Genomic DNA, 72,089 nt, shown 5'->3' with positions numbered 1-72,089 from the left:
TAATAATTTCTCAGAGAGTAACCTTACTGATCTTAATCTAGCCACCTCTGATATACAATATTCTATAGACACGTGTTTGTCTGACAAGACTTACTTAAGGGGTTATAATGAGAAACAATGAAGACAACTGATGATAGAACATCAACTCAATATGTTTTTGCCCTGCCACTGCAGGGTGATGTGCAGTTTTAAACTGCCATATCAACCTGGCAAAATAAACATTTTTTTACTTTGTTCTCCATGCCTCTTTGCTTCATGTTATTGGCTTGACCGTGTGGCCAGGGGCCATTTTTGTAGTTAACCAGCCAGTTTGGTTTTGCCATAGGCTTCAATGTGTTCTTTGTTCTCTAAGCCTCCTTACTTGCTTTTGTTGGTTTGACAATGTAGCCGGAGGCTATTTTGTGCAGCCAACCAGTGTGCTTTTGCCATAGGCTTGCATATGTTTCTTGTTTTCCATGCCTCCTTGCTCACTGTTGTTGTTTGACCATGTGGCTATGGCCTTTTTGTACAGTCAGCAATGGTGCTTTTGCCATAGGCTTGCATGTGTTTTTTGTACTTCAGGCCTCCTTGCTCACTATTGTTGTTTGACCATGTGGCTGCTGCCGGCGAGAGTGCTTTTGCCATAGGCTTGCAGGTGTTTTTGTTCTCCAGGCTTTCTTGCTTGCTTTTGTTGCTTTGACCATGTGGCCTGAGGCCTTTTGTGTAGCCAGGCAGTGTGCTTTTGCCATAGGCTCACATGTGTTCTTTGTTCCGCATGCCTCCATGCTTGCTGTTGTTGTGTAACTATGTGGCCTGCAGCGATATTATGCTGCCAGTTAGTGTGCTTTTGCCATAGGCTTCCATGTGTTCTTTGTTCTCCCTGCCTCCTTGCTTGCTGTTGTTTAATCATGAGGTCGGTGGCCATTTTGTGTAGCCAGCCAGTGTTGTTTGCCATAAGCTTGCTTATGTTATGTTCTCCAGGCCTCCTTGCTCACGGTTGCTGTATCACCATGTGGCTGGTGGGCATTTTGTGCACCCAGTCAGTGTGCATTTGCCATAGGCTTGCATGTGATGTTAGTTTAATAACATGTTTGAGGATAATTGCAGTATATGAACATTATGAATATGATTATGATGCGCAATGCATTATATTGCATGCATTTTTTTTTGCTTTTTTCACCCTCACCATGTCTCCTAAAAGGTTTCTCATTCTTCCGTGGTGCAAACATCAGTAATTAAGGTTTTTTTTTGTTAATTTTTATTTATTTATTTTATTTAAATTTTTAGTAAATTTGTTTTTATTTAAATATTTTTATTTTTATTTTTAATATTTTTCAATTACATTTTTTTAATGCTTTTCTTTTGTATTTTCCGCCACCCCCTGAATGCTATAGTTGCATAGCCGCACAACAACATTCATTTTTTTGAGTAGTATTCCATTTCCCTCTAGACCCCCACCAGCCATTAATTTTATAAGAACTATACCATTTCCCCTTGGACCCCCTTTGCCTGTCATAGGTGTACACCAGTCTTAAATTTTTAAGGATTATTCCATTTTCCTATGCACCTCACTGACTGCCACAGGTATCTCTCTTTTAATAGATGCATGCAGAACAAAAACTAGTTACATCTGTGTGTTATTATCCTGACTACATTTTTTATAATATGGTGGACTGGTGTGGTTTGCCTTTAAAATGGCGAGATATATTGTTGTCAATTATTTAGGATAATAACCAGTAACAAACCACCCTAAATTATATTTTCTTTGTCTGTACTAATTCAAACTGCAACAATGCCACATTTCACTATATATTTTTCTTGCTTGGTTGCTTTTATGTGCACAAGAGAAGAGACATTAGCCACAGTGCTGCCAGGCAAAAATCCTGTACAAAAACCAGTGACATCAGTCCTCCATTCTCTTCCGCTTGTGCAGCTCAGCACCACTGCCAACTGACATCTTTAAGATGGGCCCAAAGAAGGGTGCTGCCAAGAATGTGGCCAATGCGAAAAAGAAGCGTTCCACTACTGGCATGCCGACCAAATTATATTCCTGAAACTTGTGTCTACATCACTGTCCTCCAGAGAGGAAGTTAGGAGCAGCACTCATGCATCAGCGGCACCACCCCAACCTAAGCCCAAGCCCATGTCTGTCAGCGAGACAGCCACTGCAATCATTGCAACATCAACGAGTATTGATGTTGAATTGGATTTGTCCCTTTTGCAAAGTAGTACCCATTTGTTTCAGGAATCAGAGCAAAAAGCACAGCAGCTGCAGCCACTAATACTAGATCTTCCTGAAGGTGGAGCAGAACAGGAGGTTGAGCTTCCATCTGAGCAAGAACCTCCTCTTTTAGAATTGTTCTCTCCCAGATCTCCAGCAAGAAAAGAGAAGGGTACTCCACCATTTTCGTCAACCATCCCTACTGATGATGGTTATCTGGACATTTATTGGACCCTGCAGAGTCCGAGAGACACCAGGAGAGGAAAGGGAAAATAGAAGTTCCTGAAAGCCTTATGGAAGCGGCTGAGGAGGATGACAATAAGCCAGTCATTGGTATGGAAGCTGGCACAGAGGAGACTGACATTACTCCTCCTATTCAACCTGCTCCAAAGGATGTGGCACATGTACTACTGCTGGTGCCAGCTCCCATATTTGTAAGGCACCGGCTGAGCCCTGCATGAACGCCGTATATCAGTGAAAGTAGAGAGGCAATCGACGATACACCCACCAATCTCCAGTTCTTCTTCAGGGATTGACACTAGGAAAATAAGAAAGTTCTCCTTAGCTTGGGACTTTTTTTTTATTAGAAAGCAGAAGGATAACATTGCAGTATGCTCCATTTGCCACACAAGTGTTTGTCAAGGTGAGACTGGTTTACACAATGGTACTGGAGGCCAAAACAACCCATATGAAAAACATCATGCAATTAGGTGGGAGGAACACCTTAAAAAAATTGCTGAAATTGGTGGTGGTGAAGGTGAGGCGGGCAAAGAAGCACCAGATCCAATCACTGTGGGAGGTCATGAGGAAAAAGAAGCTGACAGCTTTAAGCAAAGCAACACTGTCCCCAGAAGTGTGACAGCATCAGCCACCTCAACGACCTCAAAAAGGCACAAGAGTCAGATGGAGACACCACGGAAAATAGTGACTGTCCCAAGATGCACATCGATTTCCCCACCTCCTATTTCTCAAAACTCACCTGCATCAGTGGCCCCAGAAAAAAAGAAACTCCAGGATACTAGTATGCAATTGTTTAGGCAGTAGGGGCCCTACTACCACAGCCACCCAATGGCACATTCGTACAATGGGAAGCTGCCTAAAATGTTAGCAGTGGACTTCCTCCCTTTTTCTCTTGTGGAAAGAGTGGGATTTTTAGAATTTGTGGCAGCCATCTGCCCAAAATAGAAGGCTCCAAGTTGGCCCTATTTTGCCAGAATTACTGTTCCAACACTCCATCACGATGTGCTGCAATTGGTTGCACAATCTTTGCAGCAAAGTGCTGTTCACACTATCCACCCGACGACAGATATGTTGTCAAGCAATTGATTACATGTGTATCCCTGCACACTGTAATTCCTTTGGCGGGGTTAGGCAACAGCTAATTACAGGTCTCAACACTGAAGATACTTTTAAGGGCATTCAGAAGCATGCAACAGTAGCCATGTTCACCGTGGGGAAATCCTGTACAGCTGCAGATATACTGGAAGACTTTAACAGCAAGGCGTTTGAATGGCTGTGGCCAAAGGTCTCAGAATTGGATTTGTTTCCCAGACAATGGCAGAAATACAGCCAAGGCCATGTCAGATGATGGTACTTCAGGCTCCTGTGTTTGGTGCATTGCATTAACTGGGTTGTGCAGGACTTTATATAAAAAGAAGACATAGGGGGTCATTCTGACCCTGGCGGTCGGTGATAAAGCGGCGGCCAACCAGCCAACAGGCTGGCGGTCCAAAAAATGGAATTCTGACCCTGGCGGGAACCGCCAACAGAGCCCGCCACTTTAACACTCCGACCGCCACGGCGGGACACACAAACAGCGCGGCGGTCACCGCCAACAGGCAGGCGGCAGACAATGTACCGCCCACCCTATCACAACTCATCAATCCGCCACCTTTTCCGGGGCGGGAGCCCCGCCGATAAAAACACGGCGGAAACAGACTACGAACGGGAAAACGCTCACCTCTATACACTCCACGAGGACGGAGGACAGCATGGAGCCCGAATTGAACATCCTACCTGCTCTCGTCTACCTGCTCATCTACCACGAGTACGAACTCCGGCGCAGACGACAATGGTGAGTACCGCACCTACGACACAGGGGAGGGGGGGAGGAGGAAGGGTTACGGGCACACACATACGCATTACACCCACCCCCCAACTATCTACACACCAATGCAGAGCACCAAGTCAAAGTGACCCCACCCAAACCCCCCGGAATAACGAAAAGATATGATTAAAGTGAGAAACAACATTTATGTAAAAAATAGGTTCATTGAAGACATGGTAAAATAGGAAAATGATGTAAAAAATTCCAAATGTAAACATTGCGTAACCGAGAAATAGAGGCAGAAAGTCCCGCACAGTCACAGAAATTGCAAATGTCCGTTGGCCAAAGTGTATCAACACATGGGCAAAGCCCACACGGGAGACCTGAGTCCGTTGGAGAGAACACTGCAGGGGCATCAGATGACAAAACTACAGGCACCTCAGGGGGAAGGGAAGGGGGGGCACCACAGCCACATGAGTCCACGAAGCCAGATCCAAGAAGGGGCCACCATGCCCACTGTTCAATCCTGGGGAGTGCAAAGCCACAGTCTCTCAAGTCTGTACAGTGGGTGGCTTGCCCACTGTCATATCCTGGGGAGTGCAAAGCCACAGTCTCTCAAGTCTCTACAGTGGGTGGCTTGCCCACTGTCATATCCTGGGGAGTGCAAAGCCACAGTTTCTCAAGTCTCTACAGTGGGTGGCTTGCCCACTGTCATATCCAGGGGAGTGCAAAGTCACAGTCCATCAAGTGGATAACAGTCTCCACAGGCAATGGAGGAGGCAGGGTGGCCCGAGTGCAGCGTGAACATTAGCACGACACAGAACCGGCACTGTCATTGGGCCAGCGGTGCTTGAGACGGCGGGGCCCAGCGGAGGGTGCTTGACAGGAAGGGCCCAGCGGAGCGGTGCCTGAGACGGCGGGGCCCAGCGGAGCGGTGCTTGACAGGAAGGGCCCAGCGGAGCGGTGCTTGAGATGGCGGGGCCCAGCGGAGCAGTGCTTGACAGGAAGGGCCCAGTGGAGCGGTGCTTGAGACGGCGGGGCCCAGCGGAGCAGTGCTTGACAGGAAGGGCCCAGCAGAGCGGTGCTTGACAGGAAGGGCCCAGCGGAGCGGTGCTTGAGACGGCGGGGCCCAGCGGAGCGGTGCTTGACAGGAAGGGCACAGCGGAGCGGTGCCTGAGACGGTGGGGCCCAGCGGAGCGGTGCTTGAGATGAAGGGCCCAGCGGAGCGGTGCTTGAGACGGCAGTGCCCGGCGGAGTGGTGCTTGACAGAAAGGGCCCAGCGGAGCGGGGCCTGTCTTGGCGGGGCCCTCTTCAGCGGTGCCTTCCTGCACGGCGGGGCCCTCTTCAGCGGTGCCTTTCTGGACGGCGGGGCCCTCTTCAGCGGTGCCTTCCTGCACGGCGGGGCCCTCTTCAGCGGTGCCTTCCTGCACGGCGGGGCCCTCTTCAGCGGTGCCTTTCTGGACGGCGGGGCCCTCTTCAGCGGTGCTTGTCCTGTAATTCCAGGGAGTCAGACCTGGGCAGGACTCCCTGCTCAGTCGCCCTCCGACCGTGCAGTTGCTGGACCCTTCGGTGACGGTGTCCTGGGCCCTTGGGTGTCCTCCCTCACACCCGGGATGGGGCTTGTGGGGCCCTCCTGGTCCGCGCTCCTGCTGCCTGACTTCTCCGCCCTGCTGCCCTTGCCCTCCTTCGCTGTGGCTCTCTGGGCCTTGCCTCCCCTGGATGTTGTGGCAGGTGAAGTGGCCGAACTTTGGTCCTTGGGGGCAGCCGTGGCACTCCTCTCGCGGCGGCCCCTCACTTTCCGGGTCCTCTTTCCAGGGGGGGGGCTGGCTGTCCCCTTTCTGCTGACCGATGTCTCACTGCTGGCAAAGGGGGGACTCCAAAATCCATGGACTACACTGACACGTGAACCCGGGCTGGTGGTGGCTGAGGTGCTATTGGGACTCTTAGCAGATGGAGGGGGTGGGTCAGGTGAGGGAAAGAGGTCAAGATTGGAGAGGTAAAACTTTTTAGGACCAAGGTAAACGGTAGCTGCAGTGGTTATGGGAGTGGAGGAAGAGGAGGTGGTTGTAGGAGAGTCAGGTGTGCTGTCCTTGGGTGAAGGTGCATGGGCTGCAGGCTGTCGTGAGGTGGTTGGCTGTTGGGTGGGTGGCTGCCTGCGTTTGTGTGTCTTGGAAGAGGGGGTGACAGACACAGTGGGAGAGGACACAGGGGACGTGTAAATGGCAGTGGGGGTGGTGACTGCACGTGTGCGGACTGTACTGGAGGGTGTGCTGGTGATGGAAGTACTGGCGGTGGTGACTGGTGGTGTGCATGCAGGTGTGAGTGTAGACGTCACAGGGAGGGAGGAGGGAGACGAGGAGGTGGGGGACACAGAGGTGGTAGTGGCTGTTGGCATGTCTGCATCTGGGTGTTGCTTGGGTGAATGTTTGTGTGATCTGTGGTGCTTATGTCTGGATGAGCTGCCCTTGGGTGTTGAGGTGTGTGCAGGCTGGTCTGATGGTGTGGATGGGATAGGCAGAGAAAAAGGAGACAGAGACAGTGTGGAGGCAGTTAGAAGAGGGAGGCTGGAAACAGGGACAATGGCTGCCGTCAGTGCTGAGGCCAGAGAATTGAACGATCGTTGATGGGCAGACTGACCCAAATGAATGCCCTCCAGGTATGCATTGCTACGATGCACCTCCCTCTCTACCCCCTGGATGGCATTCAAAAGGGAAGTCTGCCCAACAATGATGGTCCTCAGGAGGTCAATGGCCTCCTCACTGAGGGCAGCAGGGGTAACAGGGGCAGGGGCTGAGGTGCCTGGGGCGAAGGAGATGCCCGCCTTCTTGGGCGAGCGGGCACGGAGCGTAGGCTGAGGGGCTGCTGGGAGGGCAGAGCTGGTGCGCTGGATGGCGGCTGTACCTGTAGAGGCGGGGGGCGTGGATGTTGCCGCCACCGCTAGGGAGCTCCCATCCGAGGACGTGTCGGTGTCGCTGGTTTCACCACGGGTCCCCGTTGTGAAGCTCCCCTCGCCCTCTGTATCACTGGTGGCTTCGGTGTCTGTGCCATGGCCCACCGGGGCCTTGTGAGTCGCAGCTCCCTCGTGCTCCAGTGCCAATTCTCCTCCGCCTGATGATGCTGATGCACACATGCACAAGAAGATAAATAAAAAGGGTGGGGGGAGACATAAAAAAAGGTTGAGTACATGCATTGTCAACACCGTTGGCGGAGAAAGCAGACACAGGAGCCTCATGCACTAAGCCGCGCAATCGGGGTACACTACTGAGTACTTGTGACTGGGCCAACAGGTCTAGGGACAACAAACGCGCAAAGTGACCCCACCCAAACCCCCCGGAATAACGAAAAGATATGATTAAAGTGAGAAACAACATTTATGTAAAAAATAGGTTCATTGAAGACATGGTAAAATAGGAAAATGATGCAAAAAATTCCAAATGTAAACATTGCGTAACCGAGAAATAGAGGCAGAAAGTCCCGCACAGTCACAGAAATTGCAAATGTCCGTGGGCCAAAGTGTATCAACACATGGGCAAAGCCCACACAGGAGACCTGAGTCCGTTGGAGAGAACACTGCAGGGGCATCAGATGACAAAACTACAGGCACCTCAGGGGGAAGGGAAGGGGGGGCACCACAGCCACATGAGTCCACGACGCCAGATCCAAGAAGGGGCCACCATGCCCACTGTTCAATCCTGGGGAGTGCAAAGCCACAGTCTCTCAAGTCTCTACAGTGGGTGGCTTGCCCACTGTCATATCCTGGGGAATGCAAAGCCACAGTCTCTCAAGTCTCTACAGTGGGTGGCTTGCCCACTGTCATATCCTGGGGAGTGCAAAGCCACAGTCTCTCAAGTCTCTACAGTGGGTGGCTTGCCCACTGTCATATCCAGGGGAGTGCAAAGTCACAGTCCATCAAGTGGATAACAGTCTCCACAGGCAATGGAGGAGGCAGGGTGGCCGAGTGCAGCGTGAACATTAGCACGACACAGAACCGGCACTGTCATTTGGCCAGCGGTGCTTGAGACGGCGGGGCCCAGCGGAGCGGTGCTTGACAGGAAGGGCCCAGCGGAGCGGTGCCTGAGACGGCGGGGCCCAGCGGAGCGGTGCTTGACAGGAAGGGCCCAGCGGAGCGGTGCTTGAGATGGCGGGGCCCAGCGGAGCGGTGCTTGACAGGAAGGGCCCAGTGGAGCGGTGCTTGAGACGGCGGGGCCCAGCGGAGCGGTGCTTGACAGGAAGGGCCCAGCGGAGCGGTGCTTGACAGGAAGGGCCCAGCGGAGCGGTGCTTGAGACGGCGGGGCGCAGCGGAGCGGTGCTTGACAGGAAGGGACCAGCGGAGCGGTGCTTGAGACGGCGGGGCCCAGCGGAGCGGTGCTTGACAGGAAGGGCCCAGCGGAGCGGTGCCTGAGACGGCGGGGCCCAGCGGAGCGGTGCTTGACAGGAAGGGCCCAGCGGAGCGGTGCTTGAGATGGCGGGGCCCAGCGGAGCGGTGCTTGACAGGAAGGGCCCAGTGGAGCGGTGCTTGAGACGGCGGGGCCCAGCGGAGCGGTGCTTGACAGGAAGGGCCCAGCGGAGCGGTGCTTGACAGGAAGGGCCCAGCGGAGCGGTGCTTGAGACGGCGGGGCGCAGCGGAGCAGTGCTTGACAGGAAGGGACCAGCGGAGCGGTGCTTGAGACGGCGGGGCCCAGCGGAGCGGTGCTTGACAGGAAGGGCCCAGCGGAGCGGTGCCTGAGACGGCGGGGCCCAGCGGAGCGGTGCTTGAGATGAAGGGCCCAGCGGAGCGGTGCTTGAGACGGCGGTGCCCGGCGGAGCGGTGCTTGACAGGAAGGGCCCAGCGGAGCGGGGCCTGTCTTGGCGGGGCCCTCTTCAGCGGTGCCTTCCTGCACGGCGGGGCCCTCTTCAGCGGTGCCTTTCTGGACGGCGGGGCCCTCTTCAGCGGTGCCTTCCTGCACGGCGGGGCCCTCTTCAGTGGTGCCTTCCTGCACGGCGGGGCCCTCTTCAGCGGTGCCTTTCTGGACGGCGGGGCCCTCTTCAGCGGTGCTTGTCCTGTAATTCCAGGGAGTCAGACCTGGGCAGGACTCCCTGCTCAGTCGCCCTCCGACCGTGCAGTTGCTGGACCCTTCGTTGACGGTGTCCTGGGCCCTTGGGTGTACTCCCTCACACCCGGGATGGGGCTTGTGGGGCCCTCCTGGTCCGCGCTCCTGCTGCCTGACTTCTCCGCCCTGCTGCCCTTGCCCTCCTTCGCTGTGGCTCTCTGGCCTTGCCTCCCCTGGATGTTGTGGCAGGTGAAGTGGCAGAACTTTGGTCCTTGGGGGCAGCCGTGGCACTCCTCTCGCGGCGGCCCCTCACTTTCCGGGTCCTCTTTCCAGGGGGGGGGCTGGCTGTCCCCTTTCTGCTGACCGATGTCTCACTGCTGGCAAAGGGGGGACTCCAAAATCCATGGACTACGCTGACACGTGAACCCGGGCTGGTGGTGGCTGAGGTGCTCTTGGGACTCTTAGCAGATGGAGGGGGTGGGTCAGGTGAGGGAAAGAGGTCAAGATTGGAGAGGTAAAACTTTTTAGGACCAAGGTAAACGGTAGGTGCAGTGGTTATGGGAGTGGAGGAAGAGGAGGTGGTTGTAGGAGAGTCAGGTGTGCTGTCCTTGGGTGAAGGTGCATGGGCTGCAGGCTGTCGTGAGGTGGTTGGCTGTTGGGTGGGTGGCTGCCTGCGTTTGTGTGTCTTGGAAGAGGGGGTGACAGACACAGTGGGAGAGGACATAGGGGACGTGTAAATGGCAGTGGGGGTGGTGACTGCACTTGTGAGGACTGTAGTGGAGGGTGTGCTGGTGATGGAAGTACTGGCTGTTGGTGGTGTGCATGCAGGTGTGAGTGTAGACATCACAGGGAGGGAGGAGGGAGACGAGGAGGTGGGGGACACAGAGGTGGTAGTGGCTGTTGGCATGTCTGCATCTGGGTGTTGCTTGGGTGAATGTTTGTGTGATCTGTGGTGCTTATGTCTGGATGAGCTGCCCTTGGGTGTTGAGGTGTGTGCAGGCTGGTCTGATGGTGTGGATGGGATAGGCAGAGGAAAAGGAGACAGAGACAGGGTGGAGGCAGTTAGAAGAGGGAGGCTGGAAACAGGGACAATGGCTGCCGTCAGTGCTGAGGCCAGAGAATTGAACGATTGTTGATGGGCAGACTGACCCGAATGAATGCCCTCCAGGTATGCATTGCTACGATGCACCTCCCTCTCTACCCCCTGGATGGCATTCAAAAGGGTAGTCTGCCCAACAATGATGGTCCTCAGGAGGTCAATGACCTCCTCACTGAGGGCAGCAGGGGTAACAGGGGCAGGGGCTGAGGTGCCTGGGGCGAAGGAGATGCCCGCCTTCTTGGGCGAGCGGGCACGGAGCGTAGGCTGAGGGGCTGCTTGGAGGGCGGAGCTGGTGCGCTGGGTGGCGGCTGTACCTGTAGAGGCGGGGGGCACGGATGTTGCCGCCACCGCTAGGGAGCTCCCATCCGAGGACGTGTCGGTGTTGCTGGTTTCACCACGGGTCCCCGTTGTGAAGCTCCCTTCGCCCTCCGTATCACTGGTGGCCTCGGTGTCTGTGCCATGGCCCACCGGAGCCTTGTGAGTCGCAGCTCCCTCGTGCTCCGGTGCCAATTCTCCTCCGCCTGATGATGCTGATGCACACATGCACAAGAAGATAAAGAAAAAGGGTGGGGGAAGACATCAAAAAAGGTTGAGTACATGCATTGTCAACACCGTTGGCGGAGAGGACAGACACAGGAGCCTCATGCACTAAGCCGCGCAATCGGGGTACACTACTGAGTACTTGTGACTGGGCCAACAGGTCTAGGGACAACAAACGCGCACATGGGTGATGCAGGACCATGGATAGCTGTACCTGTCACCGTACAGAGGTGGGGGGCGGGGGCACAGGGACATGGCTAAAGGAGAGGAATACAATACAGAAAGCGCCCTGGCCTAATGTCACCCACAGCCCTCCTCCCCCACCCAGGCACCTCCACTGCACGTAAAGATAGCTGAATGTGCTGGTACTCACCCCCTTGTGTCTGCTGTGATGTCGTCACGCGCCCATCCAAATCGGGGTAGGCCTCCGCCAGGATCCGGGACATCAGGGGGGTCAGGGTACGACTGGCACCCCTCCTAGGTTGGGAGGCCATCCCCAGCAGTGACTCGGCGGTCTTCCTGGTCCCGCGGCGGATGTCCTCCCACCTCTTGCGGCAGTGGGTGCCAAGTCTGTTGTGGACCCCCAGGGTCCGGACTTCCTTGGCGATGGCACGCCAAATGTCGATCTTCTGATGGGCGCTGACCTATTTGACATGTACAGGGTGGAAATTGGAATATCATCAATTTTCCGCATGATAGATGCGATTGGCCCCCCCTCCCCAACCTTGCTATGTGGCACATGCTCTCATCTCTCTTGCCTTGCACTCGTCATTGTCCCCCCACCCCACACATTACATCCACCATACACAACCCAGGCATAGCCCATTCAACGTGCACACAGTGTACTTACCTGTTGGTCTGGAGGACCGTAGAGTCGCGCATACTGGGGCAGGACCCCATCCACAAGTTTCTCCAACTCTTCTGTCGTGAAGGCAGGGGCCCTTTCCCCAGTCGCAGCAGCCATTGTATCTCCCAGACCGAGGTCACAGCAGCACTTGCAGTATAGGTCCTCTCCTGTGGATGATCAGGTCTCGAGTGATTAACCAGATAGAAAATGGCGGTCACGCCCGCAGCGGCGCGTACCGCCGCGGTGCGTTCCGCGACCGCCGGCGCAGCTAGTCATTGGCTCGTGAAACCCATAGGGTTCGATGTTAACCAATGCGGCTTTGCGCCGCGGTCTTTGACCGCCTACCGCCACGGTGTGTCACGCCAGCGCATTGACCTCACATCCCACTGTCACACTTCTCAGGTCAGGCAGCCGCCATTACAAGGGACCACAGGGCTTAATTACTACTGCGTCACACAGGCCTAGGCCTTGCATTGCCACTCATACAAGCCATTCAATGCATTGAGAATTGTGTACTGTGCAAGCTGTAGTTACGTACCTGTGGGTTGCTTGACTCTGTGCTCCATGTTGTCCTTCCTAGGCACCGTCTGCTGGGACTTGCAAGGAGAAGGATGAATCCTCCCGTGTACCGACCGCTGGTGGACCTGTCGACAATGGAGGAACGTCATATAATACTTCGCTACCGACTTGACCGAGCCACTATACATGAACTGTGTGCCCAGCTGGAGCCAGCACTGATGTCCCCCATCCGCCAACCCACAGGAATTCCCCCTCTGGTGCAGGTTCTGTCAGTCCTCCATTTTTTGGCAAGTGGGTCTTTTCAGACAACAGTGGCCATGTCATCAGGGATGTCTCAGCCTATGTTTTCTAAGATTTTGTCCGGAGTGTTGTCTGCCCTGACGAAATACATGCGGAGCTACATTATTTTCCCTGAGGAGGGTGATTTGGCCACTGTGAAGGCTGACTTGTATGCCCTTGGACATATCCCCCACATCATTGGTGCCATTGATGGGACCCATGTGGCCTTAGTACCCCCAAAAGACGATGAGCAGGTGTACAGAAACAGGAAAAGTTACCATTCGATGAATGTCCAGGTGGTCTGTTTGGCTGACCAGTACATCTCCCATGTAAATGCCATGTTCCCTGGGTCAGTGCATGACGCGTATGTTATGCGAAATAGCAGCATCCCTTATGTTATGGAACAGCTACAGAGACACCGTGTGTGGCTAATAGGTGACTCTGGTTACCCCAACCTGCCTTGGCTACTGACCCCAGTGAGGAATCCCCGGACCAGGGCAGAGGAACGGTACAATGAGGCCCATGGGCGATCTAGGAGGATCATAGAAAGGACCTTCAGCCTCCTGAAGGCCAGGTTTAGGTGCCTGCATATGACAGGGGGATCCCTAATGTACTCACCCAAGAAGGTGTGCCAGATCATCGTGGCCTGCTGTATGCTTCACAATCTTGCATTGCGACGCCAGGTGCCTTTTCTGCAGGAGGATGGTCCAGATGGTGGTGTTGTAGCAGCTGTGGAGCCTCTGGAGAGTGAAGAGGAGGAAGACGACGGGGACGACACGGACAACAGGGACACGGTCATACAACAGTATTTTCAGTAGCACCCAGGTAAGAATCCCCCACGGCATTTTACATTTACTTCTGGCCTCCTGCATCTCTACTTTCTGTGTTTCCCCCCAGTTCCTTTCAACTGAATTGTGACTTTCCCTTGGCTTTTCAGAGCTGTATGATCCACTGCGTGGCTTCTGGTTTGTTCGGCCATGGAGTAAAGCACATTGACATTGGTATGTTGTCATCCGGGGGGATCTTAGGCTGGCGGGGGTCTTGGCATCCTACTCTGTCTTCCTTTGTGATCTCAGGCTCCTCTTGCGGGGTGGTTGATCTTCAGCAGGAGGTGAGGTTCTGGTGGCCCGTCGTTGTGTGGGGGCCTCCTGTCCACTAGCGCCGGCGGAGGTGGTAGGCTGTTCCTGGTCCGGGCTGGTGACAGGGGCCCTTTGGGGTGCCACATGGTCCCGCAATGTGGTGACTATTAGGTTCAGGGCCTGGACGATGTTCCTGAGCTCCTCTCTGTACCCCATGTACCGTTCCTCCTGCTGTGCGTGGATCTCCTGGAACCTGGCCATTACCGTCGCCATCGTCTCCTGGGAGCGGTGGTATGCTCCCATGATGGTGGTGAGGGCCTCTTGGAGAGTCGGTTCCCTGGGCCTTTCCTCCCCCCCCTGTCGCACTGCAGCCCTCCCAGTTGCCCTGTTTCCCCGGGCCTCTGTCCCCTGGACGGTGTGCCCACTACCACTGCCCCCAGGTCCCTGTTGTTGTTGGGGTGTTGGGTCAGCCTGGGTGCCCTGTAGTGGTGGACACACCCCTGATTGACCTGTCCTGGAGACAGAGGCATGGGCCCGCTGGGTGGGAGCTGTGCTGATATTCCCAGAGGGGGTAAGGTCTGCTGTGGCCTGTGTCTGTGTGTGGGGAACCGACTGTCCAGAGGTCCCCGATGGTCCGGGCTGGTCATCAGGTTCCAGGTCGACAGAGCCGCTGTCCTCACTGCGGGCCTGTTCTGGGGGTGGGATGGACATATCTGGACCCTCCTGGCCGGTGTGTTGGCGTTCGGGCCCTGCAGGGGTGAAAGAGTATGGTTATTGCTTCTGTGTGTTCCATGGTGTGCGATTTGTGGGAGCCCTTGTCACCCAGTGCTGGCATTCCCTTGTGGCAGGAGTTGTGAGGGTGGTTTGTGGGGGGGATGGGTATGTGCAGTGGTCATGCATAGGTGATGGGTGTCCATGGTTTGTGTTGGCATTCAGGGTTTGGTTTTGGGTTGGGTGGGTTGTGCTGGTGAGACATTGGCAGGGAGGATGTGTGCTGGGGGGTTGGGGGTGAGGGTGGGGGTGTGGGTTGGCATGCTGGTGGTTGGGGGGGGAGTAGTTGAGACTAGACTTACGAGAGTCCATTCCTCCGCCTACTCCAGCGAGGCCCGCAGGATGCAGGATGTTAAGGACCTCTTGCTCCCATGCTGTGAATTCGGGAGGGGTGGGTGGTGGTCCGCCGCCAGTCCTCTGCACAGCGATGTTGTGTCTGGAGACCATCGACCGTACCTTCCCCCGTAGGTCGTTCCAGCGATTCTGATGTCTTCTCGGTTTCTGGGATGCTGTCCCACAGCGTTGACCCTGTCGACGATCCTCTGCCATAGCTCCGCCTTCCTGGCTATTGTGGTGTGTTGCACCTGTGTGCCGAAGAGCTGGGGCTCTACCCTTATGATTTCCTCCACCATGACCCGGAGTTCTTGGTCCGAAAACCTGGGGTGTCTTTGGGGTGCCATGGGGTGGTGTGGATGAGGTGTGGGGTGGTGTTTGTGGTGATGTGAGTGGTGGTGTGTGGTGATGTGTGCGTAGATGTGGTGTGGTTGATGATGTTGGGTTCCTGTGTGTGTTGGGGTTTTCGATTGCTGTGCTCGCTCGCTCTCTCTCTATCTCCTTCTCTCCGATTTCCAACTAGTGGGGGTTTGTGGGTGATGTGGGTGTGTGTTTTATAGTTGCTTGGATGTGTGGGTGTGGTGTTTGTATGTGTATCAGGTGTGTGTATTTCAAATTGTCCAATGTGGCTGGGTTTTGGAGCTGGGTGGGTATTTTGACCGCGGCAGTGTGTACCGCCAATGGAATACCGCGGTTGAATGACCGCCGCGTGGATTCGTGGGTCGTAATGGCATGGGCGTATTTGTGTTGGCGTGTTAGTGGAGGTTTGGTCATCTCCAGTTTATCGCTGCCCGCTGATGAGGCAGCCTTCCGTGGATGTCGGGTTTTTGGCGGCTTGGCAGTTGTGGGTCAGAATGACCGTGGCAGGTTACCGCGGCCGCAGCGGTAGAATGGCGGTCTTCTGACCGGCGGTAAGAGCCTTTTACCGCCGAGGTCAGAATGACCCCCATAGTCAGCAAGATCCTGTCAGAGAGACTCGCAATTTGCGAGTTGCAATTCAGGATGCAGGATGGTGTCCCTGACACCATCTGCGACTCGCAAGGGGGTCACAAAGGCCCACCTCATTAATAATAATGAGGTGGGTCGCAATTTGCGACCCCCTTGCGACTCGCAGCACTCACAGGGATGGTGGCCTGCTGGAGTCAGCAGACCACCATGTCTATGACTTTTTTTTGTAATGCAGCCCGAGATGCATTACAAAATGAAAAAATGAAACATTTTAGTTTCATTTTTTCAGAGCAGGAAGTGGTCCATAGGACCACTGCCTGCTCTGAAATTTTTTTTTCCATGCCATTCACAAAGGGGACCTTTTGCGAATGGGTTACCACCAGTGTGACACTGGTGGTAACTGCGATTGCTTTGCGACCGTGTTCGTGGTCCCAAAGCAATGCAGCATTGCGCTGTGACTCGCAATTAGGAAGGGGAACACCCCTTCCTAATTGTGACTTGCAGTCCCGTTTTGCGAGTCAGAAACCAGGTTACCGACTCGCAAAACAGGGATTGGCCATCGCAATGTGGTTTTTGCACGTCGCAAACAGCGAAATTCGCTGTTTGCGACATGCAAAAACTTTCCTACATCTGGCCCTTTGCGTAAAAAACAACTTTGATGGATGTGTGTCTTTTAATATATTAAAAAAAATATTCTCGGATTTTCACGCTGATCACCGGATCCATTTGCGGGAGCTGCACTGAGTTGCATAGTAGATCCAGCAAAAACGTCTACTGAATGGGGCTATCTTCTGAGGGGTGTTGGAAAGGGTTAAGTATCTAAGCCAGTCATAAGTGGTAGAACTTAAGCTTCAGATGAAAGAGAGATTGTGATTTATTTTCTGATTGAGTAACCTTGAAAGCAAAGGTGAAAAGGTTGCCATTTCATGCTTGCCTGGTTTGAGAGTGGATTTTCATTCTTGTGGTTGGTTTCCTGTACATATTTCATTGAGAAGAACTTTTAACGGATACCCCAAGGCAAACACACTCTGCAACAAACACACTTATCAGGTATGAGTAGTAAAATTTACTTTATGTTAGAAACCATTAGGAAATGAATGAATGAATACTAGGTGAATGCAACTCAGTAGTTTGCTACCAAAATGTCATCACAAATGTACATAGTAGGTTTTTAATTGTTATAAATAAGTTATACACGCAAGCCAATAAATGACCAAAGGGTTTTACTAAAAATTAGAAAAGTGGGTTTATGGGCATTTCTGTGTTGTTTCAGAATACTTAACTGACCCCTGAGCTATGTTGAAGCTAGTATGCAGAATGCAGTGATTACTTATTAAACTATAAAAAATGTTTTTACTTAGTATTGAAAAGTGAAATGTCTATGCCTATACTGATATAGATATTTATTGATAATATCTGTTTTTTAAAGAACAAGTTCTTGGCTTTTGCTACAATGGATCACCATCTCCTTGAGCTCATTGCAAACTGATGAAATAGATATGTTTCACAGAGCTGGAGCACCTAAAGTAAAAGATGGATCTAGTGCAGAAGGATCAGGAACTTTCTTTCTCATGTAACAGAGATATGTTTACTCATGGTATGTTTTCAAATTTTTTCACACAGTGCAAGTACCATAACTGTACTTTTTCTCTGTGCCTCTGGAAAGGTATTTTCCATATAGAGTGCACTCCACATATCTGGCATTGTCTTTGTTTTCAAAAGTAGGGATAGTGGATATATGTATATCATACATAGTAATGTTAATTTTAAATAACATTTTATGTAATTATGAGTTTTTTTTAAAGTCATTGTGACTGTTCCCCCCACACACTGTTCAAGGATGAATATGTATATGCACTTAACCTTAGTGCACAAGTAAAGAAGCTGAGAACAGTGGAGAAGGAAAATATGATATGCTTAAGTAAAGTTTGTAATTTTTATACAGAAATATACAATTCATCTCTCTTCCAATTATGCATACACTGATGTAGCCATGTACACAATGATGCATACACTAACTCATTCATGGATGCACTTATGCATTCATGATCATATCCAGACCCACTCTGATGAACACACTGACACATCCAGGGACACAGTCATGCACACACTGACAAATCAAAGCACACAGTAATGCATACATTTAGAGATCCAGGCAAACACTGATGCATACAATCACACAACCAGGCATATACCGCTACATTCACTGACACACCCAGTCACATAATAATGCATACACTACCACACCCAGGTACACACTGACACATATAGTGAGACACTGAAGCTCAAATTCATGCATACACGAACACATCCAGGAACACACTGATGCATTCAGTGACACAACCAGGCACACACTGATGCTTACACTGACATACCCGTGGGCACACTGATGCATACACTGATACACCCAGGCACACACTTATGGATACTTTAATTGACCTAGGTAGACTGTGAATCATAACTGAGAGACCTAAGGACATACTGATGCATTCACTGATACACCCAGGTACACTCTCATCCATAAACTACAAAATTAAGGACAGGGACAGAGTTCTTTGTAGCAAATATGGCAGTTCTAAAAAGAAACTTTTTTAGTTTTAGTAAAGAAAACTTTGTTTTTTAAGTAGTTCTTATTTTTAATATAGAAATTGCTTAAACAACAACTTTTATAAGTAAGCAACTATATGCAAAACTGTTGCGTATTCCAAAAACTTGGTTTACTAACAAAAAAATAAGTAAAATAAATTAACAGCGGTGGCTTTTCACTTTTTCAAGGAAGCTGACTATGTCCACATTCTTTTTAACAACAAGTTCCTGGCACTTGCCACAATGGATGACCATCTCCTTGAGCACGCTGAACACTGGTAGAATAGTTATACTTTGCACAGTTGGAGCTCCAGAAGAATTAGATGATCCTGGTGCACAAGGATCAGTAGCTCTCTCCCTGATATGACATAGATATACACACTATTGGTATGTTTAAAAATGTTTCCACATAGTGGAAGTACAGTAAATGTACTTTTTCTCAGTGCCTCTGGAAAAGTTTTTTCCACACAGAGTGCACTCCACATATCTTGCACAAGCTTTTGTCTCAGAAGAGGGGATAGTGAACTTTCACTACACATCTCTTTTCTTACTATGGACTCCATGCACATCTTCATACTATTCCTCCATGCTTGGAGACCTACCATGATCTCCACCTTCTGCCATTTAAAATCCCAAATGCGAAAATGCACCCTTCTCCACCAAGAGATAACAGTAAAATGACTGTTGGGTGTAGTTTCTTTGAAATGCTGGGTGCGGTTCTTATGAATCAATGGGAAGGTAGGAATTTCTTTTTTTTTTCCTTCTCCGGGGATTCTGTAAGAAATCCACAAATTTGCCTGTTTTTGAAAGTGTGTTAATTCCATATAAATAAATAGTACAAGGTTTTATGAGAAGTGCAACACATATAATGTTAGGGTATATTTTAATTTACACAGTATAATATCCAAAAAATTTACAACATAAATCTGTGAATCTGCTGATCACAATACAAACTAACACAGAGTCGGAGGAAAAACCATAGAGTTCATTCAGTCGGCACGTTGCGGGTCCATGGAAAATCTGCGTATCTGAACTTTTTTTGGCAAATGAAACATTAATTAGTTATGCTTCAATTCCCTATCATATTATAATATTTGGTATAAAGAAAGTTCATTGGTTTCACATATTGTTTGCAATACGTTTCACTTACTTACTCTTTTATCAAACAACCAAATGAAACATAATACATTATGTTATATCAGTACACAATAATTATATAATTTAAAAAAAATAAATACATAAGGATTCACCATATTTTTCATGACCACATCAAGTAGATTTAGTAAAACAAATACAAAATTACAGGGAGGGTATAGTTAGCCAAATAAATAATTATAAAGTTATTATGTACTATATAATAAGTAATTATTACATTACACAATATAATATATAAAAATATATAATATCTGATATAATTGGTCTAGTTGTTCAAGCATGCTGTCCATATCACAGAACTGCAATCCTTTTCAAGTGGCTGCACATGTCATCAGTTAGAAATGCCATCACTCACACTGCAAGACAGGCAAAGAATGCAGAGGGCTGATTCATGTACGCATGCTAAATGCTGTGATTGGTGGAAGCAAATTACTAATAAACTGACTTATGGACAAATTTTGCTGACTGACCGCCCATGTACAAATATATGTGTGTATGTATATTTATTGTGATTCTTTTAGGAAACACAGGACTGATAAGGCAACTAAACCTGTCACTAGACCTCAAATTTGCCTCTGAGAGAAGGCATCAATATCCTGGTCCACAAATAGCTTTGGTAGGATCAGGGTTTTGAATGTTGCTCAGTTCATGTTCTGGTCAGAAAATTGTTGGGAGGTTATTGTCTAGTCATGAATTTGAAAAGACTCCATCATTTCATTGTAACATAGCTTTTTAGGATGAGCACATTTCAGCACATCTTTCCTTTAAATTTTAGTTATGGATCATTCTCCAGGATTCATACCTTCAAGTGTCAATCCAACCATCACATTAAAAGTTGCTGTGGTTTGTGCAGGCTATGATCACTGGCTCACCCTTTTCCCCCTTTCAGCCTAAAACACTATGGTATTAGGAAGATCCTGGCCCCATAAGTGGTGGTCTTTTGCAGGGAAAGGATGATATTTTGATTCATATTGCATATAAAAAATAAGTAGCCCTGAACACTATTAATATAATCCAGATGCTTATGTGTCACAGTTTTCTCATCGTCCTAGGCAAGATGCATCTCCTCTAATGTCAGCGTCAGAAATACTTAAGAGCGTAGTTATAGACAGACCTGGGACATGTCCTTCTCTTTTCTCCATGGGAGGCCAAACTAAGATCACAACAATCTCTTCTTTTACAACAAAACTATGCTTAAGCAAGAAATTGTTTTCTGTACACAGAGACATGATGAGAATAGCTGAAATCAGATTTTTTTCTGGTGTCTGGTGCCAAGGGCTCATCTTCATCTGGCCTCTTTGGTGCAGCATGTCTCACTTGATTGAGATCCAGCATCAAAGTAATTTGTGCCCCCAGAAGAGATGTGTCATCTACTTCCGTGGTTGCTTTTTCAAACTAGTCTTGATATGCCCTCTGGTTCCAATTACTTAGGGCAGCAATCTTAGTTGGGGCAGAACTGGAAAGGGCTTTAATTTTGGATTGTTTGTCAGCACAAGACCAAAATGATTCATTCCATTGGAAGGAATTGATCTTTATACAAAGGGCTCTTCTAACCTTTGCACAGATGATCAAAAGCTAGGCAGTGATGAAACATGGTAGCTAGAGAGTGTTTGGCAGTGCGGATGCAAATTTCATCATTTTATATAAGAAAATGCATTTAACTGAAAAATTACAGATTCAATGCAAAATAACACACGTACAATAAATGCATGTCATGTACTGGGTAGTCATACTTGTTTGCTGCGAGTATACAAATGAAATGACACAATGTACTGATTTCAGTTAGAGTAACTACTGATGCCACTTTAACAGTGATTTATGCATTAGCACTGAAAGGCGTGTTTTCCAAAATTGACTGTTTTGAACAAGCTGTTTTTGTCTTCCACTGCAGAAGTTGTAACTTTCCAGATGCTTTCTGTTAGTTAGGGAATAGGCATTTGTTACTTATAAGATGAATGTGAGTGAGGTTTTCCCCAGGAGGAGAGGCGATGGCAGAAATTATGACTTATGGGCAGATCTGTATGAACTGAAAGATGTGGATGAAGTATATTTTCAAGGACATGTTTTTCTGTCCTAATGTGAAGACGTGAGAACTAAGGCGGTCATTCCAACCCTGGCGGTCCGAGACCGTCAGGGTTGGGGACCGCGGGAGCACCGCCAACAGGCTGGCAGTGCTCCCATGGGCATTCTGACCGCGGCGGTACAGCCGCGGTCAGAAACGCCGGTTTTCCGCTGCCCTGGGGAATCCTCCATGGCGGCGCAGCTTGCTGCGCCGCCATGGGGATTCCGACCCCCATACCGCCATCCGGTTCCTGGCGGTTTTGACCGCCAGGAACAGGATGGCGGTATGGGGTGTCGTGGGGCCCCCGTAACAGGGCCCCACAAAGATTTTCAGTGTCTGCCATGCAGACACTGAAAATCGCGATGGGTGCAACTGCACCCGTCGCACCCCTTCCACTCCGCCGGCTGCATTCGGAGCCGGCATCCTCATGGAAGGGTGTTTCCCGCTGGGCTGGCGGGCGGCCTTCTGGCGGTCGCTCGCCAGCCCAGCGGGAAACCCAGAATAACCGCGGCGGTCTTCTGACCGCGCAGCGGTATTCTGGCGGCTCCCGCCGGCCCTGCGCTTACCGCGGCCGGCGGGAGTCAGAATGACCCCCTAAGTGATTTTACCTACTCCCAATGGTTTGTTGAAATTCTACTGGATGACAAGAAAAGGTAAGGTGTCAATTGTTCCAACTTGAAATTTAAATTAGCATGTGCTACTAGTGTAGGGCCTCAGACTCTCGCTCTGTACACTCTAGCTTCCAGCATTCAAGTACACTCTGGACTCTTTTTCTGAGCTCTATGGGGTTACCTCTCTTCAAGAAAGGTTTTCCTTTTAACCTTTTGCCTTTCTAAAGATGTTCGCTGATTTATAAGCTGAGAGTACTTTTTGGCCAAATTTTACTCTCTCATCAGAACTCTTAATTGGGTTCTGAACTGACGCATTTTCCCCTCGACTTAATTAAGAAATTACTATTCCAATGCTTTAATTTATATTAGGGAAATTCCTTTCTGGAACACACTTGCTTTATCATCTATATTTTTTTGTCATCTTTACTAATTTGGTATTTTACATTGTTTTGAAATATTGATTCATGGATTTTTAAGCCTGTAATAATGGTGACTAAAGACTAATATTTACTGAATAAAACAAATTACATTTTATATGTTAATAAAAGCCTTTAACTCACACCAAATGCCTTGTTTGATTTTTGTGGAGCCCCAAATGGACCTCACTATGTATGGTGCTTGATGTTTAAGATTGCTCCTTTTAATTTCTCCCTGTCGGCGAACAAAGATCCATAGGGCCAGTAGCGTGAGTTATTTAATGATTGCACTCGAAGACTGAGATACAAATATCCCCATGGCATCAAGTGGTAGAGAGAGGACACTTCATGTCACAGGGGATAAAGGAGCTGAAATAAATTGGTCAAGTTTAAATTTGCCCATGTGCCTTAGGTCCAAAGACCGAATTTGAAGGATGAAAAAGTCTGCAGTTCCAAAGGTGGTTACATTAGTGGAGGTGTGAATATCAATAGTGTTATGAGTTTCAAGTGTCTTTTTGAGCTTGCAATGTTGTGTTAAAGTTATTTGTATTGTGTTTCAGTAAAGTTGTTAGGTTAGCTGTGAGAATGCATTTGATGTTGAGCACTTGGAGTGGTTGGACTCAAAGTAGGCAAATATTGCTTGTATTAATTGTCTGCTAAGGTTTTGTGGTATTGGTACATGAGGAACCATTGACCACACAATTCAGATAGGAACTATAATAAATTGTTGTGATTATACTAATAGTGCTTGGTGTTAGTGGAAATTATATCATTCAGTGATTTCCAGTTGGTTGAGATTTCATCTGTGGATTTATGTGAGAAACGTGGGAGTAGCTGTTTCTGGGTTATTTTATTTCTTTTGTGAACGCGCCACATTGAATCAATAGAGGAGGAGCCAAGTTTGTTTGTTTATTGTGCTTGCTTAAAGTTGTTGAATTTGTGTATATGAAAATTGTAAAGGAGCGTGAGCCACTGTGTGGAGTGAGAATTGGGTGAGAGTGTGCCGTGCAAGGATAGGGAAATTGGTGCAAAGTGCTGCAGTGAGATTGGTTGGTGGATCATGAGGGGCTGTATTTTAATAGGCCATGGAAAACAAGATTGTGTTAGGATTGAAAGTGAATATTGATATGTATAGAATCTTGAACTGAATAAAAACATTGAAATTGACTAAATTGATATTTGCTCATTTATATTGAATTCTGTGAAGTGCTTTAAGGCCCATAGATATTTAATGAGAGGTGATGTGTGAATCTCTGTCTGTGAGGGTGAGGAAGCTCCACCAGAATGTACGCCAGGTCATTACATGGGGACAAATGTAGGGCTTCATACATTTTTGTGGCTTTGTCAATGGCACAAGATCACTGTAAAAGAAGGAGCACTTAGATGTCCAGGATATGGTACTTTTGATTTAAAAATTATTGAAAAGTTAAGGGAAATGCTATATGAAATTAAGCGCCTCCTAGACCCACACATTAGCAGTTCATAAGAAAGCAAAAGATAGATACCTAAATAGAGCAAAGAGAGCAGTGCATAATCGTGCTGATGTTAAAAGGGATGAATAATAACAGAGATGGAGGAAATGTCTAGTTGATGGAACAATAATGTACCCAGTAATAACAACAGAAAAGCCAAAACAGAATAAAAACCAAGGAAATGAAGGTGAGGAGACCGGGAGGAAAACTGATACTGATTTGAGGGATGACATATGAGATGCTTTGCTGTCCTCACATCCACTACCACATGCAGCTCCAACATTTGGTTCAGAAGGTCCTACAACCACTAGTGGTACTCTTGATTACAGCAAATCCTGCTGAAGCAATCACTTCTGAAATTGCACAGCTTCTATTGTGACTGCTCCTGCACCAGTATCACAAGTGATTTCAGCTCAGAAATTAGAAACTCCTGTTGCCACTGCACCAATCAATATTGCTCTAAATCATGTTATTCCTGGAACTGTAGGAGGAATAGCCATGACTGGGTTTATTCCTACATCACATAACTCACCAATTGTTGTTTGGACCCATCCCTAGAATGTTCAGTCATTAAGAAAGGGATGTTGACCTGGCCCTTTTTGTGGGTTCGTCCCCAGACTTTTGCCTCATTCCTCCTAATTTTTCTGACCTCTTGCTGCTGGCTCTAGGACTCTGAGCACTTTATCACTGCTGATCAGTAGTAAAGTGCAGGTGCTCTCCCTTCTAAAAGTTGGTATGATTGGCTTATACCTAATTGGCACATTTAATTTACCTGTAAGTCCCTTGTACAGTGGTATCCCTATACCCAGGGCCTGTAAATTAAATGTTACTACTAGGCCTGCAGCGCTGCTCGCACCACCCACAGAAGTAACCTTTCAAAGCTGTCTCAGGCCTGCTAGCACAGGGCCTGCGTGCACAGTCTACTGCCACAGGGACCTGGCATCTACATTTACTTGCAAGGCCCAAAACTCCCTTTTACTACATATAGGTCACCCCTAAGGTAGGCCCTAGCTAGCCCCATGGGCAGGGTGCTATGTATGTAGAAGGCGGGACATGGGCCTGGTTGCATGGCCTGTCCTGGTTGTGACAAACAGCCTCTTTGGTTTCTCGCTGCTGGGAGCACTACCTTCTCATATGATTGGATTGGAAATGCCCTGCCTTATGTCTAGGGGGTATTTTCTGATTTATGAGTGGTAGTGTAGGCATGTTTGGTGTGGTTGTAATGGTAGTGACAAATGCTGCATACTGATTTAGCTAGATTTTCTTATTATCATTTCTAGAAGTGAGCTTTTCTCTGTGCTTATGTCTCCGGTGTTTTGCAGCTTGACCCCAATCCATGTCTGGGCAGAGGGACAGTTGGGCTGTGTGCATACTTTTCAGACAGCCTGTACACAGGGAGGGTGAAGGTGTCACAGAGGTGCATCTAAATATTGAATGGTCTTCCTGGGCTGAGAGAAGGGGAGGCAGGGCACACTTGCATTTGTAAAGGCTGTGTCCTGTCCTCACACAAAGGGCTTGTTTACCCCCAACAGATATCTAGAGTCTTTGCTGGAGGAGAGAGGGACACTCCTGGACACTCCTGGAACCAGTTGTAACCGGTTGGAACCTCTTCTCCCCCTCTTTGTTAAACCTTTGCAAAACTGAGAAAAAGTACAGGGGGTTTTCCCCATGAAAGGGGAGACACTCTGGACACTTGAACGTGCTTGTAACTGGACACAGAATACTGCTGGAGGGACTCACCAGGAACTGCCTTGGACTGCTGCTGCTGTGCCGACCTGTCACCTGCTTGATCACTAGGAGGAACTGCCACTGACTGCAACCCTTTGTGCTGGCCTGTTGCTGGGTCCTGCCCCCGTGTGCTCCACCTTTGTGTCACCCAGGGGCTGGGTGCTGTGGCCCCAGCCCCCTGCCATTGTCTGTTTGAAGAACAGGAGGAGAGCTTCATTTTAATTGCAAAGCACCTGGAGCAGCTCTTTCTTTTTAGGAATCTAGCACCTAGAGAAATGATTTATTTTTGATCCCCGTCGTGGCTTGTAAGCCCTTCACTACTGCTGCTGAAAAGTTAGCACCGCCGTAACCTGGGCAGCTTGTCAGACGAAGAGCATCTGAAGCACGCTGTGTTGTGTGCCCCCGGGGCACCAGGAGCTGAGGAGGGAGGGACCGTGCTCTTGGTGGTGCCCCCGGGGTGAGGCGCGCTGAGGGAGGCACCACTGGGGCACAGGCAGGCATCCACTTAGGTGCCTGTTTACCGCTGCGACCCAAGCTGACCACGATTGACTCACCAGCAGATCGGGTGCGGGAGAGTCCCTGTCTGTGTCCTGTCCATGGAACGTGGGGGTGTACATAAAGGCACCGGTTGTCCCTGTCTATGACCCCAGTAAGTGAAAGAGAAGTTGCGACCTGCACCGTTGGCTGTGCCTCATGGGCTGCGGTTGCAGACTTCTAGGGTTCAGCAGCTGGGGCATGGGGCCATGTGCAGCTGTGCACCATTAAAGCAGTGGCACCAAGGAGCGCTCCAGCAGCCTACAGCAGGGACATATAGACAGGACACGGAGGCCGAAGTGGACATTGATGAGCAGTGTGGGCTGAGGCCAGAGGCCATGAGGAGGTGAAGGTAAATGGGATACCTTCATTTTCCGCTCTGAGATGCACGCATGGGGGTCATGCACTACATATCTGAATGTTCAGCCAGAGGATTAGGGGGTGCTTAGTGCAATAGGGGGGCCCTATTTAGAGGATCAACCAGTGGAACCATCAGGAGGACATTGAATTGTAAATGGGAATTCTACATGTGAAGCACGCTGACCGGGAAGGATCATTGTCCTTGCTGCACACAACATGAGGTAGGACGTGATTTCCTTCAGACACCCTCCTCCCATGCCTGAATTATACGAGAGAAGCCCACCTTTCGTGACTTAGGAGGCTGGGATTTGGCCAGACAAACTGCTCCTTTTTTCCTGTGTCATACGCTGCGGCGCCTTTAACGTCACCCTGCACTACTAACTCACCTGGCCCTGACAAGGCATGGACACATCTCTCATGTGACTGCTTTGGGGGAACAGGACTCATGCTGCTCTCCTACCCAGGGTATTAGATGCACAAACATATTACCAGGACATGTGCAGGCTCTGAACTCCCTGGTACTACTCTCTGAAATGTGGTCCTGCCACCCCTTACACTTTAGGGGCCCTGCTTGCGTGGATCGTCTCTTATAAAGAGTGCTGGACTGTGAAGGCTAACTCTACCTGATACCTATCCTGTTGGCTGGTGGCCTCCAGGTGCACACTACTTGTGGCCTGAAAGTGGTGCTCCCTTTCTGGTTGCACGGAACCACTAGCACTCCTGGACTATCTCAAGATGGCCAAAGTAAAGACAGGGAAAGGAGGATATGGTGTCAACATGTGCACTTCAATGGACACATCACAAATGGTGGTAGAGCTTCTACTGCAAGATCACACTAAGAAATTTCTGAACTTTTGACAGCGGTCAGTAGCCTTAGAGCCACCCTGGACCCTATAACGGTCTCACTGATGGTAGATTTTGGATTTCTGAGAGTGGATAATAAGAGGCTAAAAGACAGGGTGCAGGATATAGAAAAAGAACTTGCCATGATTAGCTCTTCTGTAACAGACCAACACCAACAAATCAAAACACTACGGAAAGAAGTGGCACTCTTGTGAGCCATTTCATGTGGCAAGATTATTGCCACAAGAAATACTCATTGGAAGGGCTATGTTACTGCCTGCTGTACCACAACTGCACTTGTGATTATCACAAATGACATAATATTCATCTATTGCAAGTTGATGAGGTATGCTCTGTTTCTGACTGTGTATGTTCTGTTTAGTCACTACCACTCTGAGCCAGGAGCAGGGTTACAACCTTAACCCTGGTGAATGGGTCCTTGTTAAAAATCATGTTTGAAAATCTTATTTGGAGCCAAGGTGAAAAGGACCCTTACAGGTCATTCTAATCAAAAACACTGTTGTGAAGTGCGCTGGGATAGCCAATTGGTAACATGTCGCTCACACACAGAAAGTGAGGTGTCCACTTCATGAAGTGGTGATATTCGAGCCCAGTCAGAGACCTCCCTGAGAGCGAGAGTGCCTTGCTGTATGTATTTTGCACCCAAATGGACATACAATACAGAGAACATGCAAAATGCAATGGATCAGGATCCCAATAAACTGAATTCAGACACACTTGGGGCTCCATAATATGCCACACTAAGACAGCATTCGATTCAAACAGGGAGACAATACAAAAATAGCATTTAACAACTGATATCTAGTTGATTCAATTCTGCAAAATCTGATTCTACAAATAATGAACTATGTCTAAAACAAACTGTAAAGTACTGTGATAAATGAACATGCCGATTATTATTAGCAAAGACAATTAAAAAGAATTGAGAAGAATATCCTAGGGCCACAGTTTCAGTAAAGGAGCAGGAAAAGAGGAGGGCTAAGGATGACTCACAAGGATACATTTGTACAGAAGCTGGATTAAATAACTGCAAGATAATCATTAAACGTTTTTCTCAGTCTGATTATAGACAAAAGTGTTTCCCTTCCAAGACCAAGTGCAGAATAGTAATTGCAATTATACTAATTGTTGTGGTTTTAGTACTTGTAGATGTTTTAGTTGGTATGAGTTTCACCCTCGAGATAGAAACTCTTAGATCTACACCTGTGCCTACTTCAAATGCACATACTCTAGATGAGAGAAAATGAAAAGCGTCATTCATAGATGCTTCAAATGGAGATTTCAAACCCTATGTTTATTCTAGATTAGTTCAAGAATACACACAAGTTTCACATGCTTAAGACAGTTATGTTTGTGCACACTTGCCTTCATCAGCTGCTAAATAGAGGCCCTCATTATGACATTGGCATTAAATCCCACTTATCGCCACAGTGACGGCCGCAAACATACCGCCCCGGTGCCGAATATCCGTTCCCTATAGTATGACACACACACCAATCTGACAGAATACTGCCACATACACAAATCCGCCAGCCCAAATGTCAGTGCTAAAGTAGCGGTACCAACACCCATACCGTTACACCACCAAAACAACTCCCACCACATCATGACACGCGAATCACCACAGCGGACATTCAATGGCGGTAAACCATTGGCGGTACATACCGCCGCGTTCAGAATGGACACCCACGTACAAAACAATACCACATTGGCCAATACTAAAAAAATACACCTGACACTCATACACACACCACACACACCCACAGCACCATAAAACACACACCCACATTACCCACAACCATTTATGAACAATTACTGGCAGAAGATTGACACGAACAGCACAGAGACAACTAGACACACACCACACAACACCGATGTCCCCATTAAGGCACCGCCGTTTCACTGATGAGGAGTTAAGGGTCATGGTGGAGGAAATAGTCAGGGTAGAGCCACAGCTGTTTGGAGCACAGGTACAGCAAATCTCCATTGCCAGGAAGATGTAACTATGGCGGAGAATTGTGAACAGGGTGAACGCAGTGGGACAGCATCCAAGAACAAGGGACGACATCAGGAAGAGGAGGAACGACATATGGGGGAAGGTACATTCCGTGGCAGCAAGGTACCAGCTCACTATACAGAGGACTGACAGTGGATCCCCACCTCCTCCCCCACAGCTCACAGCATGGGAGGAGCAGGTCTTGGCATTACTGCATCCTGAGGGACTCGCTGGAGTAGCCGGAGGACTGGACACTGGTAAACCAAGATTTACTACTTAGCACCCTCATACCTGCAAGCCATCACACCCCCTCACCTCCACTCCCATCGCTCCACTATATCCCACACACTACACCTACACATATGACTAACCCTCATGCCAAATCCTGCATGCCATACCAATGTATGGACAGCCCACCCAGCCCTGCATGGACACCTATCAATAAAGCATGCACAACATAGGGAAACTAACAATCCCACAATACATCACCATACACAAACAAAGGTGACCGGGCAACAGCAACGATAGAAGGGAAGCCAAGGATGTACAATATATCACAGACATGAAGCATAATACATCACCTACAATCCCAATGGAGAGGAGGAGCCACGACTATCCAATCCCCCAACAGAAGATGCCCCCAGTGATGAAAGTAACTCTTAACTTCATGATCTGGACCAACAACCTGGCCCATCAGGGGCCACTGGACAGTTGGTCACTCCAGCCCAATCACAGTCCACCACAGAGCCTCCCCCATCAGTATCCAACACCACAGCACCCACACCTCTGTCCCCTGGACACGTCAATCAGCAGTGTGCCCACCTGTACAGGGACCCCAGTCTATAAATTAATATGGGTTCAGTGGCAGTGGGCAAACCGTTGAGGAGACAGAGGCACAAGGCAACAGGGACACTGGGAGGACTGCTGTGCGCCAAGTGGAGGACAGGCCCAGGGAACCGACTCTCCAGGAGGCACTCACCAAGATCCTAGGAGCCTACCAACATTCCCATGACACGATGGGCCAGATCCTTGACAACGTGCAGGAGAACAGGTGGTTGCATGAGGAAATTTATCAGGGGATCAGGGAGGACTTGCAGGCCATCAACACCACCTTGCTCTCCCTAGCAGGGTTGCTGGCAGACATGGCCAACATCACGAGGGAAGCAACAGCACAGCAGCGGGCCCCTATCACTAGCCAGTCCATTGACCAGCCCCTCACTTCCTCTGCAGCTAATGGGCAGGAGGCCACACCACAGGACCCACAGGCCATCAGCACCCCTCCCCATGCAGAAGGTGAACCACCCCACAAATGTTCCCTGCATCCCAGACAGAAGCCAGAGACACTTGCCAAGACCACCGCCGTGAAATGAGACTCTCCTGATTGTCCCCCTTGTGTCCCACAGAGTCACCTTGTCCACTTTGAACTGCCTTTGCTCCCCTTCCTATATCCCCTTAGACAGTGGACCTGTGCTACAAACAGACTGGAACAATACCCTGGACTTACCTCCACCATCCCCCCCATTCCATTGCACTTTTCCCTCAATTTCATAGCACTATAAATAACAACCTTGAACATAACTTGACTACTAGTATTTGATGTGTTGAAAATGTGCATTTATGGAAACAGTCACATCTAGTGCAAATGATCTGAACAGAAGAGAGCATAGAAATAACGACCTGTAGCTGTCTGTAGTCATCACATCAGTACACAGTTGTTATATCACCAACATCTGTAAAATGACAAGCCATAGGTGACAGTAAGTTGAGATACAAAGGAAGTTAATGCCATCATGCTACAGCCACAAAGAAGACATCAATAGTCAGAAGAATGGTCAGTTGCACTGTTTCACCTGTATGTCATTGTAAGTATTGACGTATAACTGATGTTCTGATGTCCTCATCCTCATCCCCTGCCTCCTCAACTTCACTGTCCTCAGGGTCCACTACTGCAACAGGGGCATCTCCAGTCTTCTCCTCCTGCAGAAAAGGTACATGCTGTCTGATGGTAAGGTTGAGCAACATGCAGCATGCCACTACTATCTGGCAGACCTTCCCAGGTGAGTAGCACAGAGATCCACCTGTCAGATGGAGGCATCTGAACCTGGTCTTCATGAGCCCAAAGGTCCTCTCGATAATCCTTCTGGTTCACCCATGTGCCTCCTTATAACGTTCCTCAGCCCCTGTCCTGGCATTCCTCACAAAGGTCAGCAGCACGCCCTCAAAACCACCATACGCAAACACCACTAACTCATCCAGACCACCAAACGGAAATTCTACAAAGAACGCATGGATAATAACTCACACAACAGCAAGGAACTCTTTACAATCGTCAAAGAGCTCATCAAACCCAAATCCAGCACCATCGACCCCCCTCACACCCAAAACCTTTGCAACTCCCTCTCCAACTACTTTCACCTCAAAATCATAGACATACACAACAGTTTCACAGCATCAGCACCCAACAGCACAACGCCCACCCACACCAACCAACTACACACCTGGACCCCAACCAACGCTGAAGAAACTGAACAACCATGAACTCCATCCACTCAGGCACCCCCACCAAATATTAAACAAGGCCAGCCAAATCATCGCTCCCCAGCTCCGTGCCGTAATCAACAGCTCCTTCGACACTGCACCTTCCCAGACAGCTGAAAGCACGCCAAAGTCAACACGCTCCTCAAAAAACCCAAAGCAGACCCGGAAGACCTCACGAACTACCGTCCCATCTCTCTTCTCCCCTTCCCCACCAAGGTCGCTGAGAAGATAGTGAACGCCCAACTGTCTCACTTCCTAGAGGAAAACAACACACTCAACGCCTCCCAGTCTGGATTCCGCAAGAACCACAGCACTGAAATCGCCCTCATAGCCTGCACAGACAACATCAGAACCAGAGTGGACAAGGGCGAGACAGTCGCTCTCATCCTTCTGGACCTCTATGCAGCCTTCGACACTGTATGCCACCAAATCCTCTGCGCACGCCTTTTTGACGCAGGAATCCGACACAAGGCCCTAGACTTGCTCACCTCCTTCCTCGTCGAAAGAACCCAAAGAGTTTGCCTCCCTCCCTTCCGGTCCCCAGCTACCAAGATCATCTGCAGGGTCCCCCAAGGAACCTCCCTCAGCCCCACCCTCTTCAACATATACATGGCACCCCTCGCCAACATCCTCCGCCCCCACAGAATCACCATCATCCCTTACGCAGGCGACACCCAGCTCATCATCTCCCTCACCAGGAACCCTTCCACCGCCATGACAAACCTTCATGCAGGACTCCTCGACATCGCCAAATGGATGACAGCAAGCCACTTCAAACAAAACAGAAATCATCATCTTTGGCCCCAACAAGACAGTATGGGATGACTCCTGGTGGCCCACCGCCCTCGAACCACCCCCAACACCCACCACCCACGCATCCAACCTCTGTATCTTCTTAGACTCATCTCTCTCCATGGCCCAGCAAATCAACACCATATCGTAATCCTGCTTTAACACCCTTTGCATGCTACAGAAGACTTTCAAATGGATTCCCTTAGAAACAAGAAAAATGGTCCCCCATGCCCTCATCAGCAGCAGACTGCACTACGGCAACACCCTCTACGCCGGCTTCAACAAAAACTCCAGCGAATCCAGAACACAGCCGCACGTCTCATCCTCAACCTCCCCCACCACGAACACATCTCCACTCACCTCAGATCCCTACACTGGCTGTCCATCAGGAAAAGGATCATCTTTAAAGTCCTTATCCACGCTCGCAAATCCCTCCACAACACTGGACCAGCCTACCTTAACGAACGAGTAAACTTCCACACACCTACTCGACTCCTCCGCTCTGCTGACCTCGCCCTCGCCACTGTCCCCCACATCCAACGCACCACCTCCGGTGGCAGATCCTTCTCCCACCTTGCCTCCAAGACCTGGAACTCCCTCCCACCAACCTATGCAAGACCGAGGACCTCCTAACTTTCAGAAAGCACCTCAAGACATGGCTTTTTGAGCAGTAAACGGCAACCCTCCCCACCCCAGTGCCTTGAGACCCTAATGGGTGAGTAGTGCGCGTAATACAATTTTTGATTGATTGATTGATTGATTAAAAGGTGTGGGTAGCCAGAGTCACCTGCAAGTGTTGAGGGACAACATTTAGCCTCACACAATGCTATGGGGATGACACCTGAAGGCACACACTAACATACAGTGAGTGGGGACCATGGCTCACCTATTAGCCAAACATGTGCCTCTGTAGTTAGGCCATCACATTTGGGATGCTGCTATTCCTCAGGACAAAGGTGGCATACACCCACCCAGGATACTTGGCAGTGAAGTGGGAGATGTACTGGTCTGCCAGGCAGACAATTTGCACATTCAGAGAGTGAAAACTCTTACGATTCCTGAATACCTGTTCATTCTGGGGGGAGGAGGGTAACTAACGCAATATGTGTCCCATCAATCACTGCAACAATATTGGGGATATGTCCCATTGCATACAATCTGGCCTTCACAGTGGCCAGATCTTCTCCCTGGGGAAAGCTATGTAGCTGCACATGTGTTTCACCAGGGCAGACAAAACTCTTGCCAGCACAATTGAAAACATTGGCTGTGACATTCCTGCTGGCAAGCCCACTGTCGTTTGGAAAGAACCAGTTTCCAGGAAATGGAGCACTGATAGCAATTGCACAAGAGGGGGGATCCCAATCTGATATGGATAGCAGATATCAGGTCAGGCTCCAATTGGGCACACAGCTCTGTGATTGTGGCCCTGTCCAGTCTATAGGTGAGTATAATGTGCCTGTCCTTCAGTGTAGCCAAGTCCACAAAGGGCCTGTACATGTGGGTTTATCTCCTCCTCCTATTCGTCCACAGCGGTAGGTATCTAAGGGACACAAGAGTGAGTAGGCTGTCACAATTTGAACAATGGAACCACCACCTCAGTGTACATAGTTCATTTATGTGATGGGACAGTGGGAATGGCGAGTTATGTGCTAATCTAGGCTGTGACACAGTTAAGGTTGATTTGATCATTGCCCACTACCATGAAATAGCGACCTCCTGTCCTGTATGTAGGGACAGGTGGAAGTGAGGTAACTCTGCAAATGCTGGGCATCGTGGCGGAAGGCGGTCTTGTACTGCCATGCTATTCATTACTGGATAATATGGGGCTCTATAGGGAACAGTGGCCAATGGGGATCAGCGCTGGCGGTGACAGTGTACATCACCGCTGATGTGGCTGCCATATTGTACCTGATTCCTCACTAGTTTCCTGACCTTCAACAGGAGAACACCTACACTGCGTGTGCTGCTGTGACCTGTGTCTGGAACCTACCATGGCCTGTGTGACCGGGGAAAGGGCCCCTGCCTTCACTGTGGAGGAGTTGGAGCAATTGGTTGATGGGGTCCTACCCCAGTGTGGGCTGCTGTATGGGCCTCCAGACCAACAGGTGAGTACACCTTGGACACGATGCATGTGTGAAGGATACATGGAGATGTGTGTGCAAGCATCGTGTCATCGGGGGGATGTCTTGTGGTGATGTACATGGTGTGCCCTGGGCGATGTGTGTGCCAATGGTGATGGAATTGGGACTGGTGGGCCATATGTGTGACAGGTTGGATTGTATGTGCAATGGTGTCCTCCTGTCTGTATTACCTCTGCAGGTCAGCGCCTTTCAAAAGAAGGGATTGTGGCCTGCCATCGCCAAGGACGTGTGGACCCTGGGGGTCAATAGCAGGCGGAGCACCCACTGTCGGAATCAGTGGGAGGACCTGAGATGCAGGGCATGGAAGACTGCAGAGCCCCAGCTGGGGATGGCCTGCCGACGAGGAAGGGGTGCCCATCGGAACCTGACCCCCCTGATTGCCTGCATACTGGCGGTGGCCTAACCAGAGCTGGATGGGCGCCCGAGGGCATCACTGCAGCCACAAGGGGGTGAGTTCAGTGTGCATTACTACAATAATTGGTAGGTGGCATGGGATCTAAGTGGTGGGTGTGAGTTAGTGGGTGCCCCTTAATGCCAGGTCAGACATTTCAGCGTGATCCAGCTCAAGGGTAATGGATGTATGGCAAATGCAGGTAACCTAGCTTGTTAGCATTCCATGTCAGTCAGGGCCTTGTGGGTCCCAGGATGGGTGCAGTTGGTGGTGTGTGGCCCTCATCTTTTTATGACATCTAGCCAAATCACTGGCAGTGCAATGCATAGCGCTCAATCCTGATCCCTGTGTGTGAAGGTGCTGTGTATGCCAACTGTGGTCTTGGTGCAGTAATTGACCCAGTGTTTCCTTTTTCTCTCCCCCCTTTTTTTTCTGTCATCCTGTCCATGTGTGCATTAGCATCATCTGGCGGAGGAGCAGGGGCACTGGCGACAGAGGGAGCTGCATCCCACAGGACCCTGGAGGCAGAGTCCACCGACGCCGAGAGAACCAGTGGGAAGGAGGGTGAGGGGAGCACCACTGCGGAGACAGGAGGTGACAACACAGACTTAGATACCTCCTCCAATAGAAGCTCCCTGGTGGTGGCGGACACCTCTGTGACCACCCCAGCTGCAGGTACAGCAGCCACCCCCTGTACCAGCACTGCCCTCCCAGTAGCCCCTCAGCGAGTTGCCTGTGTCCACTCACCCAGGAGGGTGGGCATCTCCTTCGCCCCAGGCACCTCAGGCCCTGCCCCAGTGAGACCTACTGCCCTGAGTGAGGAGGCTATTGATCTCCTAAGATCCATCTCTGTAGGGCAGTCAACCATTGTGAATCCCATCCAGGGGCTGGCATCCCAGATGCAGCAATGCAATGCATTCCTGGAGGGCATCCACAGTGGATTGGCAGCTCAACAGAGATCGATTCAGGCTCTGGCCTCCTCTCTGATGGCAGCCATTGTCCGTGCTCCTACCGTCCACCTTCCAACTACCACTTCCCAGTCTCAGTCTCCTCAACCCCAACCCATCCCATGCACACATACAGACGAGCATGCACACAAGACAACACACAAGAATGACACAGTAAAACATAGGCACCAAACTTCATCCCACAAGCACTCACACAAACACCAGACAGTTGCAGACACAACCACATCCACTGCCTCCACTGTCTCCCCTCCTCCTCCTCCTCCACTTCCCTCACAGTCACATCCACACTCACACCTGCATGCACTTCATCGACATCCACCACCAGTATCACCACACCAAGCAGAACACACCTCACTAGCAGACACCTCCACTACATCTATCCACGCATCCCCTGTGTCCTCCCCCATCCTGTCTGTTCCCCGTCCTAAAGGACACAAACGCAAGTACTTAGACACCCTACAGCCATCCACCTCACATCAGCACACTGCCCAGGCACCTGCACCCAAGTCCAGCAGACATACACCTCCAACAACCACTCCTTCAACCTCCACTCCCATCCCTCCTACCTCTTCCAGCCCCACCGTCCTAAGAAGCTTTTCCTTGCCCAACTTGACATCTTCACTCCCCCCTCCATCCTGCCTGTAAGAGAAGGGTCCCAATGACCCAGCCCAGCACTCCAGCCAAATAGTCCACGTGGGAAGTGGAAGCACCTCCTAGTCGTGGTGGCACGAGAGTGAAGGATCCCATTCCACCAGCCAGGAAGGTCAAGGATCCCACACCTCCTGCCATGATTGGGAAGAAGCCCTCAACTCCTGCCATGAAGGGTCTGGAGCCCGCACCTCCTGCCATGAAGGGAAAAAGCCCTCAACTCCTGCCAGGAAGGCTAAGGAGCCCGCACATCCTGCCATGAAGTGGAAGAAGCCCTGAAACCCTACCAGGAAGGCAAAGGATCCCACACCTCCTACCATGATGGGGAAGAAGCCCTCGACGCCAGCAGAGGCTGTCAGGGTGACACCACCACCACCAGTGGTCATGGAGCCCTCACCGCAGCCTATTCCTCCTGCAAAGGCTGCCCAGGAGGTACCTTCACCTGCTGAGACTGTGCAGCCCTCACCTCCAGTAGATGCTGCCCAGGAGGCACCTTCATCTGCTGACAGAGTGCAGCCCACACCTCCAGATGACACAGTGCAGCCCTCACCACCAGCGGAGGGCATGTAGGGCACCCTCCACGGACTGCTGTACAAGGGGTCCCCTCCAGAAGCAGTGGGCATGTTCCCCACCTGAGAGATTGTGACCTTGCACTCCCCAGTACAGAGATATGGGCATGGAGCCCCCTCCAGAACCAATGAGCATGTTCCACACCTGAGAGACTGTTACCTTGCACTCGCCTGCAGAGAGACATGGTCATGGAGCCCTCTCCAGAACCAGTGAGCAAGTCAGCCACCTGAGAGACTGTGACCTCACACTCCCCAGCACAGAGATATGGGCATGGAGCCCCCTCCAGAACCAGTGGGCTTGTACTCGTATTTGGCTGAGATGCCCCCACCTCCCATCACCCTGAGGTGCCTGCCCACTTGCAAACTGATGCCCTTGCAGAGTTCTATCCGGATGATGCCAGGATTCGAGTTGGTCCTTGGACTGTGCCCTTTGGCCATGTGGGCCCTTAGTACTTTGCAATGGGCATTGGCCCTCTTGTGTATGGTGTGGGTGTGTTGTGCGTGTGTTGTGCGTGTGTGTGTTACTATCCTTTTCCTCCCTCCCTCCCTCCCTCCCTCTATCCCTCATGTGCTAGGCAGCTGTATTCACGTCATCTTCTTTGTCGGCATTGGTGTTCCAGGTGGAGCATGGCATGTTCCCCACCTGAGAGACTGTGACCTTGCACTCCCCTGCAGAGAGAAATGGGCATGAAGCCCCCTCCAGAACCAGAGGGCAAGTCAACCACCTAAGAGACTGTGACCTCGCACTCCCCAGCACAGAGATATGGGCATGGAGCCTCCTTCAGAACCAGTAGGCTTGTTCACGTATTCGGCTGAGATGCCCCCACCTCCCATCCCCCTGAGGTGCCTGCCCACTTGCAAACTGATGCCCTTGCAGAGTTCTATCCGGATGATGTCAGGATTCAAGTTGGACCTTGGACTGTGCCCTGTGGCCATGTGGGCCCTTAGTACTTTGGACTGGGCATTGGCCCTTTGTGTACATTTCTACATATCTGTTTTCCATACAATTGGTTATTTTGGTAACTGTTCACAATCAATAGATTCTCATTACTGCATTCTTGTTGTCCTTGCATTATTATGTCGTGTGTCGTGGTCCATTGTTTTTCGTCTGCAGCTGGTTGTGTGTATGGTGTGTAGTGTGTGTGTGTCGTGCGTGTGTTGTGCGTGTGTGTGTTACTATCCTTTTCCTCCCTTCCTCCCTCGTGTGCTAGACGCATGTACTCACCGTCATCGTCTTCGTCGGCATTGGTGTTCCAGGTGGAGCATGGCATAGATGAGCATGGGGAAGACTTGCAGTTCCGGTTCCATGGCAACTTTGTCCTTCTCTGTGTCTCCAATGGTGAGTCTTTGGCTTTTGATGGCGTTGGTACCCCCCCGGAAATCATGGTAGTTTCCAGTGTCATGATATGGTAGGCAGTAGTTTGTCTTCCGCCCGGCTGTTGCCGGCTACCGCCATGGTCAGTGGTGTTAACGCCCTGGCCGTTGGTGTGTTACATTGGCTGTCTATGGGAGTTCTCACCACCATGGTCATAATTTGGTGGTAATTACCGCCAGCATGTTGGCAGTATTACTGCCACTTTATCACTCACTGCCAATGTCATAATGAGGGCCATAATATACTATCTTATTCCACTTTCATATGCAGTTTCATGTAGTATATTACTTTGTTTGTTTTATAGATAGGAATGTTTTGAATATTTTTTTTCTAATTATGATGATATGATGCTTCTTAAGTTCCCCTACAGAAAAGAACCCTCATCCACAAGCTAAAGATCTGGAAGAATCCTGAAATTTCTTTAAATCTCCTACAAAGATAATCATTGTTGAGACACAAGAACTAAATCTGACTGTTTAATAACACCATTAGAAAAGAAATCTAGAAGAAAGAAGAGCTCATGTTTTTTATGAGGCAAACAAAGAGGAAGATGTATTAAACAATTTTTGGAAGAAGGAAAATGATGAATTCAAAATGAAAATGATGTATCCGAAATTCAAATTGGATAGAGAACTGAAAGGAAAATTCTGTACTATTGAAGGAGAAATCAGGTTACAAATAGATACATTGGGAAAAATAACTGTGAACATACATTTGAAGTTCTTGGAGGGCCTATTCAAATAATAACTGAAGAAGAAGCACTTAGTCCTTCAATTCCTTGCAAATGTGGACAAAAGATTCATATTTTCTGTTGCCTGCTGTTGGACTTTTTTGCTTATGCAGGGTCATCCCCAATCTGTTTGCCTCCTGCCTCCTATTTTGTCTGACCTGTTGCTGTTGACTTTTGAACTCTGAGCACTTTCCCACTGCTAACCAGTACCAAAGTGCATATGCTCTCTGTGTAAATTGTATTGTTGATTGGGTTATCCATTACTGGCATATTTGTTTTAGTAGTAGGTCCCTAGTAAAGTGCACTGGAGGTGCCAGGACCTGTAAATCAAATGCTACTAGTGGGCCTGCAGCACTGGTTGTGCCACCCACATGAGTAGCTCTGTAATCATGTCTCAAACCTGCCATTGCAGTGTCTGTGTGTGCAGTTTTAACTGTGGATTTGACTTGGCAAGTGTACCCACTTGCCACGCATAAACCTTCCCTTTTCTTACATGTCAGACACCCCTAAGGTCGGCCCTAGGTAGCCCCAAGGGCAGGGTGCAGTGCATGGTTATGGTAGGACATATGGTAATGTGTTTTATATATCCTGACAGTGAAATATTGCTAAATTCGGTTTTCGCTGTTGCAAGGCCTGTCCCTCTCATAGGTTAATATGGGGGCTACCTTTAAATCTGATTAAAGTGTAGATTCCCTTTGGGAGCGGATGGACATGTGGAGTTTGGGGCCTCTGACCTCACAATTTAAAAATACATCTTTTTGTAAAGTTGATTTTAAGATTGTGTGTTTGAAAATGCCACTTTTAGAAAGTGTGCCTTTTCTTGCTTATACCATTTCTGTGACTCTGCCTATTTGTGGATTCCCTGTTTGGGTCAGTTTGACAGTTGGGCTGGTTGCACCTCACACTAGACAGTAACACAAAAGGAGTTGGGGTGTAGTCTGCATTTCCTGATGAGCCATCTGTGCTAGGAGGGAAGGGAGGAGTGGTCACTTACACCTGAAAGGGCTGTGCCTGTCCTCACACAATGCAGTCTCCGAACCCCTGGTGAGTGTCTGGGGCCTGGCCTGGGCAAGGCAGGATTTCACATTCAAAAGAGACTTTACTTTGAAGTAGGCCTACTTCAAAGTAGAAATTGGGTATAAGAAAGGCACCCAAAACCACAGACTTTAGATCACTTCTGGACATAAAGAGGAGCCTCTGCCTGGAGAAGAGCTAAAGAGCTGAGGAGAAGTGCTGCCCTGCCTGTAACTGTGCTTTGTGGAGCTATCCTGCAGTTGCTGCTTCTGCCAGAGTAAGAGGGCAAGGACTGGATTTTGTGTGCCTTCCATCTTGTGAAGAAATCTCCAAGGGCTTGATTTAGAGCTTGCCTCCTGTTGTTTGAAGTCTCAGGGACCCCTGCTCTGACAAGTGGTGCCCTATCCAGTCCCTGGGCCCTTGAAAGGAAAGCTGGTGGAAATCCAAGGAAATCGATTTCGGACGACTTCGGACCGAAGCCGCTGCTGAATCTGGTGATGCCACCTGCAACCGACTCCTTGATCTTCGCTGGAACGCAACGACCTTCACAGGCCCGACGACACTGCAGCCCCCCAGAAGTCCACGACTCTGTGGAAGTCGCCGCACCACGTCGTGACCGACGCCGCTCGGAGTGCGCGGGTTCAGCATTTCGCACAGACGCCGCTATCCCCGGCATTGCGCATCGACTTGTTTTTACTCTTCACCCACGGTACTGTACTTGGGGATCTACGCAACTCCGTGTCCGGCGCTGCTGGTGTCGGCTTGTTGGGAACAACTCCGTCATGATGCCGTGTTAACACCTCATGGAAGCATTTTGTGTTTCTAAGCGCTATTTTTTAGTTTAATCTTTAAAAATTCATAACTTGACTTGTGTATGTCGGATGTTTGTTGTTTTGGACTTGTTTTGTTTAGATAAATATTTCCTATTTTTCTAAACTGGTGTTGTGTCATTTTGTAGTGTTTTCATTAAGTTAGTGTGTGTGTTGGTACAAACACTTTACACCTAGCATTCTGAAGTTAAGCCTACTGCTCTGCCAAGCTACAGAGTGGGTAAGCAGGGGTTTGCTGAGGGTGATTCTCTTTTACCCTGACTAGAGGGAGGTTCCTTGCTTGAACAGGGGGTAACCTGACTGTCAACCAAAGACCCCATTTCTAACACCTGCTGATTAGGAGGATCATTGTTATTTAGCTATATTGTTCACTAAGATTTATCATGTAAAAAGCATAGAAGCGCTGAGTCCTTCTCACAAGTATGCATGCAGTATCATTGATGGGACTCAATTAGAGGTAAACATTTTTGGAGCAATCATTCTTCCAGCAGTAATTCTAAGCAGATAAGCTGGCCATTAGTACATCTGGGGCCATATTTATACTCTGTTTGCGCCGGATTTGCGTCGTTTTTTTTAACGCAAATTCGGCGCAAAACTAACGCCATATTTATACTTTGGCGTTAGACGCGTCTAGCGCCAAAGTATTGGCAAATAGCGTCATTTTTTTGCGTGAACGCCTTCCTTGCGTTAATGAGATGCAAGGAAGGCGTTCCCGTCTAAAAACAGACGCACATAGCGGTGCGTGGTATTTATGCTCCAGGGCAAAAATCACTCCCGCGCGGCAGGCGGCGCAAAAAAATGGCGCAAAGCATGAATAGCGTGACATTTTAACGCCTGGGTCAGGGCAGGCGTTAAAATGGGGCAAACACACCTGTACTTAATCAGAACACACAGAACAAACAACAGAGCAGCAGAGCAGCAACAGGGAGACATGGAGGTGCTTTTTCTTCAACGTGCACGTAGACGCAGAGCCCTGCAGCAACAACAGCAGCCACAACAACAACAGCAGGGACCCCAAAGACAGCGCAGAAGGCAGGAGAGGATATTCCGCCCAAGAACAACCCTGCATGGCCTCAGGGAACGAGACATCATCCAGAGGTACCGGTTGAACTGGCAGGCCATTCAGCAGCTGCTGACAAATATTGAACAGCAATTGGCCCCCACTTTAGTGACTCCACGCACTATCCCAACAGAAACAAAGCTGCTTGCCGTACTTCACATGCTGGCAAGTGGCTCCTTTCAGACAACTGGTGCCCTGGTTGGTGGAATCTCACAACCATCTTTCTCCGCATTCCTGCCTAAAGTACTGGATGCCATCATTGGACTGACACCCCGCCACATCTGCTTCCCTAACACACTGCAGAAGCAGCAGGAAACAAAACAGGGGTTCTACGCCATCAGTGGCTTTACGCACGTCCTTGGTGCAATCGACTGCACACACGTACGCCTTGTGCCACCTGCTGCGAGTGAACACCTCTACCGCAACAGGAAGCACACACATTCCATCAGCGTGCAGGCCATAGTCGATCACCAAGGACTGATCAGCAACATCGTGGCTAAATATCCTGGGAGTGTACATGATGCATTCATCTTCCGTCACTGCACCATCAACCAACACTTCCAGGATGGACGGTATGGCAATGGACTACTTGTTGGTAAGGACAAAAATCTACTTATATACTCACTGCACAGAAACCCTCTAGGATAAACCACACATACACCACAGTAGCAACACCTAGACAGGAACACACTGAGGTACTCACATCACTAGCCATGTGTCACAAGTCACCATTGAACCTCTCACACATTTGAATTTACTCCACAGCTTAGTGTGAACACATTCATGACTGTGGTTGCCTAAATGTCACCTTGCAAATTGGAAGTCTCACAATAACCTGTACACTAATACAATGCATGACTTTTAAGGGATGGGATGGCCTGGCTATGTTCATATGGACGTTTCTAATACCCTTTCATGTTTCAACTCTGCATGGAACTATCATCACACCCCCAGTGAGGACACACGGACACCTGTGTCACAAGTCACAATGCAAGGGAGGGCACACTGTACTTGAGAAACCAATACATCCTGCTGACAAACAGTTAGACAACAAACACTTGCTCAGCCAAGGAAAATAAACAATGCCAAAGTTTCCACCAACAACCATAGGTTGTCACATTAGTACACAAAATAGTCACAGACAACACAACACAACTACTGCCATCAAAGATACGTACAACAGTGCCTCCTACATCTAATTGATACCATTCTGTGTTTCTCTTTCAGCTGATCAGGGGTATGGCATCCAGCCTTGGATAATGACACCATATGGGAACCCAAATACTGCTGCTGAGCGGGCATACAATGACGCCCACAAGAGGACACGCAGCATTGTGGAGAGGACCTTTGGGATCCTAAAGTCAAGGTTCCGCTGCCTTGACATCACTGGCGGAAGCCTACTATACTCCCCAGAGATGGTATGCAAAATTATACTCACTTGTGCCATATTACACAATATTTGTGTACAAAGGAACATTCCCCTCCTTGAACCGGACCCAGACATGCCTGAGGATGATGATGAGGAGGATGCTGGCCTGCAACTGGAGGGGGAACAACCTAACACCGCAGCAGGAGTGCGTAGGCGCCAACAGCTTGTGAACAATTTTTTTACTTAAGTCATTATAATCACTTGTATTCCACACTTGTAAATAAACACAGATCACAAACACCACATCATGCTTTGGCCTATTCATTTCTGACCACCTTTAGTTTGAAATAGCTGAAGATGAATGTCGTCTCATTGATCAAGAATGCCATTAAAAATCATCACACCAAAAATAAACATCACAACTGTATGCACAGAGGGTAGGATGTGACATGTTACATTACCATACACAGAGCCCAACAAGAGTACAAATGTGACAATTAGACATGCCGGATCCAAACAACTGAAACAGTCTCTCATCCAGCCCAAAATTGGAGATCATTTGAAAGTCACATCACACTGGTTCAGAGACAGGGTGGGACCATCCATGTGTACGTGAACATGTCATCAATGGCTTCTCTCAAGTGTATGATGTGAGCAATACACAATTGCAACAACATCAGCTGCCACTAACTCAGGAGGAGACCTTGAAGTTACAGTGACAACATACACACAGACAGGTCATACTGGATCCACATTCCCACACACATGTACACATATGTCATACAACCAACCTAATATTTGAAAGTAGACCATCACAGTTGTGTCCCAGTTTGAACCTAGCAGGAAGATTGTAACATGACACTAAACCAGTTTATGCAGAAAGGGACACAGACAAGCAAAACAATCTTCGCATTATCACATCGTGAATGCTGAGAGTCTTGCAAACTTAGGGGGTCATTCGGACCCTGGTGGTAATTACCGCCCTGGCGGAGGTCGGCGGTAGCACCGCCAACAGGCTGGCGGTGCACCGATGGGCATTCTGACCGCAGCGGTTCAGCCGCGGCCATAAACGGACTTCCCGCTGCCCTTGAGAATCCACCATGGCGGCGGAGCGCGCTCCGCCGCCATGGGGATTCTGACACCCCCTACCGCCATCCTGTTCCTGGCGGGTCTTCCGCCAGGAACAGGATGGCGGTAGGGGGTGCCGCGGGGCCCCTGGGGGCCCCTGCAGTGCCCATGCCAATGGCATGGGCACTGCAGGGGCCCCCGTAAGAGGGACCCACAAAGAATTTCAGTGTCTGCTTTGCAGACACAGAAATTCGCCACGGGTGCAACTGCACCCGTCGCACCTTCCCACTCCGCTGGCTCCATCCTGAGCCGGCGTCCTCGTGGGAAGGGTGTTTCCCGCTGGGCTGGCGGGCGGACTTTTGGCGGTTGCCCGCCAGCCCAGTGGGAAAGGCAGAATGACCGCCGCGGTCTTTCGGCGGGAACCGCTTGGCGGGCGGCGACCGCCGCCCGCCGCGGTCAGAATGACCCCCTTAGTCATATGAAAATGGTATGCAACTTAGCTCCAAATCATCAATACTGCAAACGGCAAATGGGCTAATGAGATGAATGAATGGTCAACAGTCATTCATACCATATGGCCTTACATTCGCCCGCTGCTGCAGGTTTGCCTGGATATGATAAAAATAATCCATGGATACAGTAGCTATTCTGGATGGTCAAATCCTAGGGTGCTGGGGTACTAACTCCACCTCTACCACCCCCAAAACATACAGGAATCATGTACTTGTGAACTAAACACATGCATAAGGCACATATGTGGCCTCAATGTCACAAGTCCTACACAAATGTGAAACACAAAATCATAATGGGACATAGTCAGCCCCCTAAAAACTGAAAGTGACTCTCCCACTCCCTGTTAGGACTACAGATAAAAGCATCCCCATCATAAAGGTGGGGACATTTTGGAGACGGAATACATAATGGTATCAAAAATCTCATTTCAAAATAGCCATCAGCAATTACACCAAATATGTTGTCAAATATGGTCAATACATTAGTTAACGTATCCCAAACATCACAGTGTGAAGGCCGTCTATACATAAAAGTACGGACATTTGTCAGATACAAACACAAATGTGTCTCACATCGCACCGTTTTACCATGACAAATCACCTTTCCCAAGCTAAACACATGAAGACATTTGGATCAATTTGCTCCATATTCTACGCATACAGCATGGCCGTCATAATTTGTTCATGTACATGAGTGCACACAATGCAGAGTCAGATACAAATGTATCCAAAAGTGTCTTGATATTTCACCTTCAAATTATGATTTACATCCACAATATTTTTGACTCTGCATCATGTGCACTACTGTACGTGTAATAAAAACCACGCACATGATGTATGCGTGGTCAAAATGACGCTATATGCACAATATATTGCTCATTTCATGTACAGTATTAATTATTAATATTAATAGCATTTTTTTTGACTCCGCATCATGTGCACCACTGTACGTGTAATAAAAACCACGCACATGATGTATGCGTGGTCAAAATGACGCTATATGCACAATATATTGCTCATTTCATGTACAGTATTAATTATTAATATTAATAGCATTTTTTTTGACTCCGCATCATGTGCACCACTGTACGTGTAATAAAAACCACGCACATGATGTATGCGTGGTCAAAATGACGCTATATGCACAATATATTGCTCATTTCATGTACAGTATTAATTATTAATATTAATAGCATATTTTTTGACTCCGCATCATGTGCACCACTGTACGTGTAATAAAAACCACGCACATGATGTATGCGTGGTCAAAATGACGCTATATGCACAATATGTTGGTCATCTCATGTACATTATCAATTATTAATATTCATATCATATTTTTTGACTCCGCATCATGTGCACCACTGTACGTGTAATAAAAACCACGCACATGATGTATGCGTGGTCAAAATGACGCTACATGGTCAATATGTTGGTCATCTCATGTACATTATCAATTATTAATATTCATATCATATTTTTTGACTCCGCATCATGTGCACCACTGTACGTGTAAAATAAACGACGCCCATGATGTATGCGTGGTGTAATTGACGCTACATGCACAATATGTTGGTCATCTCATGTACAATTGGAAATATTAATATTCATAGCATATTTTTACACTCCGCATCATGTACACTGTAATGCGTCAAAAAAATATGACGCACATCTGTGTATGCGTGAAAATATGACGCATTACGCGAAAATAAAAACGGCGGCCATTTTATGCAGGAAGTGATGTAATAGGATATCCTGTTTACCAAATCTGTACTGGGAGTTGACTTTCACTTTCACTTTGCAGTCTCAGAGTTATCTAGACTGTGTGGTTGTGTGAAAGGTGTTGTCCTGTGTTTTACTGCTTTAGTGTCCTGTGTGCCTTGTATTTTGTCTTTGTGTCAATCTTTTATTGTTGTCAAACATTGTCTCAGTCTGTTTTGTGTTGTTTGGTCTATACCTGTGATAGTTTGTATTGTCTGTGGGAGTCTGTTGTGGGTAGCATAGTTTGGGGTGTTAGTTGGGCTATTTTTCTCCTTCTTCTTTTTCTTTCACACCTCTACCTTTCCCCATTTCCCACTTTTTCTTTCATTTTTCTTTGGTACTTTTTTCCCCCTCGCATCATGTCAGGTAGGCCTCGCCTGTCCAGGATGGGTGAGGACGAATTGGGGGGCTTCATATGGCTCGTAAGCCATTTCCTCCCACTGATGCTGGAGGCTGGGGGCCGTGTGATACAGGGGTATCACACGAGAGGCGAGGAAAATACGTTGGGAGAAGGTGCGCCATCACCTGGTCCGGGTCTACGGGAGTATGAGGAATGTCCATCAACTCAAGCACCGCTGGGCAGATCTGATCAGCAGGGAACAGGACCTGCTGGACCACCTGGGACTCCGGATTGGTGGCTATGTTGGTGAGTAATAATCAATTACATGGGAATAATAGGAATGTGTGCGTGAACATGTGATGATTGCTAGCCAATCTGCTAAATAAGTAGCTGACTGCATGTTATACTAGGGAAACCTAGGCCCATGGGCATACACATAAATCCCCATTTTTGCTACACATGTACACCCAATAACAGCAGTAAAATGCAACATCTATTAGTATTTTGCTAAGTAGCCCCCTCTCTGCGTCACAAAATGATGCAAATGCTGCGCTACAAAGGTATACATATGTGTCCAAATGTGTATTTGTTGCCGGGTGTGTATGAAGACCTATGCTACCAGGCCGATGCCTTATCTTTGCAACACATACCAGATGGCTGTAGCTGCATGGAATGTAGTGTTGCATTTGTGTCTGAAAAGCAACACGTGAACTGCTCAATTTGTACTCTACTGGTCATAATGGCCAGTGAGTACGTCATGTAGAAACAACATACCTACATATGTAGACGCCATAGCTAGCCTGAAAATTGCAAACACATGATGATGCAACACCTGTGTGTTGCCTTCACGTCACATGAAGTTAGTCATGTTGTCCACACATATGTCACATGTGTGTCTGGTTGCTGTGTGTTGAACCTGTCCCCATAGCCTGTTTGATTGTGAGTGGTCATGCAGTCCTCATGGAACCAGTTGTGAAATGTTTCTCTCTGGGATGCACATGCTGAGATGTATGGATCACATGATTGTTCGGGCCTACTAATGGAGGAGTAACTTGGACGACACATGACTGTCCTGGCCACTGCATGAGTGTAGTAGGGTGTGTCACTGGAGCAGGAGACTCATCCAATGATAATCTAGAATACAAAGTCAGCCAGGCAGGATGAACATGTGTGAAAGTGTATCATTACCATGTAATATTCACACACTGTCATTGTAACAGAAATTATTGGTCTGTTCACCCAGTCTGAGTATAATCTTCCTTTCATGCTTTACAGGTGGACCAGCCCCGTACACCGTTGGTGAGGTAGCCCATTTTGACGACCCCGATACCTACAGTGAGTGTTGCCTAAGTGCTATTTACATTGTTTGGAAATGAAGCATGATGGATTACTGTGTGTTCAGGACAATTCATGATATGATGTGCTGGCCGTTCATTGGCTTTGTTGTTTTGGTGTGGTATCAAATTGGAATAATGTTTCGGTAAAGCAATCCCTAGTCATCTCTCAGATTGAGGGGCAGTAGGTCATTCAATTAGTGCGACTATTGGGAATAGCATGACTCATTTTGAACACACTGGTCAATGTTAGACTTGGTCAGGAACTTGCCATTAACTGAGTCAGCATATCAGACTGACAGTCTCCCAGATAGCTTAGGCACATGGCTTCGATGACAAGTGCTTCTTCCTAGTTGAGGATGGACTGTGTACACTGTAGGTCGGATCTTCCGGGGGCATGTACTTCCACAAGGTGACCTCGAAGTGTGTGTGACTTGAGTGCAATGGCCTAGGTGTTCTGTTGAATCATGTGAATGGGTGTTCTACCTCCTCTGTGTGTGTTGTAAAACATGCCTCACTAATAGTATGTTATGTTTGGCTAAGTCATATCATTTTGACATGTGTGGACCTGGGATGTGACAAGGTTGGGCTGACTCCAACGTGTTGCTAGCCTTTCATAGGTGTTGTGTGTGAAGGCACATGCTTGTTGCACTTTCTGTACACTCCTGGTTGTGCATTGATCATGGGATTGTTGTTTGTTCTTCCCACACCACCCACAAAGACTGGGATGTTACTGTGAAACAGGGTACCTAGGACTGTAGCAACCAGTATGTTACACGTACTTAACACCTTTTGTGACTTGAGTTTGTACCTAGGTCCAGATGTAGCAAAATGTCTCCACATTGCAAATAGCATAATTTGATGTTAGTGAGTTGCAAACGTCTGTTTCCTAATCCGAAATGTTATTGGTGGTCATGTACATATTCGCAAAATGCTTTTCTAAAGTAAAAAAATAAAGGAGTTTACCAGCCCTACTTGCAAATCACAGTGTTAGGCAATCCCATTTGCTAACGAGTACGTGGTTGCAAAGTGAGTAGCTGTTATCATCCACTTGAAGTGGCTGCTAACCAACTTGCTCACTGGAAGGGGTCCTCATTGTGAACCTTCACCTTTGTGAGTGGACCAAAATACTCCTGCACAAAACAGCCAGTGGTCTAGGGGAGCAATAATTATTGTGTAAATTACGAACAATCAATTGTTGTGAATTTAAACAAATCGCAGCTCATTTTCCTTTCAGATAAAGGGCCTACACTTGGTGAAAAATAACTTGCTTCATTTAAAAGCAGTCACGTCTATGGAGTTCTGCTGTTCCCAGCAGGCCTCCATCCCCGTGAGTGCCCATAGTTGCTAAGGTGGTGCAAGTTGGAACCCACATCATTGATGTTCATGAGGTGGGATTTAGGGACCCCATAGTGACTCGCAGACGGTGTCAGAGACACCGTTCAGCTTTGCTATTTGCTAGTTGATTTCCCATCAATTCCTACATCTGGCCCATAGTGTCGACATATGATTCATGGCCAGGGGTTCAATCTTAGCACACAACTATTTCGAAATGCCATTGAGTGAGGAGTGTGATTCTTATCACATAGAATGACATATGTAGTGAAGTCAGTATGCGGACGAGCTGGTGCCATAATGTATAATGGCTTAGGTATGAATTGTAGGAGTAGTTTAGGGTGATGTCATCCATCATGTAGAGACATGGATCTGCTATATGTGATATGCCCTTCAGTATGCATGATTCACATGTACTTCCTCTGAGCCTTCCCGTGACATATGTTGTAACAATTGCTGCAACCAATACATTGCTAGTAATGGTCAAATTACCCATTGTGGTATTCAACCCACTGTAAATTCTATGCTCAATATTTGCCTTTTCCCTTCACAGCTGCAAACCTGAGTGCCGCAGCTCGAAACCAGTTTGAGCGCCGTGCAATGAGGTACAGGCACATCCTGCAGGTGCAGTGTGGGTATCGGAGGATGGCCCGCAGATACAATTCGGAACGGGCCTCCGGGGCGTGGTATGCCACACCACAGGCTCCACCAACGGTGCCACCTACAACCACCAGGTCTGCCCAAGGGGACCCAGCGACGGACCAGCCATCTTCCTCAAGACCTGGACCCAGCCGTGTGTTGGGAGCAGGGCTGTCCCGTGGCCACTCCACTCCAGCAACAATCTCCTACCTCCACCGGCACGCAGACCAGCAGTGACCCTCCAATTGACCCTGCAGCCTTCCAGGCATTGTCTAGGAAACTGGACAGGTTAATTCAAAAGGTTGACAACCTGACGGAGGACATGGCGGAGGTCAAAAAGAAGGTGCGCTCCATCCGGCGCACACTTCAGAGGGCAAATCCTTAGTTATTTTGCCCTCCTGAACTTTTACCCCTCCCCTCTCCCCTCTTTCCTCTTTTCATACTGTTAGTTGGGTTTGGGGGGTTAGTTGTAGGATAAGTATAGGTAATTAGCTTAGTTAGTGTTAGGTAAGAGGGTGGGGGGTCCTTATACTTTCTATCTAATATTTTTGTGTGGGTGGGTGGGTGGGGGGCAATGTTGGGATTCCTGTTTGATAAAAAAAAAAAATATATATATAAAAAAAAAAAAATACAAAAAAATATATCTTTGTTTAGGATAGTATAGTATGTGTGTAGGTTAGTAAGTGTTGTCCTGCATGTGTCTTGTCTCATAATGGTGGGTGGGGGGTTGATGTTTAGATCGTTTCGTTACATGTGTAGAGTAAGTTTAGCTTAGGTTAGTTAGGGACAGTTGTGGGTTAGTAGTAGTCAGGTTAGATTAGTGTAGGTTTATCTTTCCCTTAGTTGCCTCTTTTCTTACTTATTGGAAATAAAAAATTTGTTAACCCTTTACCAGATGCGTTAGGTGCTACCTTTTCATGGCCTTGACATCAGTGTAGCAGAAAGTTTTAGTATGACATTTGTGTCCTATGCTCGCTATCCCCAGGCTATTGAGGTTTAACATGCCAGCTACCCGTGTGCTAACTTGGTAAGTATCCACCGTGTGGGAGAGCCACCATTGGTAGTGTGCATAGATCATCAAGATTTGGGGTTGGTATGTATCCTACTTCACAAAGAGTGCTTCCAGAGTTGATTTTGTAGGTAAATAGATAGGTCGGACAGCATTGTGAAGTTCAGGGAGAGCTTTGTAGATGAGTATTTGTTCACACTCTTGTCTTGTTGCTGTCATTGCTGACCTACATCATGTGTGTACTGCTTGAGCATGACTTTCCTTCATGGTAGTATACGCTGTAAGGGTGATTGATGCAGTGTAATTTGGTTAACATTCCTTTCATTTTACAGCATAATGTATTGTGTTAGTATCGCAAGGTGCCTACATTTCTCATCCACCATTAGTTGTCTAGAATAGCTATGGATGGGGCCTCATTCTGTCCAACACAGCATGATTGTGCGTGCTTAGTCCCTACATCAGTTATTTTCCTCAGTCTAGTAAAGCTATGATGCAATCCTGGCCACTGCACAGATGTTTCAGTAGACATGAAATCAGGACAGTAGTCTAGAGAATCAACATGGTTGCCACACAGCCACTTTGGAGTTATGTACTGCACAGTTGAAGTGTGAAATGACACAGAGACCCAATTGGTGTGCAAGTGATATTTATTTTTAGGTGGAGTAGTGTAAAAAGTCCATTAACAATGTTAGGTGAGTCCGTTCTGGTGCATTCTTAAATGGTGATCCTATTTACAGGGTGTGGATGATGCTCCTGACATGCTGGGTTGATGTCACAGACGGTGCAGAGGAACAGGAATTGCCAAATGGTAGGAGAGAAACATTTACAGCCAATGTGGACAAGTTAAACAGTAGATTGCCGAACAGTCATTGAGGGTAGTTGGAGTGAGGCTGGCATGTGTCAAAACGTAGGACCTTGGTCAGAGTGGGGCATGGTGCAGGGACTAGGGCTTCCGGGTACTCTTGCGTGTGAATGTTATCTGTTCCATGTCTTCTTCTTCTGATGTGTGTGTTGCCTGGTGTGTCCTTGTTGTTGTTGGTTTTGAAGGGGCAACACACACCTCAGTGTCAGAAGACATGGAGGCAGACATCCCGGGGGCTGATCCCTGTCCAGTTATGAAGGGCAGTACTGCAGCAAGGAGAGCGTGCTGGTTTTTCAGAATGGCAGCCACATCCCGATGGTAGGCAGCCAGGTCTGCCCTGAGGGGTTCGATGTTGCATTCGTGCACACGCTGACTGGCTTGCTGTTGGAGTTGTTTGGTCAACTGGATGACAGCTGTGCAGATTGCCTTCTGTGTTACTAAAAGTTCCTCCAACAGCGATGTTCTGGCTTGCATTGCAGCTGCCTGATCAGCAGTTGACAGCATGCACGAACGCACCCCCTCAAGGCTGGCTGCCATAGTTTGCATCCCCACCCGCACCTCCTTGGCCAGCTCCCGCTGGACCCCAACGACTGTTCTTTCGAAGCTGGTGCCAGTGTCGTCAGAGTCCTCAGCTGTGTTGGAGCTGGCAGGTCTTACAATTGGGGTGGCGGGTGGTTCTACTGTGGTGGCTGCTTCATCTTGGCTCCTCCTTGTTACTGAAGGGGGGGTTTGGAGGCTTTCGAGGACCATGTCAATGGTCTCTTGTGTGAGGTTGATGTTCTCGTCATCCATGTCATCAGGGAACTCATGGACAGGCATATCGGCAGGAGATCCGTGTTCCTCTGCAAAGAAACAGGGTACAATTAGTGTGTCTGTGTTGAGATCATTTAGCACTAAGATACAAGCCTTTGGATGCCTTTACTTTGTACTCTGATTTTGTCTTGGTATCTGCTGTCTGTCATAGGGCATTGTTGTAGGCCTATGGCCCACCTGTGTGTCACATATATTATATGGAGCTATCAGACATGCCTGCCAGGACATCTCTAGGTGTTGATTTGTAATTATTTTGGAATATGCATTTTTTTGTCCTACTCCTCTCTCGGTGTTTCACTATTGTTATGGAGGGACATTTGTTTGGGTGGGCTCTCATTATCCTACATGTGATTCTTGGCTTTCTAGGCAGCAGGATAGCTAATGGTGTGGGGGACTAAGTTTGACCCACTTGTAAATAACTCGGTCACCCAGATATTGTATTTAGCTCAGACAGACTAGCAGTGCCTCTGGTCTCCCACAACAGAGGAATGTTTAGAAGTCCAAGCCCATGACATCTTTGGGACTTCTCAGGGAAGTGGTGGTCACTCAGGTCCTACACATTTCTATCTTTTCCGGTATGTTCCCATACACAAATGACACAGACAGTATTTGTTGGATATGAAGTTTCAGTGTTCAACTGACTTGTAGGAATTTCGGTGTGAGCCCCAATAACCAAAACAATACAAACAGTTAGAACTGAAATAGTCCGCAGGAAACTAATACATTGGTACACAGCTATCATGGTGCCTAACAGTTTCTACTCTCCCTCTGCTTGTTCTATATATAGCACTGCATGTTAAGTTTGGAGCTTGTCTGTCTGAATCACAGGGGAGACATCATCCCTCATATCAGAGGAATGGGCTGGGATCTGGTTGTGCATCAGCAGCAAGGCAGGCAGCATCTAGATGTGATTTTCTGTTTGTAAACTCCCCCATGCGTGTCTTGGGACGAGGAAGTGAATTTAAAAGACATATGTCATGGTGATGACAAAGTTTCCCTACGCAGGAATGCCAAATCTTAACCCCTACCACATCTATCATCAACGAACCAGACGGTATCCTTGACTGGGGCACAGAGTGAATATGTTCTGGCAAACTCCAGTGCAGAAGTAGGCAAAACAGGGTGATTTGACTAATTGCCAACACCTTAGGACTGACTATTTGCTACATTAACTGATAGGAAGGGCAATGAGATTCATTTAGTGCAAAGTGCTCTGAGGCACTTAGATGTGAGCAAATGAGTATAAGTACATTCAGGGTAAGATGCACAAAGGCCTCCAGCCTGAGGCTATTGCGCAAAGTATACGTTTCACTTGCCATGCTACACTTTGACTGACTGTGGGTGTTGTGACTGCCCTGCCAGCACACTTGCCTCACAGGCCCTGCACCATACACTTTTTATTCACATTGCATGATCTGTACATGTTAGGTGGCATGACCTATGTATGTCAATGTTAGGATGTGGTATGGATGTAAACATTGTTGATGTTTGTATCTGATGGGGTCTCGTGTGTCTTACTGGATTGGCTTGTTTATCGTATGAATGTCCTATTTTTTGGTTAGACTGTGCAGATGTGTTTCATTGACCAGTTGCCTGTGTCCCCTCGTCAATGTTGTTGTCTGAGCAGTATGACATTTGTGATGTAGCATTGTTAGGCAGGCACGTGAGGGACCCTGATGTATGCAGCATGTGTGTGTCGTTAGTGCTGTGTGGCTCCTATTGCTGTTTACTTAGGCTTATGTATGTGTCAGTTATGGACATTCGGCATTTAAGTGTACTGGTAGCTTTGTCTTATTTCTAGGAGTAGTTGCAGATGTCATCCTCACCCCCTAATTTAGGAATGTATGTTCCAGGGTGGGGTTCCTGCCATTTGGTACTATAGCTGCCCAGAGATGAGAGGTGTTATTGTCAACTGTGGTGGCAGTTAAGTTGCAGTTGTTGTATTTGCTACTGCATTACAGGTAGGGACCTAGTTGATGGGGAATAGTTTGTGCAAAACAAGTGCCTGGATGTGGATTCAGGGTAGTGTCCTTCCCACCTGTCACTGGTTTCCCTTGGCTCTCTTGTTGTAATTACAGGATGTCCCCATGGGACTGTAGTGGTGGCAGTATTTTGTCGTGCCCCGGCTATGGTCAGTACTGGGCATTCCCCCCTGCCGTGCCCCTTTCCCCATGCCACTTCATATATGTGCTAAGTTACATGCATTGTGTAGTAGGTATCCCCCCCCTGCTTACAGTCCCCATTATTGCATTGTAATTCCCCATGCGACTTACCCTGCATGTGCGTAGTGTCGTGGTAGTCTGCGCTGTCCAGTCCTTGTATCCCTGTGACGATCTCCTCTGGGATGACGGCTGCGACCATCTCCTCCATGTGGTCCAGAGCCTCCTGTTGTGCTGGACTCCCCCCTCCAGTCTGCATTGCTGCCTTCCTGTTCCTGGCCATTTTCTCTTTGGTCCTACGTTTACAGTCATGCCAGCGTTTCTTACACTCGGTGCCTGTCCGGCGTTCTTCAGCCACACTGTTTATCTTGTCCACAATTTCTTTCCAGATGGCCTCTCTCCTACTGAGTGGCAATTTTGAGGATATGAAAAGTTGGTGCTGGTGTTCCGTCACCTCTTTCACCAGGATTTCCTGCTCCTCTGCACTGAAGCGACACTTTCTTTTTTTCTTTAACATGTCCTGGTTCCTGTGTGCATCCTCCTGGCTGGGTCCTGGTCTGCTCTCATCCTCCTGGGGTCTGTTGGGGCATCTGGGATCCATTTTGGGTCTCCTCTCCTGTCAGTGCAGTTTTCGCGCAAAAATGTCACGCAATAGCGTGAAAAAAAACGGCGTATTCACGATAGCGCTGTCGTAAATCGACCCACAGTGATTTGCGTCACTTTTACGTGGGTTTGCCTTACGACAGACCGACGCTGTTTGCGTCACGAAATATTGACTCCCACCTGTTGGTTGCGCCGCCGTACGTCAAAGTATAAATTTGACGCCCGAATGGCGCATCCAAATGGCGTTAGACGGCGCAAATTTTTTTGACGCAAAACTGTGATGGCGCAGTTTTGCGTCAAAAAGTATAAATATGGGCCCTGGTGTTTTGTTAGCAGTTAACACAGAGTTAGTATCTATCAGATCAATGATTCTACAAGCTCAGTTGCTTTAGATACATTGTTGGCAGAGAAAGGCAGAATCTGTAAAATGACTAAACACTTCTGTCCATACATACCAGATGAAAGTAAGATGATAGAGGTATTTGCAAGAAACATTTCTGACCTAAAACCTGAATTAAAAACTTTAGCTACTACTAGTATGTGTGTAAGGAACGTTAGGCAAAGGAGATTCTGCTATAAGCAACTGGTTTGAAAATATGTGAAACAGATTCCTAAGGGTCACATTAAAACCTATACTTATTTTTGGCATTCGCTGAACATGCTTATCTGCTCCATAGTACAGGATTTAGATGTTACCTAACAAGAAAGTGAAGCAGAGAAAGAGAAAAGCAAGAAAGTGTGGAAATAAAAAAGGAAGAATGAAAGAATAAGGCATACATTTGAAAGTGGTAAAAATTGATGACTTGGCACAGAATGAAGGGACCCCTTAGAGATTTATTTGTGATGAAAATTGTGATAGCTATTCTAGCCATCAGAGGGTGGGGATTACTGGAGCGAATTTCCTCATTTTATATACAGACACACATTGAATTGAAAAGTGACAGATTTTCTATAAAGTACCATATGTATAATGAATGCAAATTTTGTAGTGGGTCATCATACTTTTTCAATGCAAGCATATAAATGAAATAAAATAGCATACTGATTTAAGTTAGCGTACTATAGATGGCACATTTCTTAATGATGAATTGTTGTTTTACATGAGATGTTTTTCTATCCCACTCATTACAGATGCTGTAACATTATAGAAGCCTTCTATTAGTTAGTGAATATGCATTTGTTATTTATTAGGTTACTGATAGGGAGGTTCTCAATGGGAAGAGATGGACGGAAATACAACTCATAGAAAGGGCTGTCTGAACAACAAGATTTTGACAAAGTATCTTTTAAAGGACTTGTTTCTGTAGCCTTTTGTGAAGATGTGAGAAATTAGGGGGTTTACTTGCTTCCAGGGTTTTGTTGAAATCCTATTGGATGCTGTGTACGGGGAATAACTTGACTAATGGAATACTTGAACTTGTAATAATGATGACTAAATAGTAATATTTACTGAAGAAAACAAATTGAATTTTAATAGAGTTGTAATGAACTCCTTTAACACACACCAACTACCAACTATCTTATTTGATTATTGTGGTGGTCCAAATGGACTTCACTGTTCATGGTGTTTGATGTATACAATTGCTGTTTTTAATTTCTCCTTGTTAAAAAATAAAGGCCTACAAGGCCAGTGGGTTATTTAAAGATAGCACTGGAAGACTGAAAGCCAAAGATCCTGCACTGTCGGAAGTAAATCAATCAATAAAGGATTTGTAAAGCTCGGCTAATCACCTATAGGGTCTCAAGGCACTGAATGTAGGCACGCTGCTCAGTTCAAAAACCAGGTCTTGAGGTCCTTCCTGAACTGCTTCAGTAATGTGGCCTGCCTGAGCTTGAGGAGAAGTGTGTTCCATGCTCAGGCTGCTAGGTAGGAGAAGGACCTTCCTCCTGCTGTACTTTCTGGATCTTGGGGATGGCTGCAAGGGCGAGCTAGGAGGACATATGTTGCGTCTGTAGAAGGTGAGGCAGTGGTTGAGGCATGCTGGTCCTCTGTTGTGCAGCGCCTTGAAGGTGTGGATCAGGAGTTTGTATGTGATGCACTTATTGACTGGGAGCCAGTGTAGGTCTCTGAGGTGGGAGGACATTCAGCTGTGTCAGGGGATGTCCAGGATGAGTCTGGCTGCTGCATTCTGGACTCATTGTAGTCGTGATTGAAGGGTCTTTGTAATGCCAGCATATAGTGCGTTGCCAAAGTCCAGTTGGCTTTGTCTCGAATGCTGGCATTGTGCAATCTGTCGCAGAGCGTGGAGTGGGAGACGGTGTCAAATGCAGCAGAGAAGTCGAGGAGAATAAGTGTGGCAGTGCCTCCATGGCCCAGTGTGATGCGTATGTCATCGGTGGCTGCTTAGAGTGCGGTTTCGGTGCTGTGGTTGCTTCTGAACCTGGACTGGGAAGGGTCCAGGATGTGGTGTGTCTCGAGGAACTCAGTGAGTTGCTGGTTGACGGCCTTCCCCGTTACCTTGGCTGGGAAAGGAAGCAGAGAGATGGGCCTGTAGTTGTTAAGTTTCCTAGGGTCAGTGGTGGGTTTCTTGAGTAGTGAGCTGATTTTGGCGTGTTTCCAGTCTGAGGGGAATGTGGCAGTCTTGAAGGATAGGTGGATGGTTTGGCAGAGCTCCGGTGCAATGGAGGCGCTGGCCAAGTTGAGGATGTGATGAGGGCATGGATCCGAGGGTGCTCCCGAGTGAATTGAGTTCATCTGTCTTTGGGTGTCCTCTATGGTGATGGGGGTCCAGGAGTTAATTCTTTCCTCTCCTGAATCCACTGGCATTCAACATTCTTTCAAGGTCAGAGAAGTTGCTTCTCTGTCAGCCAGTCGGATCATTGGCATGAATAATTCTAAGGCAGGCAAATTGATTCAAGTTTAGTTTCGTTTAGTTTCGTTTAGTTTAAGGGATTTATAGAGCACATGGCTACCAGAAGACTTCCCAACGCTAATAAAGGACCGAAAAGAGCTAAGAGCAGGACTATGCATAAATAGTGCAATTTTCAGTTTTCCACGAAAAGAACGTTTGGAGATATCTTGGCTGAGCTCTAAGAGGAGGGAGTTCTGTAAATAAGCTGCTTTAAAAGCAAAGGATTTGCCTCACCATCTGGCTTTCTTAACACGAAAGGAGTTTATCAAAAAGGCTGATGATGATCTAAGTGTTCTCTGAGGGATGTAGGGTGTAATAGTTTGTCTGAGAAAGACCGGGCCTTATTTTGAAGGGCTCTGTGCACAAAACACATGGCTTTAAAGATGGTATGTTGTTCAATAGGAAGCCAGTGAAGAGAAACTAAAGCTGGCTTGGCAGACAGATGTCTGGGAGTGTCCATAAGTAGGTAGGCGGCAGCATTTTGTACCACCTCCAGTCTCTTTAGAACATAAGATGGAGAGGTCAGGAATAAAACATTCCCGTAGTCCAGACGTGACAGTATGAGGGCCTGGATGATGAGTCTTTTGGCAGGGAAAGGAAGGATCTTAAAGATTTTCCTGAAAATTCTTATCAGACTAAAGCAAGATTAATCGTGAGGTGCTAGCTTAGCCTCCTGGGAGGGGTTCTAAGGGAACGTTGCTTGAATATCAAGAATTTTCTCTAGGAAGAAATGTTAACGCATCCCTTTATGATTAGTTTATTCCCTCTGGGACTCGTTTTAGGCCAATGAATTTTTCGACCCTGATTGAAGACACCTTAGGACGAGATAGCTGATCAATATATCAATCAATATGTCAATAACGTCATTAATATTTACCACAACAAGACAATTCATGTTAGTCAAAGACATTAACAAAACTCAGAAACCACCATGACCTTTCAGTCATGCATAACCACACCAGTTAAGTACGATTTTGTGATATGTATTCCCTATTGATTACGATTCTAATAGCAAGTTTATTAGTTTCAATATCAAAAAGCTCATCAACATTGTCATAATTTGGCAACTCGAAGAAGACTTCATCAAAGCAAAAATCACGAATATTAGAACATAGCACGACGTCAACATAGGTTATCCTTAGCAGAGCAACAGTAGCGCATTAATTCAACAAAGCATAGATTCAGTCATTTGTCTATTTGCATCCATTTAGTGAACCCCTTAACTAACCTCGAATTAGCATTGGCATGTTGGGCTTCATGCAAAACAATTTAGCAACATCAATTTAGAAAACCTCTAACTATGGTCTCTGTCAAAAGAAGTAGTTGGTACCTAGAAAGGAAAAGCAAACAGACAATCACAATTTCATTGTCATATAGTTACCCTCCGTATTGGGTCAGCATTCAGATTCAGTCTTCGTCCTCAGGACATCAGTTGATTCGCCATCAGCCAGAAATTCAGCAAGTTCGGGCAAAAGGGAAAAGAGTACTTCCCTCATAAGGAGGTAAAGTATAACCGGGCAATATAAAGGCAAGGATGGTTTTAAGTAAAGATTAGCAAGTCACTAAACAGAGTGACAAAGGGGGTCATTCTGACTTTGGCGGGCGGCGGACGCCGCCCTCCAAAGTTACCCCGTCGAAAGACCGCGGGGTTCATTTTGACTTTCCCGCTGGGCCGGCGGGCGACCGCCAAAAGATCGCCCGCCGGCCCAGCGGGAAAGGCCCTGCAACAATGAAGCCGGCTCTGAATGGAGCCGGCGGAGTTGCAGGGGTGGGACGGGTGCAGTTGCACCCGTCGCGATTTTCACTGTCTGCAATGCAGACAGTGAAAATCCTTGTGGGGCCCTGTTAGGGGGCCCCTGCACTGCCCATGCCAGTGGCATGGGCAGTGTAGGGGCCCCCAGGGGCCCCACAACACCCGTTCCCGCCATCCTGTTTCTGGAGGTGAAAACCGCCAGAAACAGGCTGGCAGGAAGGGGGTCGGATTCCCCCAGCCGGCCGCTTTGAAGCCGCGGTCGGAATACTGAATGAAGCACCGCCAGCCTGTTGGCGGTGCTTCAGCCGGCCTCCACCCTGGCGGTCATAGACCGCCAGGGTCGGAATGAGGCCCAAAGTGTCTGGATCATAGCAATTCGCAACAGCATCTTCTTCTGTCTGTCTATCTCCCTCGGTCTTCCCTCAATCTCTAGTCTAATTTACTTCCTTGTGTCAAGGGTTTTTATCCCTTTTCTGTTATACAGTCCCCTAATTTCCCATTGGATGAGGGTTTGCACCCCACTATCTCCATCCAATAGGTTTCCAATTAGCTCATCAAATTTGTCACCCCTTAACAGTTCTCACGTAGTTTATTGGTCCATATGATTGACGTCTCCAGCGGGTAGAATGTCCGGTATGATTTCATACTCTCGTGGTCCTTTGCGCATCTCCAGTCAGTGGCTCCATTGTCTGTACCGGTTCAGGCGACCTTGTACCTGAGGTTAGTCTACACTGTTGCATTCAGCTAAAATGTTTTCTTAAGCAAGTCGAATTTCATGAGAACGGATCTACTACAGTTACATTCATCTTCTAGCTTTTAGGAAAACAAGAGTTCATGTCCTTCAGCAAGTCGGCACACTGCATGTTAGAAAAACACATTTAATATGAAAACCAGGCAGCTAGGCCTCGACTCATGCTAACTAAGGCCCAATGATTTATTAGCAGAACTTTAGCATATAACCTTTTACATTAATGTAAAACCATATGTTAGCACATTAATTCTACATCATTAGTCAATTTCATTAATCATCGTATAGATTGGCGGCCACTCCCCATGGGCACATTTCAAGCACGTGTTTAGCAAAATACATTAATACATTTTCTATGCGGCATTATTATGCATCAGTTCATAAACATTTCATGTTAATATTGAATATATAAGCTACTCTCTCTCAGTCCCTCCTCTGATGACACTTGTCATCACACAAAACCTTTCCGTTCACAACCTTTCATTTTCTTTAGGGTACGCATTTCAATTACTTCTTCTCTGTGTGATCTTTCCCAAATTTCTTTGAACATTTTCTCCTTTTCCTTTTCTTCTTTTCTTTTATTTCGTTTTGCCAAATTTCTCTTTATTCTTTTACTCATTTTGCATGATAACCATAATCCAATTGAACAAGTTAGAACAATTAATATACCCCTTATTATTTTTGCAAGTACCCCATTCCAAGTACTACTAAACCAATTCCCTACTTTAGTAATTCCTTTCCCAACCTTTTCCCAAACTCCAGGTTCTTTCAGCTCCTTCAAATCTGCACTGCCTCTTGTCAGGTTAGTAAGCATACCTCTAATCTTATTACTATTGTGAGGAATGAATGCACAACAATGGCGCTCATTAAGCATCTTACAGACTCCGCCACTCTTCACTAAAAGAATGTCTAAAGCAAGCTGGTTTTGAAGAGTCATAGCTCTTTCTGCAGCAAGTTGAGTATCCATCAGGAGTATAGCCCATGTGAAGTTTGCCAGCATATTATCCACAATAGTAGACAACTTTCGAATCTTTATGGAGTTTAAGATAACCCCTTCTGAAGGAATTATGGCTCCAAATATGTCACCTACGACAGCAGCCGTTGTCTCTCTCTTTTGTCTAGTATGATGTAATTCAGACATTTTAGGAAGTTGCTTTAAGTCATCAATCTGGTAGATCTTTGGGAAAACTATTCCCAAATAACATGTCCCATACCATCCTTTGGGAAGACGGTAATAAGCATTAAGTCCACATATGTAATAGATCCCAGGGATCCCTGGATCCTGTCCATTTAACATAAACGTCCATTTTCTTTTAAACAAAAACACATGCCTGCACTCACTCGTTCCCACAAACAAAGTGTCATGCTCAGATTTTGGCATATATATACAAAGCTTTCCTACGTGTAATGCATCTATAGCTAATTTACCCTGTGTCTTTATCACGGTGTAAGCATAATCATTTGCTAACGTGCGCTTTTCTAATCCCTATTCTAGCCTTTCCTTTAATGCTTTTCGTCTATCATCAGTGTGATCTAAGAAGCTTTTCTCTACAGGCGTTAGTAAGCAATTTAGATTATTGCGGTGCGCATAAGCTGTTCCAAATGTCAGTGTTGGCTCAAAGAAACCCCTAACTATTTTTTATGTTATTATCCTTAGCTAATTTATTTAGATACTCAATCACAGGCACAAAAGAAAACACTACATCTAAATTAGAACAGAAGTATTGCACATGTTCCTGATTATAGAGTCTTGTTACTGGCAAACTACAGCTTATTCCGTATGTGAGTAGCAGACTATGATAAGTAACCCCTTCTTGTACCGACAATTTTTTGCATCCATTGTGTCAACATACTCATTCAACAAGCGATAGAAGACATTAGTAGATATTTCCCTTTTCGAATTAGTTCCCTCATGCAAGTATTTCGTATCCTGCTCAAACTTCTTCCATGGTGTTAGTGTAGCAGTCTCGGGAATTGAAGCATTGTTAGTCACTTTCTTATCCACCAACGGCATTCCCAAAATCACACTTATAATTATTATTGCACACATAATTTCCACACCAACAGCTAAACATGCACGAGTCCTACCCTTACTACTATTATCCCTAGTGTAACTCATGATCTGTAAAGAATCAGAGAGCGGAAGAATACAAAGCAATCAACTTGAGGACGATATAAAACTCTTTTTTTTTTCCTCGTGCAAAGTCTCTCTCTCTCTTAGCAAGTATTTACAGCATTTCACTCACTCCAGTACCCTTTTGTCAAATCAGGTTAGCAACATGTCATAATTATTTTTTCAGAGTCAATTCAGGTTAACAGTGTCACATCCGGTAATTTATCAGCCTCTTTTCTCAGCTTTTCAGCTTTCAATTTCAGTTTCAATTTTTAACACAGTCTCTCTCTAAAGTTCAATTCAGGTGCCGTAGTATTGGCCTGGAATTTCTCGATCAAAACAGAATGCCAAGAATTCTTGTTGCCATTCAGCTGATGTTGCATATGCCCATTCAGGACCTGCGTATCTTCTGTTTGCTACTCTTTTTCTTTTAAGTTTGCGGTCACCCTGTAACTCTCCTTCACTGAAATCTTCTTTCCTGTTTGTGTCGACTTCTTCCTCTATTGTGTCGTTAGGGATCACCTTCTCCCCTGCAGCTTGTGGCTCCGGCCAGTTGTCTCCTTTAAGTGTTTTCTTTCTGCTCAGCCTTTTAGAACGTTGAACAGCTCCCTCCTCTTGTGCTATGATGTTTTCTCTTGATGGACCTGCAAGCGACTCAGGAGGAGTCAGAACACTTTGACCTCCTTCTGCCTCACTCCCTTCGCCTTCAGGGTCTGTTATGGGCTCAACTTCAAATCCGTATCCATCAGCTTCTGGGAGAACCTCTCTTGGTGTCGGTTCCCCTGTTGCCTCAGCTGAGATAGGCACACTGTCACCCCTCTCAAACTCGTTTACTGTTTGCGTGACTAAGCCGTCCTCAGCAGGCTCTCCTTCAGTCTCAGTTCCCTTTTGATTACTCTCCAGCCCTGAGACATCCTTCTCTGTAGCTGTTGTTTTGGACAATTCAAGTTCCTCATCAGTTGAACACGACACCTTCTTTGTGTGACTGGCATGTATCCAATTTGGAAGACCTGCACACTTCACAGCAGTAGTGGTTGTCAGTATTACTTGATGTGGCTCCAAACACGACTTCCTCACGTGTTTCATGACAACAACCCAGTCACCGGCTTTCAGAGTGTGACCTGGATCACTTATCGGTGGCAATGTGGTAGCCTCCACCTGGTGAGAAAAAGAGTGGACCACATCAGCTAGACCCTTGCAGTAGTCCAACACCATATCATCCGTGATATTCACAAGAGCATTTGCAGGCACTGCGGGCAATCTCATAGCTCGACCCATAAGAATTTCATGAGGACACAGTCCTGTTTTCTTGTCAGGTGTGTTTCTTATCGACATCAGCACTAAGGGCAATGCATCTGGCCATTTCAAATTGGTAGCTGCGCACATCCATGCCATCCTCGACTTCAAGGTACCATTCATCTGCTCCACTAGTCCTGATGCTTCAGGGCGATAGCGACAATGCAGCTTCTGTTCAATGTTCAATGCGGCACATAAGAGCTTAACCACCTCATTGTCGAAGTGTCTGCCCCTATCTGATTCTAAAGAGATCGGAAACCCGAAACGTGGTATCAGTTACCTAAGCAACAGCTTCGCTACTGTGATACTGTCATTTCTACGTGTAGGATAAGCTTCAATACAGTGACTGAACACACGCACAATCACCAACACATACCTCAGTCCTCCACACACAGGCATTTCAATAAAATCCATCTGCATCCTGCTAAACGGACCTCCTGCTCTCCCAATGTGGCTCAAATTCACCACAGTCCCTTTCCCCACATTCATCTGCTGACAGATGATGCACCTGTGACAGATAACCTCTGCAGCTTGTCTGAATTTTGGATTGAACCAATCAATTTTGAACAATCTAATCATTGCTTCTCTCCCAACATGTGCTTGGCCATGGTAAAACCTCGCAAACTGTGACAAAAGACTATTTGGCAAAACAATTTTCCCCTCCTCTGAGACCCACAAGTCATCAGACCTCTGTACGCATTGCATCCTCTGCCAGGAGCGTTTCTCTTCGTTGCTGGCGCGTCCCTGTAATGATTTTAGCTCATCTAATGTGTCAACCACTCTTAATGCATATCCTGTGCATGTTTCATTTTCAGTTTCAGGTAACAATTCCCACTGATCTTGAAACGATATACAGTTCAATGCACAAAACCTTGCGACTTGATCTGCATATCCATTTCCCATTGACACAAAGTCTTGTGATTTAACATGAGCATTGCATTTCACCACGGCAATTTCAAGAGGTAACTGAATCGCGTGCAACAAATCCTTAATTTCCTCGCCATTTTTCACTGTAGAACCAGAAGAGGTCATGAAACCCCTCTGGGACCATAGTTGGCCAAAATCATGTACAATTCCAAATCCGTATCTGCTGTCAGTATAGATAGTGACTTTAAAATTTTCAGCTGCGTGGCATGCCCTAGTAACAGCAATTAATTCAGCCACTTGAGCAGAGTATACTCTTTCGAGACAGGAAGCTTCTAAGATACCAGTGATTGTACACACGGCATATCCAGCCCTCAGTACTCCTACAGCATCTCTCAGGCATGAACCATCAACAAAGAAAATGTAATCATTTTCTTCCAATTGGGTATCTTTAATGTCAGGCCTTGGTTTGGTGCACAGATCTGTTACCTCAAGACAATCATGTTCCACTTCCTCAGCATCATCAATGTCTGCATTTTCAATAGGAAGCAAAGTTGTCGGGTTCAGTACAGTACATCTTTTAAGGGAAACATTTGGTGACCCCAGTATAATTGTTTCATATTTTGTGAGTCTCGCATTTGTCATATGCTGCTTCTTGGTTCGGGTCAACAGTATTTCAACTGAATGTGGGACCATTACTGTTAAGGGATGTCCCATCACTATACCTTCACACTGAGTGAGGCTTTGACCAACTGCTGCAACTGCGCGCAAACAACCTGGTAAGGCTGCTGCGACTGGGTCCAAAGTAGCTGAAAAATATGCTACTGGCGGTTTGCACCTCCATGGACCTGTGTCAGGACAGACAAAGAACAAGCATCACGTTCATGACAAAACAGTACAAAAGGCTTTGTGTAATCAGGCATACCTAAAGCTGGTGCCCTGCACATACTTTCCCTCAGTTCCATGAATGCCTTCATCTCTTTCTCGGACATGGTTATAGTACCCGGGCCATCCTGAATCTCTTTGACCGTCAACCTCACCAAAGGTTTAGATATAATTGAGAAGTTGGGGATCCACTGGCGACAGTAGCCCACCATTCCCAGAAACATCCTAACACCTCTTTTCGTTGTTGGGGGGTTCATCTGCAGTATAGCTGTCACTCTCTCTTTGGATATTCTCCAAGACCCCTTTTCAATCAGGTGACCTAAGTATTTTACCTCTTTCTGACAGTACTGCAGCTTCTTTGGGGACACTTTATGTCCATTCTTTCCCAAGTGATTCAGTAAGGCAATTGTGTCATACCTGCAGTCATCTTTTGTTCTGGATGCAATCAACAAATCATCAATGTATTGTACTAAGGTTGAACTGAAAGGCAATTCTAATGATTCCAAGTCCTTCTTCAATATCTGATTGAAGATGGAAGGTGACTCAGAAAACCCTTGAGGAATTCTGCACCAACTGTAGACCTTGTCCAGGAATTTGGAACTGAATAGAAACTGGCTATCCTCATGAAGAGGCAACGAAAAGAATGCTTGTGACAGGTCCACAACTGTGAACCATTCTGCATCACATGGAACTTGAAACATAATCACTGCTGGATATGGCACTATGGGGCAACATTTTACCACAATCTCATTTATTTTCCTCAAATCTTGAACAATTCGAACCTTCCACAAGGCTTTTTCAAACCCATTATTGGTGAATTACATGGGCTGCTCATCACTTCTTTCAGAACCCCCTGCTTCACAAAGTCCGCAATTATTTGCGTCACCTGGTAAGAATGTGCCATGTGGTACTGCCATGTGGTTGTGCAGTACCTGGGGAAACACTGCATTTGGCTTCACCTCTACTTTGACTGGTTCTACTCCTTTTATTAGTCCCACTTCCTTTCCTGTCAGGTCCCACACTTTGTCTGTCACCGTTCCCTATAAATTAGCTGTAAATTAGCTGGTAAGTCATTCACCGTGAACATCGGGAATAAGGTTATCAAAGGGTATTCTTCATTTGGCATCTCTGTCTCTAGCTCAGAGATCTGAACATCGTCCCCTTCATCATCACTGTTTGTCTGGACTTCAATCCCCTCATTGGAACAGGCAATCGAACACCTCCTCTTGCACAGTAAGTCTCTTCCCAGTAGGGATACGGGACTCGAGTCACAGACTACAAATGTATGTAATCCCTGGAAGTTACCAATCTCAACTTGGACCGGATCTGTAATCGGATTTGTCAGGAACTGATTTGCTACTCCTACCACCCTTATGGTACGCCCAGATAGTGGCAATTTCGGAACCTCTGCACTTCTGACTGTAGAGCGTGTAGCTCCTGTATCAACTAGGAACGAAACCTTATGACCCATTACCTTTCCCTCTACATAGGGACCCCTCTGATCTACTTCTAGGGACGCTGCGAGCCTGCACTCCTCACTATCTGAACAATCATCTGACCATTCATCGTTTATTCCATCCTCACCACGCAATGGAAACTGTTGTACTGTGTTATTTTGACTCATTGTTTGACCTGTGATCTGTTGAGGAAGCATCACCTGTTGCTGTCCCATCAGAGCTAATGGTATCTGCATTTGCTGTCTAGGTACCATGGTAATCTGCTGTTGCACTTGTTGCACTTGTGCTGGTTGAACACGCGGCATTTGTATCTGTTGTATGGGCTGTAAACCCTGCATCTGAGCCATGTTATTCTGGAAGTTCTGATTTTGACCCCTCATTTTTGGACCCCTCACATTTTGAAATGTACTGACATCATTGCTTTGTTGAACAACACCATCCTGCATCACCATTGGGCATTCCCGCTTCCAGTGCCCCACGCCCCCGCACGCGTGACATTGCAACACCTTTTTCATCCCTTGCACATCATTTTGAACCACAACGGTATTCACATCTGGACCCCTATTCACAAACCCTCCTCGGCCTCGTCCTCTTGGTTGTGCCTGAAACATTCCATTTCCCTGCAGTTGCTGCTGTACCATTTGCTGTATTCCATTTGCCTGCATCCCTACTTGTGCTGCCTTAATTTGCATCAGCATCACTTTCTCCTTCAACTTTCTCTGCTTCAGCTCAATCTCGTCACTACAGTATTTCGCATACTGCAATACCTCATCAATCGGCTTTGCCTGCCTACAGATCAAATGATTCTTAATCATCTGGCTAATCTCTGGTCTCAACCCTTCAACAAACCTGAACACAAGATGATTCATGTCTTTCGGTTCTATGGTCTCAGTGCCACTATAGTGTTTGAACGCCTTTAACAACCTCTCATAGTAAGCATGGATTGACTCTTTGGCCTCCTGTGAGGTTTGATCGATTTTCTGCCAATCAGTAACCTTCGGCGACACTTTCTGCTTCAGAAACTCAATCACTTTATAATAATACCTCATCACATCTTGTGATGGTGCTCCAGTAACCTTATCCCTTGCCTGCTCCTCTGTCGGCCAGTCCACACCCCTTTTGCACTCAAGCCATAAGTCAGGTGGAACTATGATCTCAAACAGGGTATTCAAGTCTTTCCAGAGACATTTCGCAAGCATCACAAACCTGTCCATCTGCTGGTACCACTCTATCGGCTTCTCCCTCAACCTGGGATAATCATTTGTGAATGATAGGATGTCACCTCTAGACCACGGTGCATGGACTTGAACCCCTCCAGCTGTTTCTCTTATTGGTAACATCTTTATTGTCCCTGTGTCTGGTGCAGTTTTAGCCTGCTTCGGTTCCGGACCGCCACCTTTCTCTTTATCTCTCTTCTTTGCCCATCTGCCTTCCCACTTCTCTAATGCTCCCCATATTTGAGCACTCTGCAGTATCTCTTTAAGATGTGCCTTCATTCCGGTAGATCTCATGTGTTCCAAGTCTTTAGGCTCAAAGTCTAACCTGTAACTCCTCTTCAAATCTTTAGTATTTTCTATGTCTATGCCGTATTTGTCTGCCAAGTTCGCCAACCTCTGGTGCACCCTGCTCACTTCTTTGGTTATTTTGGGGCACAGATACTTCAATTCTACCTCTGTGTACGACTCCAATCTGTTTAACCCCATTGTCCCTTCTACTAGTTTTGTGGCTTCTACACCCAGTCTCACAAAATTCAGGTATTCGTCTCTTTCTGACCTCTCCGCGGTCACTGTAGTAGTCTGTTGAGCTTGTCTAACCACTCATTCAATTGTTGCTCTGTCAAGCTTTGCAACGAGACATTTCCAGACTGCACCAATGGTGCCTGTGTTTCATTTATACTCATTACCTGTGGGGTTAGCGTTCCCAACCCTGCTTGCCTCATCGTCTCCAAAGGAACCCCAATTGGACTAAAGTCTAACAAGGATCTAGACCTTTCGGCTGTTTGTCCTCCCTGTGTTATTCCCTGCAAGTTTCCGGTAGACCCTCCTCTTATCGCCTCTTGGGTCATTACTCCCTGATCACATACGCCAGGCATACCTTGCGCATACAGCGGTACTGGTGGACCAACAGTAATTGGCAATGATATGGCGGCTAGTGATTGTCCAAATCCCAAACCCTGCGGAGCGTTAACTCCCATAGCTTGATTTATCATGGGTGCTGTAGCTACTGGCTGTGATCCTGCAACAGTAGTGTAACTCGGAACTATCTGTTGCTGCGACTGGGGCAGCTATTGTGAAGTTGGCTCAATCTGTACTAACTTTGATCTTGTGTATGCCTGATCAGGCGGCACCATCAAACTCATAGTTGTCTCTAATACCGGGACATCAGGATAGAGCCTCTGAATCTGTGGTGGCTGCAACTGCATCTGCATGTCTGGCGCAGTGGGTACACTGGCACCATTCTGTATCAAAACTGTATCACTTGTCTGCACTGTACTCATGATTCCCTTAGTTTGTGCCGGATCTTCAGATCCCACAATGGTGCTCTGTGTATTGTCATTCATGGCATATGGTGGCGGGCGATCATGTAACAACTGATTAAAAAAAACTCTTCATCGTCCGAATCATCTTCATCTACCCAGGACCTCTGAGTCTCCTTTGTCTTACTAGAGCCTTTGTCTGTCTTACAAGTGGTTTTCTTTCCCTGTGTCTCATCTTCTTGAGTTATTACCGGAAACATTTTGATTCCGTCAACTATTCCCCTTGTCCACATCTTGGTCTCGTTATCCCATCTAGCCTCAGCTAAAGTCTTTTCTGCCCTTTTCATTCTCCTTTCAAATTTCTGCTGTCTCTGTTGTATGGCCATTAAATCCCAGACTGATAATGCCTCATACTGAGCTGGTCTCGGGGGCGGTTTTTCTAAGCTTAACATTAACTGCAAATTCTCCAAAATTCTTGTATTAAACGTTCCGTGTTCTGGAAACGCCAAACATCCCTCCTTCTCTGTCAATTTGCACCACTGCTTTAACCAAAGACATGGCACGACTCCCTTCTCCTCCATTACGATATAAGCTGGAGTACCCTCAGGCGGTGTAGGCTCCCCTACATTCGCTGCAATGAATGTATCTCCCCTCAAGACACAATTTAAAGCCTTGAAAAACTTCATTTTTGCGTCTCTTATTTTGTTTAGAATCTAATCAGGAAGTGCCTTTAATTCTCAGAACACTCTTCACCCACCTTTTTCAACCAATTGCCTCTCACGGACGGCTGCCAATCCATGCGCGACCCCTCTCGGCAACTGACCTATCCCAGCGCAGCTCAAATGAAGTCACACTCACACACTCTCTGTGGCTGACAAAGTCTTGCGGCTTTTCCTCCTCACACAAAACGAATGCAATATATTGCGAGCACCTTTAACAACAAAAACCCAAATTTGCCGGTTCACTACAGGAAGGGTAACACAATCGCTTCAGAACTTTACAGAGATTTCACTTGAAGCCTGGGCCGCTACTCTCTCCTTCTCAGCTCCCGCACTCGCAAACAGAATTCGACCCGCAAATCCTACTCTTGACTTGTCAATGGTTCGTTCTAGTGCACTTTAGAACTTGCCAAATCTCCATCGAAGGTTTCAATCACACAATTTGACTCAAACTCGACTTGTCAACCACGCCCGATTGACCTATTAAACCGCACAAATTACAACATAAACCAAGTGTCTCCTACACTTATCAATATACTCCGGAGTCTTAGACCACGACGGGTCCGTACATCACCAACAACCATGTGGAT

This window comes from Pleurodeles waltl, chromosome 2_2 (assembly GCF_031143425.1).
Source record: "Pleurodeles waltl isolate 20211129_DDA chromosome 2_2, aPleWal1.hap1.20221129, whole genome shotgun sequence".
Classification (NCBI taxonomy): Eukaryota; Metazoa; Chordata; class Amphibia; order Caudata; family Salamandridae; genus Pleurodeles; species Pleurodeles waltl.
The sequence above is the reverse complement of the archived record's forward strand: the minus strand, read 5'-3'. Positions refer to the sequence as shown.